The sequence below is a fragment of the Chrysoperla carnea genome, chromosome X (genome assembly GCF_905475395.1).
Source record: "Chrysoperla carnea chromosome X, inChrCarn1.1, whole genome shotgun sequence".
In the NCBI taxonomy this organism is placed as follows: domain Eukaryota; kingdom Metazoa; phylum Arthropoda; class Insecta; order Neuroptera; family Chrysopidae; genus Chrysoperla; species Chrysoperla carnea.
This window is the reverse complement of record NC_058342.1, coordinates 3,338,542-3,410,630: the sequence shown is the minus strand read 5'-3', so window position 1 is coordinate 3,410,630 and position 72,089 is coordinate 3,338,542. Positions and strand designations below refer to the sequence as shown.

General features: G+C 30.7%; 1 protein-coding gene across 1 annotated transcript; it reads left to right on the top strand.

Annotated features, from left to right (window-relative positions):
* The first annotated feature begins 34,742 nt into the window (after positions 1 to 34,742).
* On the top strand, positions 34,743 to 36,017 carry LOC123302557. The gene has a single exon (XM_044885528.1). It carries the CDS (start codon positions 34,743 to 34,745, stop codon positions 36,015 to 36,017), a length of 1,275 nt encoding a protein of 424 aa, XP_044741463.1.
* The last annotated feature ends 36,072 nt before the right edge of the window (positions 36,018 to 72,089 follow it).

Genomic DNA, 72,089 nt, shown 5'->3' with positions numbered 1-72,089 from the left:
GGATCGGGTATGTCAAAATACCCCACCTTCACCTGTGTTAGAGGCTTCACCACCTACGCCTCCGATACCCGGAGATATCCCAGCACTACCTGTGTTAACGGCGGAAACAGCCACGCCACTCACTTCGACCACGGAAGAGAGCGTAGAGGAAACTCCGATCCTTCCTGCTGAGCCACCAAACACTCGTTTGGAAGAGCTTAAAGAACGGTTTCAAAATATCCTGTTCAAAACCGATAATGACCTTTCCAAACGCAAACGTCCCAAGTACCGCAAAACGTTTGCTAAAGCACAAGACCTTGCTTTAATCAACCAGATCGTCGACGATCATCTGAATCACACAAGTAGCCTACTCGAAATCGGTAGCTCAGTCTATGCTGCAATGTGTGCTCTTTCTCCTGCCCCCAAGTCTACTGAGACAGCCGAGGAGATAACACGCAAGCGTATAGAGCAACTTGACTCCAAGTTGACCCCTCTACGACAGACGGTATCACGTATTGAGTGTGTGTTAGAGTACCAGAAAGCTGGTAAACCCTTCACCCCAAAGGCGCGAGCCTTCGCGCGTGAACTCAGGCACCAACACCACACACTAAACAAGGGTATCCTGCTCACTATCAAGCAGCGAAACATTGAAAAGATACGTGCACTAGCTCTCGCTCGGAAAAAGCTAGTTAAACGCGAGAAGTGTATTCGAGAGAACAAGATCTTTGTATCGAATCCTTCCCGTTTATTTGCAAAACCCCCTTCTCTCGTTGAGAATCCACCTTCGATAGAGCAAATCGATGGCTACTGGCGTGATTTATATGAAAAGTCGACTAGTGTAGATAAAAATATAAGACCAATCAAACTGTTCGAAAGGTTCTGCAACGCGCGCCTAGCAGAACAAGCGCTCCTAACATCTGTTACCGCTGATGAAGTATCCCTTGCTTTCAAAGGAAAGAAGAATCATTCGGCGCCTGGCATGGATGCTGTGTCCAACTTCTGGTGGAAACGTTTAACTTCCACACACGCACATCTTGCTAGGCACTTTACTCCATACATCCTTGGGTACGGGACCTTTCCAACGTGGTTCGCGGAAGGACGAACAGTTTTGATTCCCAAGAAAGGAGACCTTTCAGTTCCGAGCAATTATCGCCCGATTACAGGTCTCAATACCGTGTACAAAGCGTTCACCTCCATTCTTAATGAACGCATACTCACAACCATAGAACCGGTTTGGCAGATGATATACGAGCAACGCGGCTCCAAACGAGGTATATCAGGTTGCAAAGATAATCTTCTTGTTGACAGATGTATCTGTCAAGACGCCCGTCAGTATCAACGCGACCTGAGTATGGCCTGGGTGGATTATAGAAAAGCATTTGACACTACCTCTCACCAACTCATATTGGTGCTGCTCAAATGTTTGAAAATTCACCCCGATATCATCCGATGCATTGAAGAGCTGTTACCTTTGTGGAAGACCAAATTTACCATTAGATGTGGTAAACGTACTGTCTCAACAGATCTGGTAACGTATAAGCGTGGTGTCTATCAAGGCGACAGCCTTAGCCCGCTTTTATTCTGCATCTCCCTTATGCCCCTTTCCTTGCACTTGCGAGAAGAAACTGGTTACCGTTGTGGTCCCCCGACAGATAGGAAGCATCAGGTAACTCATCTATTCTATATGGATGACCTGAAACTTTATGCTTCTTCTGAGAGCAGTCTATCTCAAGCTCTCAAAGCTGTCCATCAGTACACGAAGGCTATTGGCATGGAATTCGGACTTGATAAATGTGCCGTCATTCATTGTAAGAGGGGTCGTGTCCCTGATTACGATGCAGACGTGCAGCTCACAGATGGAAGCATCGTGAAACATCTCGATGAAGAAGAGCTCTACACATATTTGGGTGTCGGTGAAAACCACATTCAAAGTGTGTCTACTGTCAAGGAAGCTCTTCGCGGCAGGTATAGGCACCGTCTTCGACAAATCTGGCAATCAGAATTGTCTGGGATCCATAAGATCCGTGCTACTTATATGCTTGCAATACCCATCCTTCTCTATTCTTTTGGTTCCATCAAATGGACAATAGAGGAGCTTAAGGAACTTGATAGAGGCACTCGCAAACTCATGAACGTCAATCGTAGTTTGCACCCACGTGCTTCTGTTCCGCGTAATTACCTCCCACGCCAGCAAGGAGGTAGAGGTCTCCTATCCGTTAAATGTCTACATGATAGGGTAGTTTTAGGAATAGCTTGTCAGGTCATAAATAGTTCTGACCCTCTTATGGAACTCGTGCGCGATCATGAGCTCCAGGGTAAAGGAGCATTCTTGTTCTCTGCAGCACAACATGCAGCGTCTAAATTGGGCCTTGCTTTTGATCCGTCTAATCGTGATCTTGATGATAACGTGGTCCTTCTCTCCAAATCTCGACTTCGTTTAGCTGTAAAACGAGCTGAAATACGCTCCCTCTTCGAGGATCATCGGCATCGTGACCATCAGGTAATGTTCTACCGTCATCTAGACTCCTGTGGTCTTTCCGTTGATCTTACGTTCTCTTTTCTGCGATCAGCTGGACTCAAGTCCGAAACAGAAGGCTTTATAATCGCTGCCCAAGATGGTGTGATAGCGACGCTAACTCACCAAAAGTATGTATGTAAAGAAGCAGTGTCCACCACTATGTGCAGAGCGTGCATATCTCAGCCGGAGACGCTGATGCACCTCATCTCGGCATGTCCTTCTTATGCCACGAACACCTACATACATCGCCATAACGCTGCCCTCCGCGTGCTGTACTACTTCTTGAGACACAAGTATGAAGTGGACCCTACGCCAGTCCTACCATATGTTCCAGGCGAGATCGAGTCCGTCGTCAAGAACGAGAAATGCATTATCTTCTGGAATTTCTCGTTCCCAACTACCAGGCAGCTCTCTGCTACTAAGCCTGATATAGTGCTCCAGGATATCTCATCTAAGACTATGTACGTCATCGAGTTCTCTGCGCCTGCAGAAACGAACATAGTCACGAAGGAGGAGCAAAAACGGACTAAATATCTTGATCTCTTACAAGAACTACGACAACTACACCCTGGCTACTCAGTCAAAATGGTTGTCCTCATTATCGGTTGCCTAGGCGGAATTCGTCCCACTCTCGACACGAATCTATCTCAAATTCCGGACTGCAGGTCTCATCTTCGTCACCTTATCTCTTCTATGCAGAAGGCTGTCATTATAGGCACCCTTCGTACATTGAGATCGCATCAGACTGTCTTCAAGTAACAGCCCTTGAAGTTTCTTTTTTTTTTCTTTTTCATTTTCTATTTTTTAGTAGGTTCCACATCGCTGCGGTGCAGGGACGGAGCCTGCTTGACCAGGACATTAGACAGACTTACGTACCACCGAATCGGAAGACAGACGGACAAACGGACGTCGCGTTGACTGACGGACGTGCAGACTACACGGCCACAAGTCAGTGAACTTTCTTCAAAAGACGTAGCTGCCTTGTGAAGATTTATGTCTCTCAAGGAGATGGGAGGCTCTGGGGTGTAAATCCTGTATCCTCTCTCCCTCCTTGGCAGGCATGAATTCGTTAATTTCAAATTTTAAATTTTAAATAATAATGATAATAGTGTAAATTAGGGAATATTACCAAGTGGTAATATTATATGAGATGCGGATGTGTAAATTTGATAAAAGTCATGTGTATTGATGCTTAGTACCAAAAATCTATAAGAAAACCCATTTAAAAGTCTAGCAGAGTGAACCATACTGTATTCAAGTTTAAAGATATTTAAAATAAACGTGGAAGGTAATCACTGAGCCCGGCCGATTCGTTACAGAGGCTGAGCCTCGTAAATCTTTTTTGCTTAGCGCTTTTAAAGATATTTATTGGATCTGAACAGATATATACAAAAATAAGACTAAAAATATATTTGATTGTCACCAAACTGTTGATATTACAAACAATATTTTGGTTTGTTTAAGGTTCATATTAAAAGTAGAAAATGAACTAAATTATCAAAAGACGAATGATATACTTAGAATCAAATAAAGTTTCAATTTAACATTCGTAAATCTCAAAATTCTTTGAATATGATAGGATTCGAATATATATAAAAAACCATACAGCAATCGTGTATAACCCCAGACAAAATTCAATAATAATTGTTTTCGGCAAAGAAACAACTTTAAAAGGAATACTAAATTAAATTACGAATAGAGCATTCTTGTTCTCTGTAGCACAACATGTAGCGTCTAAATTGGGCCTTGTTTTTGATACGTCTAATCGTTATCTTGATGATATGGTGGCCCTTCTCTCCAAGTATCGATTTCGTTTAGCTGTGCAACGACCTGAAATATGCTTCCTCTTTGAAGATCGTCGGAATCGTGTACATTAGGGAATAATCTACCGTCATCTAGACAACTGTAGTTTTTCCGTTTATCTTACGTTCTCTTTCCTTCGATCAGCTTGACTCAAGTCCGAAACAGAAGGTTTTATCATTGGAACCCCAGATGGTGTGATAGCCACGCTAACTCACCAAAAGTATGTATGTAAGGAAGCAGCCTCCACTACTATGTGGAGAACGTGCAAATCTCAGCCGGAGACGACGATGCACTTCATCTCGACATGTCCTTCTTATGACTCAGACAGCTACATACATGGCCATAACGCTGCCCTCCGCAGCGTACTACTTCCTGATGTACTACTTCCTGAGACACAAGTATGAAGTAGACCCTACGCCAGTCCTACCATATGCTGCAGGCGAGATAGATTCCGTCGTCCAGAATGAGAAATCCATTATCTTCTGGAATTTATCGTTCCCAACTACCAGGCGGCTCTCCACTACTAAGCCTGATATAGTGCTTCAGGATATCACATCCAGGACTAAGTACGTCATAGAGTTCTCTCTCGAAGGAGGAGCAAACATGGACTAAATATCTTGGTCTCCTACAAGAACTACACCACTACACAGGCTACTCTGCCAAAATGGCTGTTCTCATTATCGGTTGACTTGGCGGTATTCGTCTCTCTCTTCTCTTCTATTACGGTATTCGTCTCTTCTATTACTCTCGAGACGAATCTTTGTCAAATTCCGATCTGCAGATCTGATCTTCGTCACCTTGTCTCTGCCATGCAGAAGGCTGTAATCATAGGCACCCTTCGTACATTGAAATCGCATCAGATTGTCTTCAAGTCACAGCCCTTCAAGTTTTTTTAATTTTTGTTTTAGTAGGTTCCACATTGCTGCGGTGCAGTCAGTGAATTTTCTTCAAAAGACGTAGGTGCCTTGTGAAGATTTATGTCTCTCAAGAAGATGGGTGGCTCTGGGGTGTGGATCCTGTATCCTCTCTCCCTCCTTGGCATACATGAATTCGTTAAAATTTGAAATTAAATAATAATAATAATATTCATGTATTTGGAAGATTTTGTTTCCAAAACATTGAATATGTCATTAAATTCAATAATGTAACCTGTATTATAGGAATAACAATATTAGTGAGAAACAAATAATTTATAATAGATAAGTAAAAAAAAAATAATAAGATTAATAACGGATAAATAATAATAATAATAATAATATAAGAACAATAATTAATTTTTTTTTTCAAAACAAAGTATATGAGACATGTACAATTGTGAAATATTGAATAAAAACTATGAATTTTCTCTTTATCTGGTCAGGTGTTTATCTGAATACCAGTTAATTTTGTAATAGTCCCCTATAGTGTATAGCACTTCGTTTGTCAGGAATTGGGTGTATAGTTGTATATTTTCACTATTTTAATGTGCGTGCTGTTTTGCATTGTACTTTGCGTCGAGTATTCTGATTGTAGATTGTTTTTGTTTCTTGTGTTGTGATAATGAATGTTGGCTCTAGGTGTGAAATAGTCTTTATTGTTTTTGTAAAACAAGATAGCATTTAATACACAAAAATCCAAATAAAGTCAATATTTTTAACGTTGAACAATACAGTTACAAGAAGTAATTACTACGATATTAAACTTGATCTAGCACACGCCCAATTGGAAATTGTAATACTTCAATAATCATCTTGAATCGAACCGTGGATTTATTGGGGTATTTAGAATCGATTACCGATATAAACATAATGATAAAGTGATATTCAAATTATTCAAAAAAACATCAATAATATGAGGAACCGTTCTGGATGTCCTGGTTATGTTGCGAAGGGTTCCATTAATACCATTACCCGCTTGCAAATCATTCTATCGTGTACCATGTGGCTGACGTTTTCAATCGAATTCCATCTGGCAGCCGAGTGCCCGGCTAGCAATAACCAGAGTTAAACATTATAAAGTTAGATTATTACTTCTCTACTATCCGTATAGCACTCCCAATAGTTGGAGATTTACTGTAATAAGAATCGAAGGATATGATATCGTCAACAACGTTTGCGTGGACATATCGTAAGTTACCCGCCTAAACTACGATAGCAGACGACACCGGGTCCAGATACTTCGTATAAAGGGAATCGTAAGCCCCCGAGGGCATGCTGTATGCAAACCAGCAGTATTCCGTATCCGCCTACACATCGGTTCAGTATCGATTCAGTTATGACTGCGTAGAACCGGCGAATATCATATATATAGCGCACGATCAAGTAACATTCACTAGATAAAATTCGATCTGAATATTCGATGATCTCATTAGCCATTATTAGCTTAATTAATTGTATCAAGTAATTTAATTATCGAATAATATCATTTTCAGTTTAACATGACTCATATTGTATATGTTCCATAATTTTAATTGTATATTATATATATTGTACGTCTTGTAAATTCTTGAAATTTCTTATTAATAATTGTTAAATGTTTACATGAGCCTATACAATTGGGTTGTGTAGAATTCATGTCAAATAAATTAACATGACTGTGAAATAAAAATTCTCCTACTAAACACAACTCGTCAGAATAATATTACACTATTTTATTCTTTAACGTATTTATTTATGAACATTAAAAAAAAACAAATCAAAAATTTAATTAAACAATAAATGTAAACCAATATAAGTACAAATTAAAAAAAAAAAATTTTATTCTTATTATTGTTATTATAATTGTTATTACTTATTGTTATTATTTTTATTTTTATTCGTATATATTTTTTCAATTTTTCATTTATTTATGGCTGATTTCTTTTTGTGATAAGATATCTATTTCTCTTAACTTAAAAGTCATTATTTTTTATTAAATACGAAATGTTTGAAAAAAAAAAAAACATAACTTTCCAGTATTACGAATAACCAGAAGTAACAAAAACTCGTCAGAATCGCAACCGACAACTGAATTAAGTAAGCTTAGTGTCAGTTATAGTAAGATTGTGAATGATGAAAATGATCAGGGTAACCAAAGAACAGCTACAATTGATGTAATTTTGATGGACTTACGCAATAAACTCGCTAAATCCGATGAATATATTTCTGAGTATCAAATAAAAATAGGTGATATGGATAATCAAATTAAACGAAAATATATTGAAATAGGTATATAGCAAAAAGGTATTTCACGGCTCAAACGAAACTCAAATGGAGTTTATAACTACGTCTAGCTTTGGTAAGGAAACCGAGGGTATTAAAGCACAAATCGATAGCCCAATAAAATGTCTAAAAGTAAACGGAAGTAGTATTTATAGAGACGGCTCTCGAATAGAATGCATGGAAACAATCTGCTCTGATTCACAAACGGATGTAAAAGAGCTAACCGTTCATAAACATCTTTTCCCAAATATAATTATCAATCAGAAGACTAACGATGATTCTTGTATTGACAGTAATTTTATTAGCACTTATGACATGACAAAAAAGAAAAAGGTTGTTAAAAAAAATTATAAATAAAAGCCCTAATAAAAATATCCTCACAAATAGCTCAAATGTGAATTATCAGGAAGGTAAATTCTGATAAAAAGCACCAAGGATCCAACATTAGATTATTCATACTTCTTCCCCTTAAAAAAAAAAAAAAAAAAAAAAAAAAACATTACATATAAAGTCCGCGTATGTTGAAGTCCGGAGATGAATTGCAGAAATTTTTCACCATTACCAAAAGAATTATTGCCTTCTCATATGATTGTTTCTGACATCTATTGGAGTAGAATGTAAGCAGAATCGCCAAGGACCTTCATAAATCCGATACCACTGCTTTATTGCTAAGCATTAATAATATAGAATCAATACTTGACCTAATTTATAAAAACAAAGCAAATAATTTTATCAAATGACAATTTGAATGCTTTCAAACGTTTGCTTGGTGAAAAGGATTGGACAGACGTTTACGAAGGAGTTGGAATTAATAGTAAATTTAATAATTTTTTGGAAATTTTTAAAATATTTCAAACTGCACCTGTCCATTACAGTTAAAAGGCAGGCTAAAATATAAGAAACTCGCATGAATCACTTCAGGCATAAAAAATCAAACGAAACTATTCAATCTATGAAATTTTTTACTCATATAAGCAAGAATCCAATTTTAATAAACAAATTTAGAAAAATATACAGGAAAGTACTCTTTAAAAAGAAATATATCTGTGAGCAAATTAAAGATAATAACTGTAAAAATCAATTTGTATGGGAAATTATTAACGAGGAAAAGGGTCCTTCAAATACTTCTCAAATAAATTATATTAAGCAGGATGATATTGAAAATGTTGAAATTAATGATCCACGAGTAATAGCGGAAAATTTAAATGAGTACTTCATAAATATAACTGATGACTGTCAACCAAAACTTCCACTTGGTTTAAAGATTAAACGTTTGTCCAATTCTGATTATCTCTATGAAGTGACTGAGCTTAAGATTGGGAATATCATTAGCTTATTAAAACAAACATGATAACAACATTCATTTGTTATAATCTAATCAGGCCATTAGCTTATATTGCAAATGAATTGCTTAGTGAAAGGCATTTTCCTGATAGATGCAAATATGCCAAAATAACTCCGTTGTATAATAAAAAGGATTTACGTACCTTCCAAACCTTAGACCAGTTGCAAACCTTCAAATTTTTGTAAAATTTTTGAAAAAGTTATCAGTGATAGAATAAGTAGCTTCCTCAGCAAATTTAAAATCATTTATAATTATCAGTTCGGTTATAAAACAGGCAAGTCTACTCTTGATGCAATCTTTAAGTTCACCGACACTGTCACTCCTAACATTAATAAAAAAAAAGAAGTTGGTGCTATTTTCTTAGACGTTACAAAGGCCTTTGATTGTGCGAAATGCGATATTCTACTTCATAAGATGTATAAATATGGCTTTAGAGGTAAAGCGTATGACTTATTACAATCCTATTTGGAATGCAGAAAGCAAATAGTCAATGTTAGTAATAAAAATGGTTTTGGCCAATCAGAGTGGAAAGAAATAAAAAGAGGAGTACCTCAGAGTGTCAATTTAGGCCCCCTACTTTTTCAAATATTTAATAATGATCTTCCAAGCGTTATCAATAACGACAGCTGTACTGTGATACTGTTTGCTGATGATACTTATAATTATAAATTCAAATACCCCTACCGAATTAAATGTCATAATGGATGAGGTGCTTGAAAAGGTAAAAGAATGGTGTGGTATGAATGATCTGAAATTGAATGAGACTAAAACTATATTCTTAAAATTAAAAACAAGTATTAAAAATGATTTAATAGAGCGCACAAAATTTTAGGTTTAACAATTGATTGTGAACTATGTTGGACACCACATATTGATTCCCTATGCACGCAATTAAGTAAAGTTTGCTTTCAGCTACGTAAAAAGAGGGATATTGTTGACAGAAATACGCTTTAATTAATTTACCACTCAAATTTTTACTTCATTATAACATACGGTTTAGTAATCTAAGGCTCAGTAAAATATTCAAAAAAAGTGTTTATTCAAAAAAAAAAAAAAAAAAAAAAAAAAAAAAACAGAAATTTGTACATGTGTATTTAACAAAAATGAATTTTTAACTTTGCCATCAGCATATATTTTAGAAACCATGAAATTTTTTATTAAGAATAAAAATTTATTTGCTGACAACCGATTAAAGAATGATGTACACTTTACAAGAAGTTTTAAAGTGCCTAATAAGAGTTTACATTGTAATTATACATGCGTAAGCAACATCACAAGGAATTTAGCTATTAAATTGTATTTAAAGTTTAACAATAGTATAGATTCATTAATAAATGAGGCAAAAAATGAAAATAGAAGTATCAACAGAAAATAGATGCCTGTTTTTATGACATTCAAGATGCTTTGTTGTAAACATGCAAGAATGTTTTGGTATTCTTATTGTTATTGTTTTATTGTAATTGTTACTATATTATTGTTAAAATTATATTTTTTATAATTGTTATACTCTTCTAGTGATTGTCTTCATTCTTTTACTTATTTATATATATATTTAATTATTTATTTATTTATTTATTATTTTTAGGCATTGACAAATCCAATATGTCTTTGCAGTTAACTGGAGGCTAATTTACTTTACTTAACTATTGACACATCTGGAATAATTGTTCTATTTATTGCCAGACATGAGAATTGTTTAAATGTTTTATTTGTGTTATTTATTTATATTTATTTATCTATATTTATTACTTTTGTTACTATTAACATACTATAATGATTATTTTATATATGGTTTTCTATGGTTTTCCATGGATGTGTTGATGATGTTCTCAATTTCGGGTTAATCACTAACATGCCGTTACACTCTTCTAGTCATTGTTTTATTTATTTATTTATTTTTTATCTACTTATTTATGTATTTATTTGTTTATTCTTAATATATTTCTTAGGTATTGACAAATCCATGGTACAGATTTTTTTGGGCTAATTGGAAGCTATTTTTAAACACGGACAAATCCAATATCTCTCCGAGGCTGATTGGAGGCTTATTTTACAATAGACACATCTGGAATAATTCTTCTATTTATTGCCAGACAAGAATATTGGTTTACATTATTTATTTTGTATTTTTTATTTATTTCTTTATATATTTATATTTATTAATTATGAATTATTTTATCCATGTCTTCTATAATTACTATCTTATATGTGGTTTTTTATGGTTACCCATAGATGCTAGGGTGAATGCTTAGATAGATAGACAAATATACAAATTAGAAATTAAATGCGGCGGCAACCGTGCTTTAAGAAGGGAAGGAAAAAAATAGCAGAAAATATGACATATACTGTACAACATATGTATTGTGGCAAAGGAAGAAAATATTTATTTAGTTATTTATTTAAATATTTAGCTCAAAAATATTTACTTCTTTTCTTGTTTTTATTATTTTTTGTATTGCTTTGACAGCTTACCCATAGACTTATTCAATCCATAGGAAATCACAGACTTATTCAATATCGTTATATAACCAATTTCCGATCCAATTTTTTTCAGAGTCGGCTAAACCATTCGATGATCGCAAAAAGCTTCCACACATAATATCGTGCCTCCTCGTGGATTTTAGTATTTACACTTAACGAGAAAATATATTAACTACGACAAACATTAACTTAGACATATATCTACTAATCGAAGTTAATAATTACTTTATTTAAATGACCAAAGTGCCCTTATATGCCAGCGTTTGTATATGGACGTTAGCCTTATCTGTAATTATACAAAAAAAAAAAAAAAAAATTTTATCTGTTTAGTGTTTACCTTAATCCTTACAATAAATAAAATAATTAAAAAAAAAAGATATATACCTTTGCTAATTCTTTCGTTTTTTGTCTGTGCGAGAATTATATGTCCTCTATTAGTTATATTTTTTTAGATACTTAAAACCACAATATAATGTAACATGTTCATGTTACGCATTTGTTTATTAGTTAACATAAATGAGTTATTTTAGAAAGTTTATTTTAAATATTGCTATACTCAAATAATTTCTGAGAAAACTGACCTTTAAATATTAAGAGAAATATCTTATAATAATATTAATGATAAAACATCGGGACGGTCTAAAGTGATGTACAAAAGATCATATTACAAATAGAATCTTTTAAAACACATCCATTAATTACTAAGCAGTATTTTAAAAGCATATATAAAGTAAACTGTCTAATGTACAAAAAATACTTCATATCCAAACTTTTTGACGTTCGTTCGGGTTTCTGGATAACTTTGTTTAAATCGAATATTTATTATTGTTCGTGTTTTAATTGTTGTTACTTAAAGTTTTGTACCATTGTAAATTGAATTGTTAATTTAATTAAATAAATCAATTTTTATTTAAATTATCTGGTCTACGAGATATTAATGGCGCAGCCGGGTAAGATAATTTGAGAAAAATATTTTCGCGTCCATCGTAAATTTGTGCAAATTCTACGAGAGGCTCTCAAGTCTATGAGACGTATCTACACTCCAAATACATTTTTAATATCAACCAGACTACAAAATAAAATTTACTGGATTGGAAGCAACATTGGAACTGGTTTAATCCATTTCGACTGCATATCGAAGATTTATGGTATTCTTTTTTGGAATTATCTGGAATTTAAGCGTAACAACGTGGTTGGTGTCATATTTCAAAGGTAAGTAAATTTTTTCTTTGTTTAATATTCGAATACCTACACCTTAAGGCCTAAACATCCAACTAAATCAAAAGTAAAGAATAAACTGAAATTCAGATTATTCAAAAATTCTTGCTCCGACTTAGATGCGGACGAAGATTTATAAACAATTAAAGAAAACAATTCTAAACTAAAATAAATAAAAAATCAAGAAAATATCGCTTGATATTAATTTAGAAAACTCGAATAAAATTAATAGTAACAATAATTTTTTAAATATTACTTTATCAAATAATTCAAATAAATCAAAATTAGAAAATAATAACACTAATATGGCTACTAGTATAACAGTAATTGATATAATTAGAAGTATGGACATCAACGAATGTTGTCCAGGAATGTTAAGTACATTCATAGAAATGGGTAATGTCGTTCTCCAAGGAGAAAATGCTAACAATTCTATACTAACTAGCATGATAAAGCCTAGATAATAATTTTGAGCCTATAAGAGGATCAGCAGCTCTCACAGCATCTGGAACCCCTACGGACTGGGAAATTATTAAAGAAATATTATTAACACATTTCTCAGACAAACGAACTATAGAATCAATTCTTCATAAATGAAACACAATTTTTCAAGGAAATAAACAATTAAAAGATTACTATACAGAAGTAGTTGATTTACAAACCGTTTTGTTAACCTCAGTAGATCGAACAAAATCTGAGGAATTCATAAAAAGTCAAAAGATATATTTGAATAATGTTTTGAAATCCTTTATAGCAGGATTACATCAAAATTTAGGAAGTATTGTGAGATCAAATCGACCAAAAACAATAAGAGAAGTATATGATGTTTGTGTCAATGAAATTTCGATGCAACAATCTAATTTAGACAGAAGGAGAATATCTCGATCAAATTTAAATTCCCAACCTAGACAAATCCACAATAATTATCCTCATAGCAATCGTGTTCCTACACAGAACTATGTGAATAATTATAAAATGTATAATTTTTCAATAAATCGTATGCAGCTACGTCCAGACAACCAATTCAAAACAAACCATTTAATAACTCGATTCATTACCATCCCTTACAGTATAATCGACCAACTTGGAATCAAAATATTTCACCAGTATATAAACCCTAGGTAGCTAGACCTGAACCTATGGATATTTCATGTGGAAACACCAGACGATTTCATAGAATGAATAATATTAATGCTTGTGATAACTTCGAATATCCTAAACACAAACCATATGATAGATGTCCAAGTGACCACTTTTATTTGTATGATATAGATCCCTGTAACTCTATTGTATATGATCAAACTAACAAAATTCCTGAAGGAGAACAGTCAGAAACTTTAGAAGTACGTGATGATCATAATTTTTTTCAAAAAGTCTTGAGTCTTTCGGATACATAGAATTAAATACGCTTTCTAATTGATACAGGAGCAGATACAAATTTTATAGATCCTAAACATACTAATTATTCCCAAAAATTTAAAAATAAAGTAACTATTGCAGCAACTCTTTAAAATCATGAAATTACTGAAAAAATTATTATTAATTATATCCCGCAACTAGATAACCTAGAACCATTATAATTTTTAAATTTCATCACTACTTTGATGGAATTATAGGCAGTAATACCTTAAAAAAATTCAGTGCTAACATAAATTATAAAAATGATTCAACAACTTTTGGTAGAATTCAAAACAAATTGTATAAGAAAACATTACATCAACATTAAATATATCACCTGGAACCTTTTCAACAAAAATATGTTGGGGCTCCAGTTAACGTAAAAGAAGGTGACATATTTTTACCATGCATGAAACTTAACAAATTTGTTGAAATAAAAGACGGTTTGTATACCGTGATAAACAATAAAGCCCATGTTCTATTCGTTAATAATTCTGATTCACAACAGATTGTTATAATAAGTCAATCACTTACAGCGGAAATTTTAAATCGCTACCTAATTTTAACTAACATAAACGATTTAAGTGATAACGTATCAATTTACGAATTTTCTATTCACAATTTACCTGCAAACCATCCAAATAACGAAGAAAAAAATTATTTAATACAGTTATGTTCTAAATTCAGAGATATTTTTTACGGAAACAGAAACAGAAAGCATGACATTCACGTCCAATGTAAAACATTCTATCAATAATACCGAAAAAATCCCGATATATACTAAAGGACTAAGGTAGCCTCATTCTCGAAAAGAAAAAGTAACAAAACAAATCAATGAAATTTTGGAAAAAAACATCATACGACCACCGAAGTCCCCTTGGAATTCTCCTGTTGTTATCGTAAGAAAAAAGGCCAATTCTTCTGGTATAAATAAATTTCGTTTAGTAAACGATTATAGAAAACTGAATGAAAAGACTATTGGCGATCGATACCCATTGCCAAATATATCTGACGTCCTTGATAAGCTAGGTAAATTTCAATTTTTCACTACTTCGGATTTATTTTCAGGGCTATATCAAATAGAAATGGACCCAAAGATATTTCCAAGACAGCATTTTCCGTCGATAACGGACACTATGAATAGACTCGTATGTGTTTCGGCCTTAAGAACCTTCCTGCAACGTTCCAAAGAGCTCTACTTCTTTACAAGAACACATTGAAACTGTTCAAAAAGTTTTTGATAAATTAAGATTACACAATTTTAAAACACAATTAAACAAATGTGAATTTTTACATAAAGAGATTGAAATTCTGGGACACGTAGTTACAACCGAAGGAATTAAACCTAACCGAAACAAAATAAGCGCCACTGAAAAATTTTCACTTCCAAAAAATGTAACGGAAATAAAATCATTTCTAGGACTACTTGGGTATTACCGCAAATTCATTAAAGACTTCGCTAAAATAACAAAACCAATGACTTCGTAAAAATGAAGTAGCAGATTATAAAAATAAAGACCATATAGAATCATTTGAAATTTGTAAAACATTGTCAACGTGAGATCCAATTCTCAATATCCCGATTTTATAAAACCTTTTATTTTCACAACAGGCACGTCTAACTTTGCGATAGGAGCTATTCTATCACAAGGTACTATTGGATCAGACAAGCCAATTTGCTATGCTTCAAGAACATTAAACAAAAGCGAGCAAAACTATTATACAATTGAAAAGGAATTACTAGCTATCGTTTGGGGATGTAAACACCTTCGACCCTATTTGTTCGGGCAAAAATTTAATATTTTTTTATTAGAAAATAGAGAAGATTTGAAACTCATAGCAAATAAACTATATAAACATCCCGTCACATGGTCATTAATTATTGTTATAACAATTATAATAAAATAACAAGCATAACTTATATTCTCTACAAGTAAGGTCAAAGGAATCAAAACAGACCAGCTGTGCCAATACCTGCAATTAATCGAAATTAATTCGAAATGGTTTGAATTCCGATACCGAAACTTTATATTGATCGAACTACCTTGTAAACAACGATAGTTTATTCTTAGAAGGGAGGAATAATATATCTTCCATTATTTATATTTTTTTAGATACTTAAAACCATAATATAATGTAACATGTGCACGCATTTGTTTATTAGTTTACATAAATTAGTTATTATAGAAAGTTTATTTTAAATATTGCTATACTCAAATAGTTTCTGAGAAAACTGACCTTTAAATATTAAGAGCAATATCTTATAATAATATTAATGCTAAAACATCTGGACGGTCTAAAGTGATGTACAAAAGATCATATTACAAAAACAATCTTTTAAAACACATCCTTTAATTACTAAGCAGTATTTTAAAAGCATGTGTAAAGTAAACTATCTAATGTACAAAGAATACCTAGTATCTTAACTTTTTGATGTATCTTCGGGTTTCTGGATAACTTTGTTTAAATCGAATATTTATTATTGTTCATATTTTAACTGTTGTTACTTAAAGTTTTGTACAATTGTAAATTTAATTAAATAAATCAAATTTTTTTAAAACATCTGGTCTACGAGATATAATCGAGCGCATATTGCTTAGGTGCTAAAAATGCCATAGGATGCAGACACTACGTTCGAGCAAAGGCACCGCCACAACAACAGGGGATAATGCTGGAAGTGGTACCGTTGCCGACGTCAGCACACCAGGTTCCGTCTCTCCACCAGGTATACCAGGACAATATACCGGTCTTGATAGAACACTACCTTCACAACCTGGAGCAATACCAAAATCCAACGTATTGGTTATGGTTCACGAACTTCGCCCTTGGTCATCATCGGAGGACTCGGGAGCCACCACCACTTCAACAAGGCGTGAATCTTTCGCAAACAACTCAAACTGGAGCAATTCCCAGAAAAAATTCAGGTTCAGTACTGGGCCTGTACCTGGAACAATCATTACTGAAGAAGATGCTATACCGTCACGAACGACATAGCTTATGAAGGTGCCATCACGAAGGCAGATGAACGCATCACATGAACAAGATATTCGCAACTTAATCTTCAACTGAAATATCTTTGCAAATAAATTGATAAAATCTCGTCTACTCAAGTCTTTCAGTACAATGTGCGGTTACAGAACCCCCATAAAAATATAATAGACGGACAGACTTATAAAATAAATTTATAAGCCGAGGCACGACAGACTTTCGCTTCCTTACAACGACAAAAAAAGGGGATCCTGAGCTACGGGTCGTGATCAAAAGCCTAACGGCTAGAAATGATGTGATAGGCTTTGAGTTACGTTAAGTTACGTTAGTTAACTCTCTTCTAACCAAAATTTAAGGGAAGAATAGGCATATTATAATAGAAACTACTATAGTATTTTATTTCGAAGCGGGAAGTTTTCTAAAAAAAAAAATCAACGATCAGCACTTCGATGTGGAAGAACTGGAAACCATGTATTGATTATACAATACTAAACAAAAGGTTGAAATATCGAAGTTCTAAAATTCTGAACACATTATTATCAGACCACACAGGTCAAATTATTACACTTGACACAATCAATGAGGAGAAGAATACATATTAAAAGACGTTATTTCTGTGATGAATTTCGAATACATGAAATACTTGACAGATAATTAAATTTGCCTGCTGCTCTATCAGATGATGAAAACTTTCTAGTAGACAGTTTTTTGGATAATTTCAAGCATTGTTTTAATGTCAGTTACTTTTCAAAAAATTAAAGCTCAAAAAATGGAATCTTGGGTAACTGAACAAATTATTGACGAGGGTCAAGAATTGAGGGGTTTATTCACAATTTGCAATTGAAGCAGTGAACTCATGTCATCATATGTAAAATTGTAAATAGTACATAAATTCAACATCAATCAGGCTAAAAAGCGTTCATATTTTAAGAATATTGATACGAGTGTTTGCAATCAAAAAGAAATTTAGTATGGAATATATAAATTACTTAATAAGGGCAATAAGACTAAAAATACAATTTATTAAACCAGAATAACAAGGTGGTCAACAATTTGGCGATTATTCTAGAAATATTTCGGGATTATTTCTTCAGTTCAACAGAAGCTCCTGGAGCATTTCGGTCATACCTTGTCAACACGGTGTACAGCTGTAACTTTATGTTGTCATAAATCCATGTTTCTTTCTCCTACATATGAAAGTGAAATTTATAACATTATAATGAGTCTACCTAATAAGAAATCCGCATGTGCCGCTGAAGTTCTTGCGCAAGTATCTAAAGCACAATGCGCTAACATTCGCACACACATTACTAACAATAGTCAATCTAATATTAGAAAAAGGGGTTTTCCCAGAAAAACTCGAAATTGCAAGAGTTAAACATATATATATAAAAAAAAAATGAGCGCACTGACGTGTGTAACTATAGGCCAATATCTTTATTTTCGGTCTTTTCAAAAGTAGTCGAAAAAGTAATTTCAACTAGATTTTCTAGTTTTCTTGAAGCGAATAGCCTATTTAATAGCGCCCAATATGGCTAATTACTCTACCACTAGTGCCACTTGTGAATTCTATGAGCACATATCGAGAGCGTTAGATAATGGTCAGAGGTTCTTGGTTTATTTTTTGATTAAAGCGCGGCTTTGATACCGTCAATCAAAATTTCCTTTTAGAGACATTACATTATATGGCAATAAGATGTGTAGGTTATGATTTGATAAAATCGTACCTATCAAACAGAACAGAAAGATTGAAACAGGTATCCCACAGGGAAGTACGCTCGGACCTTTACTTTTTATATGTTTCGTGAACGATTTGCACCAGCTTTTAAATATTGGCCAGTTAATAATGTACGCCGACGATGTAATAGTGCTTGTATCTGCACGCAGCCTCGACTATGCTAAGAGCTTAGCGCACGAAGTATTTAATAAATTTCAAGCTTGGTGTTACAATAATCAACTTCTTATTAATCTGGACAAAACGACTATTGTGGATTTAAAAATAAAAAGGCCATATATTGTGAACTTGAAAATATGTAGTGCTTGTGGATTATTAAAACCGAGTGATTTGACAAAATTTCTAGCTGTTTACATAGATTGTTACTTTAAATTAACAGATCAAGTCAATGAAATATGCAAAAAATTGAATAAATTTGTATTTCAAATCAGAACTCTGAGAAAGTACGTAGAACACAAACAGCTGCTCATGTTTAATTATGCACACGTATTTTCTATCATTAAATACGGTATAGTAGTGTGGGGAAGAAGCGTAGAATCAAATAGGGCACTATTTGCACAAAAAAGGTATTAAGAATTATATTCAACATTGGCTCAAAAGAATCTTGTAAAAGTATATTTTAAAATAATGACTTATGAAGGACTCATGGAATATATGCTAATGAATTGATGAAAGAAAAACAATACTTCTATACATCAAGAGCAAGAACAGAATATGATACAGAATAAACTACGATATTAGACGATACCGTTTCCAGATAGCACGTACCAAAGGTATCATTAACCCACGAGTGCATGCTGTAATTTAATTCTCAAATAATATGATTTTCCGCTAAACATGACTCATAGTGTATAAGTCTAATTATGTAATTTTATTTATATATATATATTAAGTTTTGTTCTTCCGGAATTCCGGAAACCATTTTTTAATAATTGTTAAATGTTAATATGAGCCTATTCTATTCGATTGATTCAACTAAACAATAAAGATTAATCTTAAATAAATATTCACTTCTTTTGTTCTTTTTATTCATTTGTGTATTGCTTTAAAAGCCAATTCATAGGCTTATTCAATCCATAGGAAATCATAGAGTTGTTCCATATCGTTATATACCCATTTTCAGATTCAATTTTTTCCAGATTCGGCTACACCACTCTTAGATCGCAAAACTTTCCATACATAATATCGCGCCTACTCGTGAATTGGAGTATTTTGACTTAATGATATATTTTTCAACTGATCAAAGCTAATAATAATTTTATTTTAATAACCATAGTGCTCTTAAATAAAATAGAAAAATATAATAAAAATAATTTTACAATAAGAATATGGTAGTTATGTAAAAAACAGCAAAAGATAGGAAAAGGCGTAATCGAGTAGGAACATTTTTAAAACGATATCTATGTTATATTTTATGAAGTGAATGTAGGTATGTTCATACGTAAGCCAAAATATCACAGCTGTTGTTGACGACTTTAGTAATGCTATTCATATACATTATGAAGGGCATATGTTATCACGTTATCGAATATCAAATATTGAAAATGGAATATTTAGTAGTCAAACATACGCGTAAACACGTGGCACAATCTGTACCAGTCATTATTTCTTCCCTTCGTTTCAATTTATGATGCAAATACATTTTGACAGGATAAAATAGAAAACGATCATCTCAGACATTATATTCATTGTCAAGACATTAAGATGATTGTGAGCACTATATTCCACATCATCCACTTTGAAGATTTTTTAAAGTAGTACATTAAAATCATAATATCAGATCAATCAAAATGAAAAAAGTAACATCTGATAACTACACTGTTTATCAAAAACAAAAACGTACCAATTTGAAAAACATTCAATCAGGATCATCTAATTCTACCAAATTGGATACTCCCTACTTAGATATGCATTCAAGTGGGTACGGCATTTCTTTAACCGTTATCTCGAAGCTTGGCAAACAAACAGTTCTTGAAAGGAAATTATGGTTTTTAATGGAGTATATTATCGTTCTTATACATGCACATTTAACGTTTTAACGTTGTGTTTGTAAAATCAATATAATGGGCTAAACCAATAAAAAAATACTTAATAATTGTTTATAATAAGACAAATTATATGCCGTGCGTGATTTTCAATTATTAAACGCTACAACAATAAAACTTTTTTTTATCGAGATTATTCAAGACTTCCAAAACAAAAAATGTTATAGGCTGATCCATTCATTCCTACAGCCTTAAAACGGATGCTTTTACCATCCCATAGATATATTAAAAATTAAAACAAAAATAATATAACTATGAAAAGTAAAAATAAATGATTCTGAAATAGTAAAATTGAAAATTATTCATATCGCATAAAAAGCTGTTTCCAAAATATAATTTTAGTATTCGACATAGATTAAACAAGCACTTATCGATGACATCAATGAACTAAAACTAATCTAACGGAAAATCAGTATCACATGAACAAAAAGTTGTAATTGTATATTAAAAATTATAACGATTGTAAATTTTTTGTAATAGTAAAATTTTACGGAGTCATCAATTTTGAAGTCATAAAAAAAAATAATTAAACCGAAAAAACATGAAATAATCGTTTCTTATTTTAGCTTCCTAAAAACATTTTATTTCAAAATTTTTAAATATTACGACGGGAGTGTCTGTTGTATAATGGCTATCTGCTTATAACGGGACACCAGTAGTCCAGGATATTTAATAATTGTTCAATATTATCACAATTATTATCACTAAAACTAAAGCACAGCATGTGCTAGCCATAGATAACATCGAATTTCTCCACCTAATTTATGATGTGGGTCCTGTCCTGTTTGTCGTGTTTCTAACAGCTCCGAAATTATTTTCAAAAACTTGGAGTATTTCGAGCTAGTGTGAGTACTAAAAGTCTTTATATGTGAAATAAACAGTGTAATATTAATTTCATGAATTTTTCGCATCATTTAAACATACTTTGTGGTATTTGTGCATAAACAGACATATAACCTCTGAGAAGTCGATTCGGGTGACATTTTTGTTTACGTGTTTGTACCTTATTTTGTTTGTCAAATGTGAATTTGGCAGAGTCGAACTCATAAATTGAAGATTCTTTTTATTAATGTAGAGAGTGTTTGTGAAATGTTTATTTGATTGTTGATTATTAAATTTTTATAGTTTTTTACGTTATAAATAATATATGGGTAGTTAATTTTTTAAATATCACAGATTATTATTAAGTTAAAAGCCTTAAATTGGGTAAGTGTAAGAACTCTTGCATTTGTTTTTTAAATATATGTTAATCGCTGCAGAGTGTTAAAAGATCGTTACTTCTTAAAAGTTTACAGTTGCCTGAGTGTTAAAGTTTTCACTTTGTTGACTGTTTAAAATTGAATGAATAAATGAGTGATAATTGTTGACCTTACAAGCTTATTCTGTAAGAACGACATTTAGATGTCGGATAGCAAAAATTCACATCTAGAGATAAAAAAGATTAAGAGAGCAAGATGTCGGAATAGTTTTCAAGAGAAGTAAAAAAGTGCAACGCTCACAGGTGTGACAAATCTTAATGAGGAAGACAAAAGCACGCAAGAGATGCTAAAGATAGTGCTATCTGAGATAAAGGACATAAGAAGTGAAAACATAGAATGTATAGAAAAAAATGGAAAAGTTAGAAACGGAAGTGAAACAGTTGAGAACCGAATTGATAGAAACTCGACATGAAATGGAAAAAGTTGAGAATAAATTAGTACGAAAAAGAAGAACGTAAAGAAAACATTGTTATGGAGTTCAACTTAGATAACGTTTCTGAGTTTAAAAAAAGCATAAAAAAACAAAAACAAAAACAAAACAAAAACAAAACAAAAACAAAACAAAAACAAAACAAAAACAAAAACAAAAACAAAAACAAAACAAAAACAAAACAAAACAAAAACAAAACAAAACAAAACAAAAACAAAACAAAAACAAAACAAAAACAAAAAAAAAACAAAACAAAAACAAAAACAAAAACAAAAACAAAAACAAAACAAAACAAAACAAAAACAAAAACAAAACAAAAACAAAACAAAAACAAAACAAAAACAAAACAAAAACAAAACAAAAACAAAAACAAAAACAAAAACAAAACAAAAACAAAAACAAAAACAAAAACAAAAACAAAAACAAAAACAAAAACAAAAACAAAAACAAAAACAAAAATAAAAACAAAAACAAAAACAAAAACAAAAACAAAAACAAAAACAAAAACAAAAACAAAAATAAAAACAAAAACAATAATAAAAATAAAAATAAAAATAAAAATAAAAACAAAAACGAAAACGAAAACAAAAACAAAAACAAAAACAAAAACAAAAACAAAAACAAAAACAAAAACAAAAACAAAAACAAAAACAAAAACAAAAACAAAAACAAAAACAAAAACAAAAACAAAAACAAAAACAAAAACAAAAACAAAAACAAAAATAGAAACAAAAACAAAAATAGACACAAAAACAGAAACAAAAACAGAAACAAAAATAGAAACAAAAACAGTCTTGAGAAAACACTAGTATTAAAACAGTAAGAATATTTTTATAGTATTTTTCCGCATTATCTTTTAATATTATTATTATTATTATAAATTTTTTTTTTTTTTTTTTTGACGAATTCTATGTATACATTGTATATCGAAAGAACGAATAAAATATTATTATTATTATTATTATTAGTATAAAAATGGCAAAAGTATGTACTTTGACTCTATCGCAGGTTAAGGATTAATTTTTTAATATAAATTTATCAGTACACGAGAAAAGCAATACGCTTTAGTTTAGGCAAAATCATTTAAAATAAAGAAGTTCCAAAGGTTAAATTAAAAAAAAAAAAATTATTATTAGACTGTGTTTCTAACATACAGGACATTAACACGGTGATTTGTATATAAACATTGAATGATATATATACAAATAATATATAAATGTAAGTAGAATACTGAAGAAATTAAATAAGTAAGTATAGAAAAGTATATTACTTATTAATAATTAATCATTAAATAATTAATAAATAATTATTTGGAAAATAAAATTAATTATTTTTAAATCATAGAAACACATATTGGGACCTTTTTAAGACTAAATAATGCAATTTTTGAGTATTTTCCACAGATTTTCCGGAAAAAATTAATTTTTAGTTGTTTTACTAATTAAATTCATGATTGACCGGAAAATACTAAAACACGACACCTAACACTACCAAGAAATCACATTTTTCCGTATGTTATTAAATTCGATTAAAACTCGCCGAGATAAAAAATTTTGAAATTGGTCATTTTTAGCCATTTTTGCCAATAGAGTAAAAAGTGTTTTATTTGCCCGTATTCTTTTTAACCCGTTTAAGCATATTCGAATTGTAAAGCAACTGCTGATTAGTTAACAAACTAATTTGTTTGGAACAATGAATATTCTACTAACATAAATTATATATATATATTTTTTTTTCACCAATTAACTTCTCTTGGTCCAAGGCTTACGAAAAGTACAAACATGTTTGGTCGCATTGACATTTTCAGTGATTGGTCTGTCATTTTAGTTTTTCAAGGGATTTACCGCTTTCCTATTATAATCTTTAAATAAAAAGTTTCTATTAATTGAAATAGAAAGAAAATTTTAGTCCCATTACCTATACTGAAATATTTACTACCATGTTAATTTTATTTTGTCTTTAACACGTAATTTTTAGTGATTTAGTATTAATTTCTTGTGTTAATTTGTTTTTTTAATTACTTTTTTTATATATTTACTCTTGCTTTAAATAATTTTTCATTTGTTCACTACTTTTCACTTTAAATATTTTCCATTAACCAGGATCAAAATTATAATAATAATATTAATAATTATAAAAATTATATTTGTTTAGGACAAATAACAGGTAAAGAAATAGTTAATTTACATTAACTTAAACTAAATATCTAAGCAAATTCAATTAAATATTTGCTCGATTTCATCTTAAATGGATTAAATTTGTTTTCATTTCTTATATCTGCAGGTAGCTTTTGGAAGTTAATGACCTGTATGTGATATAAAATATCATGATTTATAATGACTATTAGTCACTTGCAAATATTCAAAATATTAATATATAAAAAGTATTTACAAAAGCACAAATCATAATAAAGCCTTTTTTTTAAATATTTATGTAGCACGGATATCTAATATCCATGATCGATAAATAATTAGTAAAATTAAGAATGTTATGGTTGTACAATGATTTATACATATAAATCAATAATAAATATAATAATCAGTTTTTGACGTTTATACATAACCAAACATTTAATCGTAATCAAAATGCATGCACAAAATATTAATTCCATTATTCAATATAAGATAAGGAATTTCTTAAATAAAAAAAAATTAGAATATAAATTAAATCGAAAATTATTAAACTACGAATAATGGACGACAAAGTGATTTTAGTCAAATTCAATTGTACGTCAAAAGTAAAAACAAATTCCATTCAACTGAATAAAAAAAAACTAACCATTTATGTTTTAAATATTATCAATGTATTTAAGCAATTCATAAGTATAAGGTAAATGTACCATATTACGGGATGTTTAGGCATAATGCACTTTGAAGCTGATTATTGAAATAAATATAAATATTTCCACTACAAAAATTGGTTTGTCGTATAAAATGATTTATTGAGAATTAGTTTTGATCATTTTTTCACTCCAAAGTCCTTAATTTATAGTATTAAACGTTAATTTTCTGGACTTCGAGTTTGTCTTTGATTCCGTGATAAAATTTGGCTTTGAACCTGAAATGCAAGTACATAATTCCGGGATACACACTTAACATAGGTAAATTAAAAAATTGTTTTGTTTAATGTCATTAAGATAATTGAGTATTATCATATAAAATTTGATTGAAAAATAAAAATTTTTAATTTTTAATTAATTTAAAAAAAATTATAACATATTGCGGAATACTAATGACAATAAATCACTTGTATTATAAATATTATCGTTATTCAATTAATGAAGTTAGTAGAATTGTTATTTTTTTAAATCCGTTTAATATTAGTAAAAGTTATTTTAACATTAATCATCATCACAAATTAATTTAAATAATAAAATAAAATCAAGTTTCAATTTCCTCCTTTACAATGTGATACTCCCGGAATTGTATACATAAGTAAAAACTCTGCTCATTATTCCGGGAGTTAAGAACACATTATATACTTATCATAAAGTCAAGTATTTAAGTATAAATTATGCCAAATTAAAAAAAAAAAATCATATCCCGTAATTACCTCACAAAAATCTACGGTATCTACTGCTTCAATCAGTAAAAAATATTTTAATAATTATAACACCAATTTTAAATGAGAGATAAAAATAATTACTTCTTATTTTCCCTAATTACGGTAGACTCCCGTAATATGGTTCACTATCACTGATTTAAAAACATAATTCCGGGAATCATAATTTTACAGAAAATAATTAATTAAAATAATTTGAAAAAGCTTTAAAACGATTTATTTATTCATTCTAATCAATATTATTACATATTCAAAAATGATAAACTTACCAGTAAACCAAAAAAAGCTTAACAATCTAACACTGCCATCTTACGTTTACAGACAACATATTTGTTATAAAACCAGATGTGATCAATTTTTCGATTGATATTAGTATTTATGTGTGATTTGATTTGTTCAAAAGTCGATTTTTTTTGTTCATATTTTAGTGCTAGATGCTCTGTTATTTTTTTTAATTAAAAATTTATTTAGTGTTTCTAATTTTTTGATTAAAAGAAAAAACTCCCGGAATAACGTACTAACCCTTAATAATGTACACTTACCTTATATTCCACGAGTCGTTAAGTCATTATTTTGAAATATACTTTTAAAAGATTCTTTTCGGCCAATATTGAATATGATTCTTAATATCTTTTTTTGTGCAACAAGTACCTTATTTGATTCTTCGCTTCTTCCTCATACTCGTATACCGTATTTATTAGTGGAAAATGCGTGTGCTTAATAAAACATGAGCAGCTGTTTGTGTTCTACGTACTTTCTTAGCGTTCTGATTTGAAATACAAATTTCTTCAATTTTTTGCATATTTCCTTGACTTGATCTGTTAATTTTAAGTAACAATCTATGTAAACAGCTAGAAATTTTGTCAAATCACTTGGTTTTAATAATCCACAAGCACTACATATTTTCAAGTTCACATTATATGGCCTTTTTAATTTTAAATCCGCAAGAGTCGTTTTGTCCAGATTAACAATAAGTTGATTATTGTAACACCAAGCTTGAAATTTATTAAATACTTCGTTCGCTAAGCTCAAATCGTTCACGAAACATATAAAAAGTAAAGGCCCGAGCGTACTTGTGGCACCAGTACGCTCGGGCCTTTACTTTTTATATGTTTCGTGAACGATTGGCAACAGCTTTTAAATATTGGCCAGTTAAAAATGTACGCCAACGATGTAACAGTGCTTGTATCTGCACGCAGCCTCGACGATGCTAAGAGCTTAGCGAACGAATTATTTAATAAATTTCAAGCTTGGTGTTACAATAATCAACTTATTGTTAATCTGGACAAAACGACTCTTGCGGATTTAAAATTAAAAAGGCCATATAATGTGAACTTGAAAATATGTAGTGCTTGTGGATTATTAAAACCAAGTGATTTGACAAAATTTCTAGCTGTTTACATAGATTGTTACTTAAAATTAACAGATCAAGTCAATGAAATATGTAAAAAATTGAAGAAATTTGTATTTAAAATCAGATCTTTCCAAAACTCGAGTTTTGCCCGTCAGTTTCCACAAAGAAAGTTCTGTTTAATAGGTAAGATTTTATCAAATCATAACCTACACATCTTATTGCCATATTATGTAATTTCTCTAAAAAGAATTTAGGATTGACGGTATCAAAAGCCGCGCTTAAATAAAAAAATAAACCAAGAACCGGTTGACCATTATCTAACGCCCTTGATATGTGATCAGAGAATTCAAATGTGGCAATAGTGGTAGAGTAATTAGCTCTAAGGTATTGGCACATTTTTTTTATATATAGGTTTAAATATTGTAATTTTAAGTTTTTCTGGGAAAATCCCTTTTTCTAATATTAGATTGACTGTTACGAATTTCATGGATCGTGAAGCGATGCTACTAAGGGTTACGAATATTAGATGTAGTAATTTAAAAAAATAATGTAATGAATTTCTTTAATTACGATACTTAATTACGATACCATATTCCTCCGCAACCCCCAGAACACAGATTGATATTTAGCTAAAAAAAATATAAATTAGTGTTCTTAAAGGGAAACATCCCGGTTTGTAACATTTAAAAATAAAGAATAAGTTTTTCACTAATGTTCGAAACCGGAACAGATAAATTCGCGTGCTAGGCCCAAAGATAACGCCGAAGGCGATTACCCCCCAGAGAGTCTTTAAAAAAGACAGAAAAAAGTCTACGTTTAAAATTAAAAAAAGAATTAATTTATTTTATCAAATCAAAGAATATAAAGTCTGGCATAACTTAAAACAGAAAATATTAATTTACAAGGCGTCAGCCATTTTGTGACTGACATGAAATTTTACATAGTTGAATATAAAAATAAAGTTATAAAAATATCTTATGTTAATAACTTTAGAAAAAAAATATAATAATTAAAAAAAAAAAATGTTCCTGTATGCTGTTTGTGCTCACAGTGAATTCAGTTCCTTAAAATTACATTTTATAAGAAACTGAGCTCACAGACAAATTCTAGTCGTCACCAAAAACATACTAAGAAAAATAATATTAAATTACACAATCTTAAATTATGCGAGAATGCCCTTTTACATTCCACGGAATTGTGTGTATTTAATAAAACGACATTTAACAAAAATATTTGTTTATATTGTCGTGTTGATATCGTGTTATAAAAATTTAAGTAATATAATTACTGCCACACGCAAAAATGTGTATTGAAAAATATGTGAATCCATCTTGGAATAAATAATTTAAATTAATTATTCCAAGGTGCTGCTTCTGTGACGGTTAAAATTCAAGAGAGCGATTTAAATGGAAAACGAAACTCAACTTAGTTAGGGTACCGACTGGTGCCAATTATATAGAACTTTCAGTTGAAAAATAAAGTACAGTCACAGACAGAGTAAACTTTTCAAATGAATAGGTACCGTCGTAGACAGATTTAAAAATGTTTGGTATTAACATTATTGTTTACATAATTCATTTCTAATTAATTAATTTTAATTAATTTGCCAACAATTTGTAACATGACTATTGGTAATAATGTTTGAGTGAATGTTAGTGCATTGTGCTTTCGAACTTGCGCAGGAACTTCATCGGCACCTGTGGAGTTTTTATAAGGTATTCATTATAATATTATAAATTTCCCTTTCATATGTAGGAAAGAGAAACATGAATTTATGACAATGTAAAGTTATAGCTGTACACCTTGTTGACAACGTCCGACCGAAATATTCGAGGAGGAGTTCAAGAAATAATTCCGAAATATTTCTAGAATATTCATCAAATTGTCGACCACCTTGTTATTCGGAATTTATAAAATTTTATTATTAGTCTTATTGCCCTTATCAAGTAATTTATTTATTCCATCCCAAATGTCTGTTTGATTGTAAACCTTCAGATCAATATCTTTAAACAATAAACGCTGTTTAGCCTGACCGATGTTAAATTTATGTACTTTTTCCAATTTTACATATGATGACATGAGTTCACTGCTTGAATTGCGGATTTTGAATAAATCCCTCAATGCTTGACCCTCTTCAATAATTTGTTCAGTTACCCAAGATTTGAATTTTTGAGCCTTAATTTTTTGAAAAGTAACTGGAAAACTGACATTAAAACAATGCCTGAAATTATCAAAAAAACAGTCTACTTAAAAATTTACATCATCTGATGACAGCAGCAGGCCAATTTGATTACGTGTTTTAATATGTATTAAAATATTATTCTCCTCATTGCTTGTGTCAAGTGTAATTATTTGACCTATGTGGTCTGATAATAATGTGTTCAGAATTTTGGAACTTCGATATTTTTACCAGTTCACCATCCGGAACCCTTTATATTACGCATTAATAAAACGTTTCATTGCTCGCCTTTAATTCTATTCCCGCACATTCAAATAATTTGTCCTTACAGAAATGTTTTATAATTAATATGGTTACTTCCTTCAATAATATGTTTGTATATGCCTACACCCACATGGAGAAAGGTTTCGCGGCAGTATTGTGCACAAAACACATAATTTTCTAATATAAAAGTTTCCAAGTTAAAAGTTGTACACCAATGCTCAGTTAAAAGAACAACATCAAATTGTTCGCTTTTTAAAATTACTTCCAAACTGTTAATTATATTTCGGATACATTGTATATTTTGATGCAGAATTTTCAGACCCTTGTTACTATTGTTGTTTTTTGAATTATTATATGATTCAACCGTGCATGATTTCACATTACTGTAATCGTCTCTTCGACGAAAAGAGTATCTCTTGGTAATAGATTGTTTCGGCCAAAAACTTGCGTCATTTATCTTTCTTCCAACTCTCTGGGAGCAGAAACTTTTCAACAAGTATTTGTACTCGTTGTTTCCAGTTTTTCCACATCGATGTGCTGATCGTTGATTTGCTTGTTTAGAAAATTAAAAACTGCTTCTCGTGTTGTGTCGGCAGCCATCCTTCCCAAAAAGATCCAAAACTTCTGTTCTACTGCTAAGAGTGACCCGGTTTCATGGGAATTACCGATTATGACGTTTCTTGTTTTTTGACGATTCTCTACGGCAATACCATCTATGTTTTCAGCTACATCAATTTGTGTATCCTGGCTAACTCTGTTGTTGGGTGTTTCTTGTATCATGGTTTCACATGACGTTTGATACGATCCTTGATATTCGGTTTTATTCTCTTCAACTATTCTTTGATCTTGCAATAATATTTTACGAGACTTATTGTTAACTTTTTAATCGCTGGAGCTTGGTTGCAACACCTTTTGTGCATAACTGTCATTTATGGTTTGTTTCTTTACTAAATTCATATCAGTTAATAATTTATTATTTTATTTTTTTATTACAACAATTTTGTTTTGCAAAAGTTCATTTGCAATAGGTTCTTGTGGTGACATCTTTTGTGAGTTCGTTTTTCCCATTTTGGTTTATTTCTTCAATATTTCCATGTCATTTAGCAATTGAAGGTTAACTTTTTTCAACTCCAAAATTGAATTTTTTTTAAAACTTCTGTATGAACTTCTACTATATTTGTTTAAATATTACTTAGCATGTTTGAGAATTCATCACTTAACACAGCACTAGTTATGCATATAACAAATTCCGTTCCATCAATATTAGCAGTATTAGCAGTAGACATCACTACGTAGATGTCTAGCCGGTGCAATTTTTTTATAACACACGTCTTTATATGATGAGATGTACTTAAAATCCAATCTCTTTTACTGCCAGTTCGCTACTCTCCTGTACCCAAAGTACCAACGGTCTGCGGTTACCAAACAAAATATTTTGTGAAAAAACGATGCAAAATTTTATGTTTGCAACTCAGGTTTACTCACCCAAACTTCACTTTGTACGTGATAAATAATGCAACCGAAAAGGAAATCGATTATAATTCTAGAAATTTATTTTAAAATTGATACCAAACTTACTTGAAATATTTATATTAAGAAAAGAGCGCATTAGCTAAGAGAGTCTATCTGCATTGTCCACCATGGATGAATGACGTCAATAGCCAAACGATTGATGAAATGGCAATAATGTCAATTCAGCAATAAATTAGTATGTAATCAAGAGCATCTTCAAACTTAAATCAGATTAAGTTCAGATCAAGTTCGATATCTAATTGAAGGGTTAATTACGGGACTATAGATAAATTAAAAATTATTATCTTCAATAAAAGTATTTTTCAATTAAAGTAATAAATTCAGTTATTATAACTAAAGTGAACTTCTCTCATTTAACTTTATTAGAAATCACGTAATCTTATAAATTCAAACAAATTATTGTAACTGCAATTGGGCATAATAGTATTTCCTGGACGGAGAATTCATCTTCATATTGGGACAGTGCTATTCTATGGACGCAACACCAATCATTCAATAATAATAATAATAAGCGTCATGTTTGTACATTACAAACGTTGACCAACATGCTCTTCCATTTAGCTCTATCGTATGCCAGATGAATAATTTGCTTGGCGTTTGCGTTTTCACATGGCAGGCTATCTAATCGCCTTCCCCCTCGTTTCTTACACCCTTTTATCTTTCCTGATAGAGTTACAAATTCTAATTTCCCTTTCCTAAGGATATGCCCCAAAAATTCCAGGTGTCTTTTGTGAACACTATTTAATAATTGTTTTTTCAGTCCAACCTTTCTCCACACTTTATCATTCGAGGTATAATCAGTCAATTTTATTCTCAATCTTCTACGCCAATACCAAGTTTCACATGCTTCCAAGGATTTCCAAGGAATGAGTACTGTGATTTGGAAATTGCATAATATGTTTACGAATTTGTACTTTGAACAAATGGTCCAGTGACACCGCTCTGCCTAAAACCGTACTGATTTGCCACAGCGTCTATTGGTTACAACATAAAATTTGGTGACAACGGTGGTATTGTACGAAAGCATCAGAAAATATCAGAGGGAACCGGTGTGGATCTAGGTATTGGTTAGATTTTAATACTTCGTGTATAATCAAGAATTCGTCCAAAGACCGGAGTAAGTACGCACATTATTCGGCCAAAACACCCTGCCCAATTCACAATTTAAAAACGAAAATATATTTATATATATATACATATATATATATATACATATATATATACATATATATTTTATATATACATATATATAAATATATTTTCGTTTTTAAATTGTGAATTGCAAAAGAATAGATAAAAACAGTTTTGAAATTACCGATCATTGATTATATAAGTCCAACTTGCAAATTTCTGTTTTTTTTTAATAATATGTTTTTTTTTTGTAAGCTTTTAGTTTTAGTAGTTGTAGTTGTAGTAGTAGTAGCGTAATAGTATAGTTTCATAGTTGAACCGAGTTAGTAAAACGCATAGATAGAACTAATTCATAAAGAAAATCATCAAAAATCATTAAATTCTTAAATTATAGTTACACCGCATAGTATATTAATTAGTTTTTATTTTTATTTTGTGAATATTAATTGAAATTACGTGTACGTTAATAGTTAGAAGCCTTAGGGTTTTGTGCGCGATTTAGACACGTGTATTATAGTGGCTAAACCCGATTTTTCTCCTTATTCCAATTACTATCCTTACTCATTATAATGCCCACATGGTTGACCTGATATTCCACAAAATCTAAGGTGAGTGGCAACATCTTTTTCGTAAAATAATATTGGAAATCATCACCGGTTGAGAATCAGCTTTACTTATAGAAACTACAGTTCACATTATTGACAATTAAAAATAAAATTAGAAAATTATAGAACCAATACCAAACAATTTTGGTGCCTTCAAGCGCAGATACCTATTTAGAGATTTTAGAAATTAATATTCACAATAATTATCATAGTTAGACATTCTGTGTTTCAAGAAAGGTAATTATTAATAATTATTAGTTATAGTGTTAATACAGGTACAATAAAATATTCATTTATTTGATTATTATAAGCATACAGGTGCCTTATTAGTAAATAAATCATTTAATTATTTTGAATTTATATAGTCAGCTGAGTCGATATTATTTAATCAACAACAATTTCCAAATTTATTTATTAAATATAATATTTTTTATAGTTTTGTATACAAAATGTCTAAAAAACAACAATTAAAAGTTTTGACAGCTAAAAAAGAAACTCTATTTAGTCGGTTACAAAGAGTTTATGATGATAGCAAAAGGATACATGAGCAGGCAAATTTAGTAAATATTAAAATAAGATATGCTACGGTGGAAGATACACGAAAAGAGTTCGAAGATCTCATCCATAAAATAAATTTATTATCATGGCAAGTAGACGAAGACTATACACCCGATTTTGCAAATTTGGATACTGTAGATGAACTTTATTGTCATATACAATCGGTTGCGAAAACCGTTTTTAAAAACCCAGAAACTAGTTCAAATAGTGATAGTGGAAACACAACGACTATTAGCAAATCAATACCTCGCTTACCAAAACTTTCATTAATTAAATTTTCAGGCGAAATTCAAGATTGGCCCATATTTTATGAATCATTTCTTCTTTATCATCCGTAGATAAAGTTCATTATTTAATATCCAGCCACATTTGTGCGGGAATCCCTCCCATTGGAGCAAACTATACGGTTATATGGGACACATTAGTTAGAAAATATGAGGATAAACGTTTATTGGCTACAAGTTATTTAGATAAAATTATAGATTTGAAACCATTACAAATACAAAGCACCGACTCTCTTAACAATTTTTTAAATCAGTTTGATGCGACTGTTCGAGCTCTTAAAAAACTAAACATTGACGATTTGAGCGATTATACTTTCGCATATTTAGCTCTAAAGAAATTAGATAGTGAAACAAATAGACTGTTTGAGAATACTCGTCGTGATTCATCATTGTCTTCATATGCGGAAGTAATAAAATTCGTAGAAGAACAATCTAAAATTTGTTCACGTTCATCTTATTTAACGAAAGGAAATGCATCATCTAGTAAGAATTTATCATCGATTAGTCCAAAATTTAAAACGCATTCGTTTGTCAGCGTTCAAAAAGATTTTGATACTTACAAAATCAAATGTCCAATTTGTAGCAATTCTCATACAATTAGCACTTGTTCAAAGTTTGTACAAGTGGAACCATTAGAACGATACAAAATAGCTCGTGACAAAAACTTATGTTTAAATTGTTTAGGTAATCATAAAATATAAAATTGTTCTAGTAAAAAAGGATGTAGAATATGTGGTTTGAAACATAGTACATTATTGTATTTTAATCAAAATAATAGTAGTCAGCAAGGCAAGGCCATTCTCCAAATAGAGCAAATGTTTCTTCGAACCTCAATAATTGTAAACCCATATTAGACGATGAGGTAAAGCAAAATAGTTTAATTTGAGTTTCAAAAATGGTTCCATCAAATAGTAGTAGTAACACATTAAGTTTATGTTCAACAACTAGTACACAAAATTATCCAAAGTCAAATAGCACGATCCTTTTAGGTACCGCTCTGGTATACGTGCTTGACAAAAATGGTAATCAACACACTGCTAGATTTTTGTTGGATTCAGCAAGTCAATGTCATTTTCTTACCCGTATGTGTTGTAGACGATTAAATTTATCCATCTCAAACAACTCGTCGACAGTCCAAGGCATTGGGAATGGAGTGAACCTAGTTAAAGGTGAAGTTCATTTAGTTTTTTCGTCACGTTTGAATGAAAATTATCGGTACCCCATAGTAGCTTTAGTAGTAGATAGAATCACCGATAAATTACCCCATTCTTTCGTCGATATTAATACGATGCCTCATCTAATGAATTTATCATTAGCGGATGTAAATTTCCATACCCCGGGCGAAATAGATGGAATAATTGGAGCTGAACTATATTCTAATATTCTCGGTAACAATAGAATTATGGGATTAGATAATTTTCCAGCCGCTTTAGAAACCACTTTAGGTTACGTTGTCATGGGAAAATCTCCTGTTTTAACCAATCTGAATTCACTTCATAGTTTTTGTACAACAATAGAACCCCCTCTGGAAACATTAGTAGAAAAATTTTGGAGTTTAGAGGAAGTTCCTTCTAAACCAATTCATAGTCCGGACGACATCCATTGTGAAACAATATTTAAAGCAACGTATAAAAGACAAGCTTCTGGTCGATACACAGTCGCTCTCCCATTTCGCGATAATTGGTTACAATTAGGTGATAGTTACTTCGTGGCTTTACGAAGATTTCATGCATTAGAGAAAAAATTTAGACAGGATCCTCAATACAAAATTCAATACAGCCAAATCATCAAAGAGTATTTGAATGAAGGTTATTTGAAAAAATTAGATAGAAATACCGATGTAGTAGAAAGTGCTTATTATATTCCACATCATGGAGTTATTAAGCTAGAATCCGAGAGTACCCCACTTAGAATAGTTATGGATGCTGGTGCCAAATCCAATAGTTCGTACTCTCTCAATGATTTATTGTATAGTGGTCCAAAACTCCAGGCGAATGTTTTGACATTGTTTTTAATATTTAGATTATTTGAAATAGCACTCACTGCGGATATAAGACGTATGTATCTGCAAATAGATATGGCCAAAGATCATAGGCGTTTTCAAAGAATATTATGGCGTGATTCTGAAGACGACGATCTTTCGGTTTACCTATCCTACCCTACCCTTTAGCGTCTAAAGTGGCACGCAACCACATGTTTATGGATGACCTCATTACTAGCGTTCATTGTCTATCCGAAGCAAATGAACTTTATAGAGAAATGATAGAATTTTTCAAAAGTGGTGGATTTGAAATAGTAAAGTGGGCTACTAACTCTAGGCAGTTACTCGAAATAATTCCGGATAGTTTACGAGCAAACAATCCGAAAAATTTTGATTCGGAATTAATGAAAATTTTGGGTCTCCAATGGCAACCTAATAGTGATATGTTATCATTCAATCGAAGTTTCGAAAAGGTGACATGTACCAAAAGAAATATTTTTTCGATAGTGGCACGGCTATTTGATCCATGTGGATTTGTTGCGCCTGTTACTTTACAATTAAAATTATTTATCAAAGAATTGTGGACATATAAATTAGATTGGGATCAAACACCACCAAATAGTTTTGTTAAACGATGGGAAGATTTTGTGATATCCTTCATTTAAAACAAAATAGAAGTTGCTCTGCCTTCGTACGCAAACTCAGGCCGTTTATTCATGATGGATTACTTCGAGTTGGTGGTCGCTTAGTGAATGCTCAATTATATTTTAATAGTCAACATCCAGTATTACTTCCTAAAAAGGACGTTTTTGTAGATTTGCTGATACTTCATTATCATCAAATAAATTTACATACTGGACCAAATTTGTTACTTTCGCTGTTAAGGCAACGTTACTGGATCCTTGCTGGACGAAACGTAATTCGAAATATTATCTCAAAATGTAATTTTTGTTTCAAATCTCGGCCGCCTCAAATACAGTATCCATTGATGGGAAATCTTCCTTCGTCAAGAGTACAACAAGCTAAGCCATTTCTCAATACTGGCTTAGATTATGCAGGGCCTATTAGTATAGTTTTTAATCGCCACCGTGGTGCGCGATCGCAAAAGGCCTATATTTGCCTATTTGTGTGTTTGTCTACAAAGGCAATACATTTCGAACTTGTCTCAGACCTTTCCACTGCCAATTTCATACAAGCATTGAAACGGTTTTTGGCGCGTAGAGGTCTCTGTTTAACATTATGGTCAGACAGAGGAACTAATTTTATTGGAGCAAAAACAGTTCTGAAAGAGGCATTGAATGGAAGTTTATACCAGGGCATTCACCTCACATGGGTGGTTTATGGGAAACTAATATAAAGGCGGTTAAATCGCATTTATTAAAAATTGTAGGGAGTCAGTTGTTAACATATGAGGAAATGAATACCTTATTAATACAAATTGAAGCTTTGCTAAATTCACGCCCGTTGTGTATGTTAACATCCGATCCGTCCGAACCCCTTGCTTTAACGCCCGCTAATTTTTTGACACTCACTCCCTTGGATAAACTACCCACAGCAGATCTGACCCAACAAAATTTAAATAGATTAGATCGATATCAACTAATTGACCGAATGATCCAAGATTTGTGGAAGCGCTGGCATATAGAGTATCTCCATACTCTAAAATTTAGAGATAAATTGAATACGGATACAAACCCAATTAAATTGGGAACTGTAGTTTTATTGGTACAACCGAATGTATCCCCTTTGAAATGGCCCTTAGGGCGTATTGTAGAGGTATTTCCTGGTTCCGATGGCATGGTTCGTGCAGTATACAAAGGCGGGTACGTATAGTCGTCCAGTTGTAAAGGTATGTCCTTTACCCACCCAATAAATAATTTAGGAATTAGGAATATTCTATCATCACTAATTTTTTTGAATAGAATCCTATCATTTTTTATTTTTCCATTTGTTTAATTTTTTGCAATACTATCATAGAATTAGTAAATTTATTTAGTACTTAGTGGAAGTTGATAATATATTCCAATGGTTAGAATTTAAACATTTATTTTCATGGAATTTGTAGCCCAATTCTGAAACATTCTTTCAGGTGCGGGGGAATGGACGGTATTGGACATCTATGTTTGAAATAAAATTGCAAAAGAATAGATAAAAACAGTTTTGAAATTATAGATCATTGATTATATAAGTCCAACTTGCAAATTTCTGTTTTTTTTTTTAATAATATGTTTTTTTTTGTAAGCTTTTAGTTTTAGTAGTTGTAGTTGTAGTAGTAGTAGCGTAATAGTATAGTTTCATAGTTGAACCGAGTTGGTAAAACGCATAGATAGAACTAATTCATAAAGAAAATCATCAAAAATCATTAAATTCTTAAATTATAGTTACACCGCGTAAAAGGAAAATAGTTACACCGCATAGTATATTAATTAGTTTTTTTTTTTTTTTTTTTTGTGAATATTAATTGAAAAAACGTGTACGTTAATAGTTAGAAGCCTTAGGGTTTTGTGCGTGATTTAGACACGTGTATTACAGTGAGTAAACCCGATTTTCCTTCTTATTCCAATTACTATCCTTCTCCATTATAATGCCCACATGGTTGACCTGATATTCCACAAAATCTAAGGTGAGTGGCAACATCTTTTTCGTAAAATAATATTGGAAATTATACCCGGTTGAGAATCAGCTTTACTTATAGAAACTACAGTTCACATTATTGACAATTAAAAATAAAATTAGAAAATTATAGAACCAATACCAAACAATATATATTTCAATTGAATTTCTTAACACTCATGATTACTGATTTAAGTTGCGATCGAAAAGAAGTTAATAATTTCTCACAAAACGTTAATAACGCTTTAGACCTAGCTTCTCAATCACAAAGATGACCATTAGAACTCATTTTTTCAAAAGTTTCGCGTGAGGTAAAAACAAAAATTAATATGAATGACATGACTAAATATACCGAACTTAGACAAAAACTATTAGCCATTTGTTCACTCGTCGAATCATAAGACTTTATAATGAAGCAACTTGAAACGACTAAACAAAAACAAAATGAAAGTATCAAAGAAAATAACGTTAGACTCGACAAAATAATCAGTAAATGACTACGTGCGACAGGCAAAGAAACCACTGGTCACACTCGTGATAGCGAAAAACGAGTCACCAAAGGAGCGCTTTAAGACGATTTACCTATCATACGGTGACGCAAATATTACAAATTCTCCGCAAAAATCCATTCAGCACACTGAATGATGACTTCTTGTAAGCATGCGAAGAAGAAGCGTACCTGATAAATGAAGGACGATTGAAAAACCTAGCAGAAATACAAATACTTATCAAAATAATTAAAAATACTGTAGAAACTGTAGAACAAAAACGCACAATACACGAGATTGTCGCAATAAAAACTCATATTACTGCTTAAATTCAAGAAATGGTAATTCAAACTCAAATAATACAAGTAGTTCCAATTCAGATTAAGGTTAGGTTAGGTTAGATTAGGTTAGGTTATATTGGCTGTCCAGCAAGGACACACTCAGGCGATATAGCCCATTGTGATATCATATATGTGTTGTACCACCTTTCTGCTGATAATTTTTTTATTAGTTCCTCAATTTCAGAGGCTGAGTGCACCTCCTTCACGCAATATAACATGCAATACACCAGCCCATCACAACTATCAATTAAACTAATTTTGTTGCGACGGCGGGAATCGAACCCGCTACCCTGAGCATACCGCGAACGAAATTGGTTACGCATTAACCAACCGAGCTAATAGGGCGACAATTCAGATATAATAAAAATTAAGTCAAAATATTAACCCTTACCCTCATATAGTCCAACAACACAAGAAAATCATAATCATTTAAACTCCTATCAGTCCCAGAGAGAGGCCACCTCTGCGGAAAATTCTCAATCAACGGGCAGCACAAGCAACCAAATTCATTACATAACATCCACTTAAGTAATGGAGTAGGTGACAAAAAATTCAGTTTTGATTACCCACAGTCCATAAATAAAACATTCAAATTTCTTGTAGATACTAGAGCTCAAGTATCAATAATTAACACAAATAATTTAATTTATAATTTAATAAATAATAATAACAAATAATAAGTCGATCACAAATCATGCTCTCAGGCAAAAGTGGTGGAATCAAAACCCTCGAAAAAATCAAAGTAAAACTCTTCATACCTAACGATGATTTTACTTTCGATTTTCAAATAATCAATAAAAACTACCATACGATGGTATAATCGGAAATGACTTTTTAAATAAAAATTAGGCAAAAATAAATTACAAAGACAATACAATCACTTTTCATAAAACTATTGGCATACCTCTGAATTTAATTGCCTAAGTACCCATTCAATTACATTCATTTCATTCATTACAAACAAAACAAATAATAGAGTAATCACAGCGCATCTTGAAGATGATAATATGTCTGTACCTAACCATATATTAATCACCCCTCAAACTCAGTCTTCCCTGTTATAAATAAAAATCCAATAAAATCATTAAAATTTAAAGCAATTAAGGTGCTTGTAAAACAGTCATATTGTTTTCAAGAGTTAAATAATAAAAACTTAGAACATAGACTAAAATATTTACATTCAAATTTTAGATTAGGTCATTGTAACAAAGACGAAGATTATTCAGTAATAGAAATTATTTCATAATGCAACGACATATTTTCTTAAATCGGAACATGCTTACCACAACCCTCACCATAAAACATGAAATTAAAGTTACAGACCCTGCTCCTACAGCAGTTAAGTCTTACTGCATTCCTAAAGTACACAAACAAGAGGTCTAACGACAAAATGATCAAATGCTTTAACAAAAAATCATAGAACCAAGTGACAGCCCATAATTAGCTCCAATATGGGTCGTACCCAAAAAGAAAGACGCATCATGAAAACGAAAATGGCGTGTTGTAACAGATTACCAGCGATTAAATGTCGTCACGATAACGGACAACTTCCCTCTACCCAATATTGAGGAAATATTGGACCAATTAGGAAACGCGTCTCACTTCAATGGGCTGTATCTTGCTTCAGGGTTTCACCAAATCGAAATGCATGAAGATGATAAAAAAAACAAAAAAAACAGCCTTTTGCACCCTTCGAGGTCACCATCACAACAACCGCATGAATTTCGGTCTTTGAAACGCACCAAGTACGTTTCAAAGGCGCATGAACACAGCCCTGATCAATAACTTAGATCATGATTGTTTCGTATATTTGGACGACGTCGTTATATTGGCTAAAGATCTAAAAGAACACAATCTTAAGCCTACTAGGGTGCTTAACTCATTACGCCAACACAATCTGAAACTTCACCCTGACATATGCGAATTTCTACAAAAACAGGTAGCATATGTTGGACACTTAATATCAGATAAAGGAGTCGAGTCTAATCCTAATAAATTATCTGAAATATTAGCCATAAAAGCACCTCGCCACGTAAAAGATATTAAATCTTTTCTGGGCCTCACTGGATATTACAGAAAATTCTTAATTACTTCTAAAACAGGACGTTAAATTCAACTTTTACTAAAAATGTCATGAATCATTTAATAAATTTAAAACAATACTAACTTCTTAACCACTGTCACAATACCCCGACTTTAGCAAGACATTCAAACGTACATGCGACGCCTGAAATTATGCAGTGGGTAGTGTTTTGTCACAAGGTGAAATAGGTAAAGATTTACTTATCGCTTACTATTGTTCAACTCTTAACGACGCAGAAAGCAAAAGAGCAGCTCGCTATAGTAAAAAGCTGTAAATACTTTCGTCCGTATTTATATGAGGTGGATTGTTAGCGATCACAAATGCTTACAGCGGCTATTGAACTGCAAGGACCCCTCTCGCCGTTTAGTTAGATGGCGTTTAAAACTAAGCGAATTTCAACATAAAATTATCTATAATCCGGGCAAAGCTATCTCCAACCCAGACGCCTTATCTCGCCCTGTTCTGAATGTTACATCATCTCCTTTATCATATGAAGATTCTAAACTATATCACCAGAAAAATTTACACGTAGAAAATTATTAAAAAAATTAACAAACCATTCGCCGAAAAAGTTTAGTTGTACCGAACTCAACTGGTTTATCTCAAAATAACGCTCATTCATTCTTTGTTAATACTGAATGTGAATTATCTGCTATAAAAACTAATAAAATAAGTGAAATAGCTAAACTAAAAACAACAGTTGAAATTCAAAACCTGTATTTGATGTTTGTAAAAATCAACATAATAAATAAACCCCAAATATGTAACAAAATTCAACAAAGCGCGTTCGAATCAATGCTACAACATTTTAATCGTCAGAAAATCAAAGTTAATTTAATCAATGGACATTAATTACATCCAACCAAAGAACAACGCCCCAAAATAATAAAAGAGAATCATTTTTTCAAGAGAATCAAAACGTTTTATCCGGGCACCCTGCTATACATTGTACTTTGCAGGAAATTAAACGTAAATATTTCTGGCAAGGAATGTCACAGGACATTGAAGCCTATAAAAAAAATTTCCAACGTGCCAAACTATAAAGAAAGCATATTTAAAAACGCCTATGGGCATCTCGACCAACGCAATAGCAATTGATATAATGGGACCATATCCCCTCACTAAGAATAACAATAGATACATCCTAACATTTCAAAATGAATTAACAAAATTCGTACAGGCCTATCCTTTTGCCGAAACTTCAGCTCTTGTGCAACACACTTAGTTTAATACTGTGCGATATTCGGATTTCCCGATACTATTTTAACAAACCAAGGAACTTCCTTTTAAATAACTTATTTAAAGAAATTAACAAGATTTTGGAAATAAAACACAAACTTACTACTCCATATCACCCAAAAAGTAACGACAACCTTGAGGGATCTCATGCTCCCATAAAAACTTGTCGAATGGAATTTAGAAAACTGGAATGAACTAGTATATTTTGCCTCCCATTCTTACAATACGCAGGAAACCGGCCAAAAAAGGAGCGAACATGCACCCTAGTCATTGGAAGGGAACCAAAAATCCCGTATTCGTTATAGCTTCCAACCTACCAACAACTTACTCAGGACATTCTAAATAAAGCGAAAACCATAAGACAAGCCGCTAAAGAAAATCAACTTTACTCCAAGGAAGTTCATAAACACTATTATGACAAAAAACTAAGGAAAGTCAAATAAAAGAAGGCGATCTAGTATTGTTGTACGATGCCAAACGACAAAGCCATCACAATTTAAAACTAATGCCAGTTTATAAGGGCCCATATAAAGTTGTTCAAACACAGCTACTATTAGACTAAGTAGACAAAACTACGAACATACCATCTAAACCAACTGAAATTTCTTGTTTCAGATGAATACTAGGTGGATAATGTTAACATTAGACTCGATGAAAAACATCTGGACCCTGTCGCAGACCGCAGCAACATTTTATATTCAGCCCATAAACAAATCAGCTGAAATATGTTTAAATCATATTGGCGAAGCCAAAATATCCAATCCATACATTAGCTTAGTTCATTTTTACGTTATCTCTAAAATTAAGTTTATGCTGAAAGTTGCCCAAACTACTTGTACAGATTCCGTATCGTATTGTTATTTAATAGGAATAAAAGACGCAGGTACGTGTTAAATGACGTTAACACTTCTACACCGCCAATGTTAGCGACGTGGAAAGTTAGTTCGACGACATTAAATTACAACTTTTAAATAATAAAAGAAAGCGACGAAGACTTATCGATGGCGTAAGCAATCCAATAAATGGCTATTTGGAATATCTGACGTAGGCGTCGCTTAGTTCTATAGAGTATCAATTGACGACGTTTGTAATGACCAAAGTCAAACTCACGTTATAATGCAAACAAAACTTAGAGTAATCAGAGAAAGCGTTAGAAATATTAACCACACAATGTTAAAACTAAACAAAATAGAAAACAAACTTAACAAAAATGTTAACACATTTAATTCTTATATGAAAGACAGTTCCAAAATTGTTAACAAAAATTATCTACAAATCGACTTAATTGCTCATTTGATATTTATAAAACAAATAAATAACGAAGTAAACGATAATTAAATGACTATACTACCTCTTTAACATTATCTAGACATGGAATAATAAACTACCGAATCTTACCACCAAAAACCTTCCTTCACGAACTTCAACAGTCAGTCCAATTTAATTTACCACTCGAACCCTCTTGGCAATATTTAGAGTCATATTATAGAATTATTAAATTAAAATCATTTTTAACTCACGACAAATTGGTAATCATAATGAAAGTACCAGTAGTCACTTTAGATCAATACAGGGTATTAAAAATATATCCATTACCCACACCAGGTAAAGAAAATCCTAAAATAGTCACTTTCCTCTAAATAAATCATGATTTCCTTCTTGTGTCAAAAAGTAGATCACAATTTGCGTTACTCAAAAATTTAGAACAATGTTAAGAATATTTGGATCAACAATTCATCTGCAGCGAAATTACAATATCATATCAACAACCTGAAGAAAATTGTTAAACCGCATTGTACCTAATGACAACAAATCAATACCTTCAGTTTGCGAAGTAAACAACGTTTATACAAACATGGAAGTATGGAAAGATCTAAGTCACAATCGATGGTTATTTGTTACAACACAAGATGAACTCAAATACGCACAACACCGTCTTAAACAATTTGACGAAAAACTATAACAATAAATAAATAAATCTTTCTACATACAATATGAAAATGGAATCCTGCATTACGCCAAGCAGTTCATTACCAACCTTCCGGACCAATACACGAATTAGTCTACCACAATCTACGAATAACCACATCAGACGACGACAGTTCAAATCCAAGTTGTTCTCCAGTACATTCAAATATGAACATATATCTGCAATCTCCGCCGCAACAAGTGGTGGCAAGGAAAACCAGATATTCAAAATCGCTCTCTTCAGTACCTACCCAGGATAACGAAAAGTTTGTCCTTAATAAAATATGAGCCAAACTTTCAATGAGGGGGATGATTTGTAGCATCAGGAACATCTACATTGTCTACTTGGATAAATGACGTCAATAGTCAAACGATTGACGTAAATGGCAATAATGTCAATTCGGCAATAAATTAGTATATAATCAGTAGTAGCATCTTCAATGCTAAATCAGATTAAGTTTCGATCAAGTTCGATATATAATTGAAGTGTTAATTACTGGATTATACTCAATTTTGTAAACAAATTGTAATTAATTAATAATAATTATATTCAATAAAAGTATTTTTAAACTAAAGTAATAAATTCAGTTTTTGTAACTAAAGTGAACTCCTGGCATTCAATTTGATTAGAAATCAAGTTACCTTATAAAGTCAATCAAATTATTGGACGAATTATTGCAATTGCAATTGGACATGGAAGTATTCGCTGGACGGAGAATTCATATTCATATTAGGACAGTGTTATTCTATGGACGCAATTAGTATTAGAGCAATTGTCATTTAAGTGAAGTTACACGAGTTTGGCTGCGTGCACACTTGAGTGTAACGAACTTACGATAGTTATAAGTTCTATAACTATTGTTGTAAATAAATATTGTTAATAATATATTATTAAATTTAATAAATTGTCCTTTTAAACTTTTTGACATCGAAAATATATTTGGCGCAGCCGGTAGGATAGTGTCGTTATTACAGCACTATCGGCGTCCATCAGAAAATCACGTACGTAAATCGGCTCAGTGTTTACGGATGCATTTCTAGCATGGATCGAATCTACTATCAAACAAATCCGATTATATTTTTGAATAAAAAAAATGTCTTGGAAAGTGAGAAGTATTCTGATTAATTGTTGAATACTTCAAGTGGATATTGAAGCAAGTGGAATTAATTTGATTCATCAATGAATGCTAAATTGTTAAAACATATAGTGGATGCTGTTCATGATCTAACTAAATAACATTAATTTTGATTATTGCTTATAACATCCTTAAAGCCCGAATTCCCCAAAAGACGCAAAGACAAATCTTCCCCTGCTGAAATACACAAATCGATATCCTAAAATGATTCGGACTTTTCAGACACGGATTTAGACGCTGACTCTATGGATTTAACAAATTATAAATCAAATGCTTATATACCGATATAAAAAGCACTCATATAAAACGAAATAACAAACCAAGTTGAATCGATTAAATTAAACGATAATAATAGTAACCTTAGCCTTAATATTAGTAACGAAATTACAGCAATGGCTCCCACATTAACTGTAATGGATTTTTTGAAAAACATTTCAAATTTTGACGGTTCACCTGGAACTTTAAACCAACTTTTCCGTAATGCAAATAGAATATTTAACACAGAAACCAATTCTACAAATAAAGACATAGTCACTGACCTGGTACGAAATAAGATAATCGGTAAGGAGAACGACGTATTAGTTTCTATAGGAGATCCAGCTAATTGAACAACAATCGAAACACATTTCCAATCTCAGTTCTCAGACAGACGTGCAGAAAAATATTACACCGACTAAACACTATTTCGCAAGGAAATAATAATTTTATTTTGCAGAAGTATCAGTCCTACAAACGGCGTTGCTAAACTCAATAGGTCAAACGAAATCCTCCGAAAATATAATAGGACAAACGGATATGAATGTAATGATTATGCTTAAATCATTCATAGTAGGTTTAGATCCTAAACTAGGATTCATAATTAGGACTAATAACCTTTCCTCAATTAAAGACACATATGATATATGTTTGAATGAGTAAAGCATGCAGCAATCGAGTTGAGACAGATTTAGGATAAAAAATAGGCAAACTCGTTATAGCTCAGAATCAATAATTCACAGGAGACCTAATTACCCAAAACCCATCATGCAACAAAAAAAATACAATTTCACTCCTAAAATCACGAGATCCGTGATTTTAACCACAAAACTAGCGGTATTAAGATAGATAAGTAACGATTCTTAATCGATACTGGAGCTGACAAAAATTTTACTGACGCAAAATATATCATTTATTTCCCAGCAACTATTTCAACTAATGCAGTCGTAAAAACTGCATTGACAGAACACAAAATAACGCAAAAAGTAAGAGTAGGCTAGCAAATTTAAACAATGAAAAATTATGCTTCTTTCTCATATTTTAACTCCATCATTTCTTTGACGGAGTAATCGGTAGCCTTACAAAAACTAAAGGAAATAGAACTAAATGGAATCATAAAAAAATTACATTAACAATCCCCCGACTTGATAGAACAAGTTAATATATTTATAAACGTGGAATAGACACTGAATAATAAAGTGAATGCGATTGTCAATTCGCTGTTGATAATTTACGTAGATATCAATTGAACGATGATGTAAGAAGTAACATCCTTAAGCTCTGTTCTCATGAAAGAGAAATATTTCATAAACCAGACCATGGTGTGATTTTCACTTCAGATGTTAAACACTTTACATACATCAGATAATATACCAATTTATACACGGTCATACAGATACTCTTATATGCACAAAGACTAATTAACTCGAGACATAAACGGAACGTTGGATAAAAATATGATTAGACGTACAAACTCACCTTCGAGTTCAACAATCTGGATAGTAAGCACAAAGGCCGACGCGTCAGGAAAAACAAAAAATTGCGTATGGCCATAGACTACGGAAAACTAAACGAAAAGACTGTCGATGACAAATATCCCCTACCAAACAAAACAGACGTTTTCGATAAGTTAAGAGAAAGCCAATACTTCACCTCTTTAGATACTGCCAGTGGCTTCCATCATATCGAAATGGATCCAAAATATATCTCAAAAACTGCATTTTCCGTAGACAATGGTCATTATAAATTCTCTGTGTATCGATAATTTATAATGCTCATTATAAATTCTCTCGAATTAATTTTAGCTTCAAGAACACCTTTGCTACCTTTCACAGAGTAATGAACAATATGTTACGCGAGTATTTAGGTAACGGAGTATTAGTATATATGGACGATATCATATTTACTCAGATTCACTAATCGAACATATCGGCATGTAAAGCATTTGACAAACTCAAACACTTCAATCAAATTTTGAAGTACAGCTAGACATATGTGACTCTTTCCATATAGAAATCGAATGCCTAGCATATGCAGTATCTACGGTAGATATAAAATCTAACCCTTAGCAACTTAACGCTGTTAAGAGATTCCCAATCCCGAGAACAGTAACAGGAATAAAATCATTCTTAGGATTGATCGGTTAATATAGACGCTTTATAAATAATTTTGCCGAAATAACTAAGCCTAAGACAGAATTCCCAAAGACAGGCACAGTCATTATAATAATTGATAGAAAATACAGGGAATGCTTTGAATATTGTAAAAGAACAATTTTAATTAATGACCTTATATTACTTTACCCTGATTTGGAAAAACCAATTGTTTTAAAAACAGATGCTTAGCAACTCTGTCTTATCCCAAGGAACGAAAAAGCCAGAAGAATCACAGAAATCAACAGAAAATAGAAACTTTAAATAACCCATCTACATTTTGATGGGCTAGTTAGTAGAAAGACAAACCACCTGCGTAAAGGAAAACCAAAGAAACTCCAAAATACTACCCACCATTGGCAAAGTTAAAGAATAAAAGCATAAAAAACTAGCCATTAAAACCAATAAAAATAGAAAGCATTATTAATTTAAAATTAAAGCAAGAAAATCTTCTTTGCAGGCTCGTTATGCGACCAGTCAACAGATTGCATTCTATGACCTGATGCATACACAGGGGCATTTAACCTAGAAAAACCCTTGTAGCTACTCACTACTATAATCTTATCCATAAAGTAGGCATAAATAATTTAGAAACTACAACTTTAAAAGTTAAGAATATTTTAACCAACTTAGAGGCTAACACTACATTTTTATAGAATCCCCAAAACCTGCATCATTGTATCCCAAAACTATTGCATACAATTCACTCTCTAAAAATAAACCACCTACATATCCGTGGTTAAATAGAAGGACAAGGTTATGTAATTAAGAAAATAAGGAATATGGACAATGATGACTTTCTAGAAATAAACGCACTGACTTTTGATAAAGGATTCAATTTATAGCCAACATAAACTTACCTCTCAAATTATCGAACGTCTCTCTAATATAACTAGACTCATAAATACTGAATAAGCGCGATTACAAATTGTATCAAAGTCAAAAAAATCTTACAGTAATATCGAGCATCAAATACTCACCACCCAAGTCTTTTTTTTCATATTTCAACAGTACGAATCTAATCTTTTTTCTACAAATCCCACAAATGACTAATAAATCATACACAATTTACAGACTAAGACTTCTACCCACTAGTTACAATACAATAATTATTTCAAAATCCATTTACGTACTCCTCAATCAAAAGCAGTATGCATTCGTAATCGAGCCTTGCAAGCAGATAGATCAACTCTATATATGTATAGTATATATATAGATAGACAGATACATAGATAATTTATAGATGCAAAAATATATAGAGATTGTATTTTAACCGGAGGTGGCAAAGATAATAAATCCAACACATAGTCAAGTTGCTGGACCCATTTTGAAATCTTCTCAGACGTACTAGATCTGTACCTAGTAGTCAGGCGCACAAAACAACAAAATGATAGTAAATATTCGATTTATTGAATTTCTGAAGAATTTTTTTTTTTTTTTAAGACAGCAGATCAATTAATTAAGTACTATGTTTGATTTACAAACGTTGGAGAGCAATTCCATCCGTCTCTGTCGTTCTCGATGAAGATTTTCAATATTTTGACATGTTTATTTTAAGCTTTTAAGGTAACTATGATATTTTCTTTGTCTCGCCAAAGATCCAAAAGGATATCATATTCTATTCATATTCCTGGATGAGACTAGTGAGGAAATTAACATCATAAGCATCTGCATTCTAATTGAGGGTGCTCCAGATGCTCTAGATGTAGCTCGGAAGCCAAAGCTCGACAAATGTAACCAACTTGTTGCAGAGTTATCTTCGCAAGGCCTTAGACCCACATTGGATACTTTTTTCGGGTTGCGAAATCACTGGATATACCCCCAAAGTATACGCAGACCATGGCAAGATTGTGGCGTCAGACACGACCATGATTTATGTATCGAACATCAAACCGGGCAGAGACAGAACCATGATCAACCACTGTGACCCGCACACAGGTATTGGATGGCCGTAATACATGAGCCATCCCTCCTAAACACCTTCTGTGATATCCAAGTACTTGTGATATGTGAACTGTGATATTAAGACACTTTTTTTTTTCAATAACTTCTTGTTAATTATTTATTACTAATTGCTTTTTTAAATGTGTAGTCCTACTTTTATTTTCTGATTAATTTTTTTAACTATTACATATTTTATTTCTTTTTACTCACTTTACTGACTATTTTTGCTTTTATACTGTATATTTTATCTTTTGAATCAGTTTTAAGATTATGAAAATTAACGTTTGTCTATTAAGTTGTCAAAATCTGGTGATAAAATACTCGAATATTATTGGCAAAAAAGTATCACGTGATTATTGTTATGAGGGCTGATGCCAACATAATTGTATGCAGATGGCACCAAATTAGCAATGAGTAACATACGCTATTTAAAACAAATTCATATTGACAATGATTACTCGGTACTCCAAATACGCATTTGTATAAAACAAAAGTTTATCTAGAATATGGGACAAAATTCGAAGTTTATTACGATTACACTAAAAAAAAAATTCAAATAATGACAGCCCTATCTTGTAGTTGACCATTTCATATTGAAATAAAATTACTTTCAAACTATTGCCTAACGATTGAAACGAGTACATCTAAATATTTGTATTTACAACAGAATGGGATTGAATTTCAAGTGTGAATTCATTGATACAAAATCACTGAAGTTAAATAAACAAAATCATTACTTCTATGATGGATAATTGATTTTAGTTTAAAGTCATGCATTTTATTGATGGATAATAAATGTAACCGATGAATTAAAGGAAAATTTCCTTGCGCTTGCTTTAAATAGAGGATTTGTTTATGATGATCGCATATCTATCATGGCTAGTCCATATGCGATTAAGCTAGCTACATGAAGATTGTTGTTATTAACTTACAGAAAGTTTAAAATACTTTCTGATCAAAAACTTATTGATCATTTTTATAATATATACCGTTTTTTGGTATACACGCAACAAGCATCGATAGCGCAGTTGGTTGGGATGTAGACTTAAGACACTAAAACAATATTAATCCATATATCGCTCATTCAAATTCGACTCGAAGAAATCAAATTTTTTTTTAATGAACCTATGAGCAGGTATGAACCTTTTATTTTTTTACCTGATCATGTGGTTGTGACAATTACGTCCCTATTTTGTATTATAATATTTATAGGTGGTGGAACCAATAAAAAAAGATTGTTTAAAACTACGTTGAATTTCAAAACAACAATATTTGAAATATTTAAGAAAGTATATTACTTTCATACAAACAACTCATGCATTTGTGTCAACTTCATCAATCAACCCCGTACGGTATTTGTATCACGAGACAACCTCATATCGATTGGTATTAAGAATTTTATGTAGTGTTTGAATTGCAGCAAATGGTTATGTTTTCAGATATATATTTTCTGAAATTTTAATAAATATTCTGAAAATATTGATTATCATAGTTCTTGATCAGTAGGTCCAAATTTTTCAGAGGCACGGAGTTTCGAGAACACAATATTTTGAGATATAGATCGTAACGGTTCAAAGACAAACAATAACGCCCACGAGACCGTATATTTCTTCTCAAGCTAATTAACGACAATGAATAATTAATGTGTGAACTTTCACCCCGCCACATGTCTCTACAACTTATGTTCTTAGCTCATTGTATCCGCAGATTCTTTTGGTCTTCTAAAGAACTGTTAAAATCCAAAATTTTTTAAACTGAAATTTTTTACATAAAAAACTAGAATCATTTACATGGCTCGAGTAATCAATGTCATAGGGACGAAAATTCGTCTGTCACCAAAAATACAGATATGCGTATTTTTAATCATTGTATAATATCAAAAACAATACATTACATATTGGTATAATTCTTTGGTTAAAAAAATTGTTTAAATTACAAAAAGCTTTCAAACCTGAGTGAGCTAACATTAAATTTTTATACCATCGTTGTTGTATATATACCATACATAGGTATTGTATTTATTGTGGACATGTTTCGGATTATAGTATGATTGCTTGAGGTCAGATTATAACAAAATTTTTATATTTAATCGAAACAATGAAATAAGAACTGACTTCAAAAAAAGCATAAAATGTTATTATAGTTTTGAATAAACGTTTCAACGTATAGTTTCCCTGGTCAGAGTATCTTAAAATAATTTTTTAATATTTTTTCATTTATTTAAAGTCCGTAATATTTTTTGATAAAAAAAAAAAAAATAATAATAATAATAATAATAAAAAAAAATAAAATAAAATTTTTTTATTTTCAAAAAGTTTCATACCCACATATCCTTATTTTATTATTGTCTTTCCCTTTAAAGGAAGGATTTTTTCTTCAAATTTATAAAAAACCTCCTGGAATTACTAACATTTAAATATACATAATGATTGGTTTTTGAATTTCATCACTAATTCTCCACCCCCTTATATCAAGAACCCACCCAATTATTCAAGAAACATGGCCATATTAAAATCACAAAAATTTTTTATTTTTCCACAATTTATATTACTGATTTTTGTACACCCTCTTCTTTTCCTTAAGTGTGAAATTTCCTCTGCAAATTTAAACGGGGTTATCTTTTGTTCTAAGGCCACTAAAAATTTCTAAATTTTCAAAAAGTTTAATATGTAAATTTTTTTATGTCCTCCTTCATTAGATGAGATATTTCTTTCTCAAATATAAATGAGATCACTCTGAAAGTATCAGCAATCCAATAAAAAAAGGATAATGAAAATCAATCCATACTTGGGAAAGTTATCGTATAGCATATTTATACAAGATTTAGCTGAATAAATAACCTCCTTCGCATTCGGTTCGGTTAAAGCTTTCATCTGCTTTTCCTATCTAACGCGGTTAACACGTAACAGAAAAAATATTGGAATACTGAAATAATAGGAAGCAATGTATCATAATAAAACAATGTAGCTGTTTTAAGAGGATTTGCTAGTGAAAACATCTTGCTATCTATCAACCTTTACCAATTTGTAATTGCTATCTGTAAATTTAAAAAAAAAAAAAAAAAAAGAAAAGATTTTTCTAAATGTATGATGCGAAAATGGGTTTTTTGTTTAATTGTTGAATATATTTTCTATTTATTTTTTCAAAGTTTCAACTTTTGCTTTCAAAATTAAGTCGAAATACTTTCGAATTTTTTTGTCAACATTGACATTGAATGTCATTTACGTAAAAGGATTTTACAACTCGATATTAAATTGTTCTAGAGTGAATTTTCAAATAACCATTTTATTTATTATTTAGACATTAATAAACTAATAAATTCTAGCAAAATAGATTGCCTTAAAATTTATTTAAGATTATAATTTCCATTTTACTTCTATAAATTGGGAAAGTCTTAAGTTTAGAGTAGGGCCTATGAAGCCATAGCCGAAAGTTACAATTAACAGTCTACGTTACGAATGTTTCAGCTCGAAATATGTTTTATATTTAGGCTACCGTGTTAAGGAACTTGTGACGAAATATAGTATTATCCTCTTTATATATTTCTTTTACACGAGTTACAAAATAGTCAAAGAAATAATTATATTTAGGATTTGAAGTTTATTTGACTACCATGTAGCCGTCATCAACATGAATTAGTTAATCTTAATTTGTCTTTTAAATAGTGTGTGCATGCCACTCTTATTGCTAGTTTGGTGTCTGAAATTTCTTAAAATAAAAAGTGGATCTTCGAAATTGGGGAAAAATCCGAATTTAATTTAAAAAATCCTGATTTCCGACAAGAATTTCAAATAAAATATGTATTCCTATTTAATAATCAGTAAATTTACTGTTAAGAAACAATTGTATACAATTTTTTACAATTGCATTGAATATGTACGCATTTTACGATTCAGAATATTACATAGTAAAAATAAAAAATAAATAAATAGTAAAATACTAAACAACGACAATAAAAATTCTGTGCAAAACAATGAATATTTTCTAAAAGAAAGAACGAAAAAAAAACATAATAAATGTATAAAATTACTAAATTAAGTTTAATTTATTCCATATAATAAAAAATCGAAATTGGGAATTTCAGTAAGAGGGACATCTTAATTTTTTTCCAGTGTAAATGCTTTCAAAGGCCAAAAATTTTAATTTTTTGGATCGTGGTATGCCATTAGAAACTGGTAAGCACAATTCAATTTTCTTACGCAGTCGAAACGTTGGATATCCATCACATTAATCTGTATATTGTTTATAGTGAATATTTCAGTTCTTGTATGATCCATAGCTTGACATTCTACAAGTAAGTGAAAAAGGTTTTCTTTTCCTTGACTGCATATGTTGCAAATAGAGCCACTTTTCAATTTAAATATAATATTTTTTATGTACACTGAAGTTTGATCATAATTTGAAGTCCTAAGTTGACTGACTGCTCTTATTTTATCAAGACTTACTTTAAATTTTAAATAATCTTCGCTTTCATAGTTTTTTTTTTATGTCTTGATACATACTACAGAAGATGGAGTTAATTGCTTTGGTTTCTTAGAGCGTTTCAAATACCTTGTAGCATTCTTGGGCTTGGTTAGGGTTTTGTTCCTCCTAGATGTTTTTTTTCCCTACGAATATCAAAAAGTTTTTAACATTCGTAGTCCAATTATACTTGACTTGAGTAGCTTGTGCTTCTATCAAATTCCAATAGCCATTTAAAACATATTTTTAGTAGTCTGGATTTCGACATTTTTAACAATTTTAACCACCAATTGAAATCCATTCTAAAAAGTTGTAGTTCCAAACAATAAACACCTGCTTCCAAGCGAACTCTATACCCAGGCTAGTTTTTTGCCCGAAAGTACAAATTTTGGAAAAAGGCTATTTGGATTTTTTCGACTATGCTCAGATACTGAAGAGATCAAATTTCCCTGGTATATAAAAGCACTGAGACAGCCACGGACCTATATACCTGAAGTTTGTTTTCCCAAGATTCTCCTTTAGCCTTTATAAAAATATCTCGAAAATCTACATTTAATTTTTCCTCGTTATAAGTGAATTTATACTTTTCTTTGTTTATTCTACATTTGTGAAAAATCATAACTGTTGTCTTTTCAGTGTTAACAAGTAGCTGATTCCCCTTAACTTTTTTAAGCAACAAATAATTTCGTCTACATACGACTGCATGTTGTCGGTATCTTCCAATCTGCTTGATATCAAACTTCAAAGCAATCCAATTTTCCATGACAGCCCCTTATCCTCGCATAACCTTTTGAAGGTACTCCAAATTTCCAATGCTGTATCGCAAGAATCAATGTGAGCATAAATACATGATTCAACACTCAGCGACAGCAATGCCTTACAGCTCTCCAGTTTGTCCGCCTTTGATTCTGTTACTGGATCGATTATACAACCAGAAAAACCTTTGTATGCAATCACATTCTTGATTGCAAAACTCCAGGTATGACAATTTTCACTCCCATTTACTTTTTGGATACCAAAATCTGTCGACATTATTCTTTTTCAATATTTATGCACAATATATTAAAAAATCCGAATTCCAAAAATAAATTCCAATTTCCAGGGAGAATCCAAAAATTATTTCCAACTAATAATTTAAATACAAAAATTATTTTTCCAAAAGAGGATTCTTAAAAAAAAAATTTTACCACAAAGAAGAATTTAAATAATTTTTCATAAATTAATTTTCCACAAAGTAATTTTCACAGGAATCCAATAATTGAAGAATCCAAAAAAATTCTTTCCAACAAATAATTTTACCATAAAAATTATTTTCCAAAAATGATTCTTGAAATTTTTTTTTCCATAAAAAATAATGAAATTATTTTACCACAAAGAAGAATCAAATAATTAATTTTTCTCAAATTAATTGCCCATAGATAATTTCAAAAATTATTTCCAAAGGAATCGATTAATTAATTTTCCAACAATTAATTTTATTCAAATAATTATAAAAATTATTTCCACAGGATTCCAACAATTAATTTTCCATAAATTAATGATATTCAAATAATTACAAAAATTATTTTTAGAGGATTCCAATAATTAATTTTCCACAAATTAATTCCATATAAATAATTCCAAAGTTATTTCTGCAGGAATCCACTAATGCAAATAAATTATTATCAAAATTATTTCTGCAGGAATTTACTGATTAATTTTCCATAAATTAATCAAATAAATAATTACCAAAATAATTTCTGCAAGATTCCAAATAAATTATTTTTAACACAAAATAAAGTTTAGAATTGAAAGTTTTATATCTTTTCAAGATAGACCTCTAATTTTAAATTAACCACAACAATTAGACTTTAACTACGCTTAGTTATGTTAGTATGTTGAGGAAATCGATATAAAGCCCTTGTGGTTAAATATTTAGAAGTAGTTTACTATGTAGGTCTATTAGTCTAGTTAACATCCACGATTTTTTCTAATTTTTTTGTATATTCTCCGAAAATTACGAAATAGGTGTCATTCGATTCGAAATTTTATGTAGAAAGTTTACTGAAAAAAATGAATTGGCGCTAAAAAAAATTGCAAAAGTTATAAACAATTAAGTGAAAAATAAAATGGGGGGCCCAGTTTTTCTTGAATAACTCAAAAAATATTGAAAATTTTCGAAATCTGAAAAAAGATCCAAAAAGATGAAGAAATTTCCTAAAATAACGTTTTTGTTGCCGACTAATTATTAATATTAAGAAATATTATTAATTTTTTAAATTATTTAATTGTTTTAATTTTTTAAAGTTAAAAGCTACATAAAAATAATTTTTTCAAATTTTTTACTCATAAACAATGTATTTGTTTATAACAATTTTTTAAAAAACAATTGTAAAAAATTTGAAAAAATTATTTTTATGTAGCTTTTAACTTTAAAAAATTTAAAAAATTAATAATATTTCTTAATATTAATAATTAGTAGCTAAAAAAGATTGTTAATTAACAAACGCATTTTTAAGCAACAAATAAATTTTTTGAAGAAAAAATATTTTTATTTTAAATCATAATTTGTGTTAATGAACATATTGCAAAAAAAAATTTTCGATTTACTCATAAACAATGTATTTGTTTATAACAATTTTTTAAACAACAATTGTAAAAAATTTAAAAAAATTATTTTTATGTAGCTTTTAATTATAAAAAATTAAAACAATAAAAAAATTAAAAAAAAATATTTTCTTTCATTACTTTTTTTCATTTGTTAATATTCAAATGTTAATAACAAATTGAAAAATCAAAATTTAAAAATTTAAAAAACGGTAATTTATTTGTAAGCCTAATAAGAATAACTTCACGGAGGGAAAAAAATTCTGGGGTTTTAATTTTATAATTATCGGAGATTTTATGTTAACATTCTATATAGAAAAAATTGTTAGTTAACAATTACTGACTAATGGAAAAATAATAAAAAAAAATTTTCAACAACGGATTATTGTTTATTCATGTATCTCAAAACTACATTAATTTTTTTATTTATTAATATTCATATTTTATATGTTTAAATAATTTTTTTTGTTAGTAGGTCTCAAAGACAGAACGAACGCGATTAATATCTTGTAGACCAGATATTTAAATAAAAATTTATTTATTTAATTAAATTTACAATTCAATTTACACTTGTACAAAATGTTAAGTAACAACAATTAAAAATAAATATTTTAATGAAACAAATTATCTAACAATCCGAACATATGTCAAACGATTGTAATAATAAGTATTATTGAAACAAAGTTATCCGAACCCGAACATGCGTCAAAAAGTTTGGATACTAAGTATTATTTGTACATTAGATAGTTTACTTTATATATGCTTTTAAAATACTGCTTAGTAATTAAGAGATGTGTTTTTAAAAGATCCTTTTTGTAATATGATCTTTTGTATAACACTTGTGACCGTCCAGATGGTATAACATTAATATTATTAAAGGTCAACTTTCTCGTAATACTTAAAGGACAGTTTTCTGAGAAATATTTGAGTATAGAAATATTTAAAATAAACTTTCTAAAATAACCATTCTAATTTATGAAAGCTAATAAATAATTATTTAACAAATGCGTAACATGCACATGTTACTTTATAAAATGGTTTTAAGTATCTAAAAAGAAATATAAGTAATAGAGGATATATAATTCCTCCCTTCTAAGAATAAACTACCGTTGTTTACTAGGTAGTTCGATCAACATAAAGTTTCGGTATCGGGATTCCAACCATTTCGAATTGATTTCGATTAATTGCAGGCATTGGTACAGCTTGTGTGTTTTGATCCCTTTGACCATACTTGTAGAGAATATAAACTATGCTTGCTATTATTATTATTATAACAATAATTAATGACCATGTTACGGGATGTTTATATAGTTTATTTGCTATAAGTTCCAAATCTTCTGTATTTTCTAAGTCGTAGTTAGCTAGTTTTTTCATTCTAATATCAGGTTGTTTATAGGAGATGTTTATTTTATTGAATAATATTTGTTCCACTTCGATATTAGTATATGTAGTTTCCACTGTTCCATATCGTATACCATTAATTTCCATATAACATTGATTCAGGGTAATATGAAGTTTACCAACAAAATTGGTAATGTTTTTTCCACATGACGAACTAATATTTAAACCGGTGTTTGTAAAAATTATAAAATGATTAGTAATTAGTTATAATATAATATTCATTTCGTCTGTCTGCTCGTAAATGCAATGTCCAATACGATTTTCCAGTATTTCCATTTCACATGTATTACGTTTTCTGTCATGAAGTTGCGTTGGGTAACAAATGTAGTCTTGTTCTATTCATTTGTAATTATCATTTCTTATAAATGAATATTCGTTGGGGTTATGTAGGATTAAATTAGTTTCGGGATTTATTTTACTATGATTTGTAGGGATAGGATATATAATCGTTAAAGAAAAATTAGCTGAATTGAATTTGGGAATTTGCACTATGAATATAATATTTGAATCATTAAAATACGCTTTCAATCCTAATAACTCGTATAAATGTTCTACGTTTATTAAATTAATATGTTGATCTAACTCATTTTTTATTAATTTCAATTCGTTATAGCTCAAAATATGTTTAGAAATAACGTTTTCTCTGGCTAATTGAATAGCAGTAATTATATTGTCTATGTGTTGATCTAAATATCTAACTTGAAATTGAATAGAAAAGTAATATTGTGATTGTAAGATTTGTTGTTGCATTACGTTATAGTCATTAAAAGAATTGAATTTGTGCTTTAACTTTGCTTGTTCTGCATTTATAAAATTTGTAATATTGCTAAATCGTTTGATCATTTCTTGATTTAAGGAATGTTGATTTGTTTGCCCCTGTTTTAAAATCAATTCATTGTCTTCTAAGTTCCTAATCTGTTCGTTTATGCGTATAGCATCATCGTTATCCATATTCCCCGAGATACCTTTCATTAAAGATCCTAGTCCATTTATAAGCCCTCGTTTGTTTCTATGAAATGGCATTAAACTATTAACTTTATCAATTACTTTATCTATTTCTACTAGAAGCATTGTTGTATCTGTCATAGGGTTAGTGATGAGATTAGCTTTTTCGTGTACTAAGGTTTGTTTAATTTGGTTAGCTGATTCGATTAATGGATTAATATTATCTACGTGAATTAAATTATTATAATGATTGATTAATTTTATAGTCCCTTAATTCAACGCGAATAGTCCTTGAGTACTGCTTATGTCGTTGTAAGTAATTTTCTGCCCAGCAACACATAATCTGAAACAGATTATTTTTTTCTTACTTTAATTTTTCCTTTATGGTATTTTTGTACTTTCTGAGCATTTCTAACTTTAAGAGTTTTACCCTTATTTTCTAGTACTTTATCTTTTGTATATTTGGGTGCTATTTTTTTTCGTCTATTTTGTTTTACAAAAACATTTTCACCTACTGTTACATTTGGAGGGTCAATTCGGTCTTTGTTTCGGACTTCCAATTTTTGCTTTAATTTATTGTTTTGTTTAGTGATTAAATCTTTTATAATTTGTATTTCTTCGGCATGCTTATTAGCATAAGTAGAATATATATTATCGGTGGTAGGTTTTAAAATTTGATTATCTCTGATTCCATTTATAACTTCAAAGGGTGTAAGCTTGGTACTTGAATGTATGGCATTATTATAAGTTAATAAAGCCATATCTAATTGCTCTACTATTGTTAGATTTTTATGAGTAGTTTTTAATATTGTTATTAATTCTACTAAAGTTGAATGAAATCGTTCAACTGGTGAGTTGCCGGTTGAATTTCTAGCACAAGTAGTGTGGTTACCAATATTATAAAGATTAAGAAAATCTTTAAAATCATTACCTTCGAATTCCATACCGGGATCATGAATTATAAGATCAGGAATACCGTGCCTTGATAAATAATTTCTCAGTGCATAGTCTTTTACATAACCTCTCAGTACATAACCTTATCAGATGATTTAGTGTTTCATCAATCCCACGATAGATTGACAATTCGTGATAGTACTTTATCAGTTTCGTTTGTTCATCTATGTTTTGAACATCTTGGAAGAATTTAATACACCGAATGATTTTTAATTTTGAATCAAAATGTTTTACATATGCTCTTTGAATTTCATTGAAGATATTTATTGTCTTCTGTGCAGATAGCGTTTTGCTTATTGTCAACAATTTCTGTTTTTAAAATTTTAATAGCTATGGATTCGTCTATTTTTGGTATTGTTAATATAACATGTTGTCTTGTTTTAAATAATTTAATTAGTTTTCTTTCATTTTTTGTTCCTAATTTAATTGTTATTTGGTGTGAAAATTCATTTAATGCACGTTCGGATATTCTAATACCGGGATTAGGATTTTCTTCGGCTGAATGTTGGGTACTATTGCTACTTAAATTGTTTATTTGAACCCTAGATAATGCGTCTACATTTGTATTTATTTTACCAGGTTTATGGTCTATTTTGAAATTATAGTCGAGTAATTTTATTTTCCATCTCACTAATTTCGAATTGACCTCTTTTAAGGAAAATACCCATTTTAAAGGCTTGTGGTCCGTTAAAATATTAAACTTTTGCCCGTACAAATAGGGCCTAAACTGTTTACATCCCCAAACGATAGCAAGTAATTCCTTTTCAATTGTGGAATAATTTTGTTCACTTTTGCTTAATGTTCTAGAAGCATAGCAAATTGGCTTGTCTGAACCAACAGTACCTTGTGATAGAATAGCTCCTATCGCAAAGTTAGACGCGTCTGTAGTTAAAATAAAAGGTTTTGTAAAATCGGGATATTGGAGAATTGGATCTCCTTTTAACAAAGTTTTACAAATTTCAAATGATTCTACATAGGCTTTTTTTTATAATCTACTATTTTATTTTTACGAAGTTGTAAAGTCATCGGTTTTGTTATTTTAGCAAAATCTTTAATGAATTTACGGTAATATCCGATTAGTCCTAAAAATGATTTTATTTCGGTGACAGTTTTTGGAAGTGGATATTTTTCAATCGCAGCTATGTTTTTTGGGTTAGGTTTAATTCCCTCAGTTGTCACTACATGTCCCAGAAATTCAATTTCTTTACGTAGAAATTCGCATTTGTCTAATTGTATTTTAAAATTGTGCATTCGTAATTTAACAAAAACTTTTTGAAGAGTTTCAATATGTTCTTGTAAAGAAGAAGAGAATACAATTATGTCATCCATATAAACTAATACGTTTTTTCCAATGTATTCACGAAGCATGTTATCCATATCTCTTTGGAACGTTGCAGGAGCGTTCTTAAGGCCGAAACACATACGAGTATACTCATAGTGTCCGTTATCTACAGAAAATGCTGTCTTCGCCATATCTTTGGGATCCATTTCTATTTGATAGTATCCCGAAACTAAATCCAGACAAGTAAAATATTGACATTTACCTAACTTATCAAGAATGTCAGATATATTTGGCAATGGGTATCGATCGTCAATTGACTTTTCGTTCAGCTTTCTATAGTCGGTTACTAAACGAAATTTCTTTATACCGGAAGAATCTGCCTTTTTACTCACGATAAAAACAGGAGAATTCCAAGGGGAATTCGATGGCCGTATGATGTTTTTTTCCAACAATTCGTTGATTTGTTTTGTTACTTCTTCTTTTTGAGAGTGTGGTAACCTAAATCCTTTAGTATATATAGGAATTTCGTCTTTGGTATGTATGGAATGTTTTACATCGGACGTGAACGTCATGCTTTCTGTTGTTGAGTAAAAAATGTTTCTATACTTAGAACATAACTGTATTAAAGCATTTATTCTTCGTTATTAAGATGACTAACACGTAAATTCTGAATAGGAAATTCGTTATCTGATACGTTATCAAATTGTTCGTTTATGTTGGTTAAAGTTTGGTAGCGATTTAGAATTTCTGCTGTAAGTGGTTGACTAATTATAACTCTCTGTTGTGAATCAGAATTATTAACTAATAGAACAGGTGCTTTATTGTTTGTCACGGTGTACAAGCCGTCTATTAATTCTACGAATTCGTTAAGTTTAATGCATGGTAAAAACACGTTACCTTCTTTTACGTTAACTGGAGCCTCTATATATTTTTGTTGATAAGGTTTCAACTGGTATATTTGATACTGATGTAATGTTTTTTTATACAATTTGTTTTGAACTCTACCAAAAATTATTGTATCATTTTTATAATTAATGTTACCACTTAATTTTTTTAAGGTATTACTGCCTATAATTCCATCAAAATAGTGACGAAATTTAAAAATTAAAAATTCTAATGGTTCTGGGTTATCCAGTTGCGGGATATAATTAACAATAATTTTCTCAGTAATTTCATGATTTTTAAGAGCTGTTGCAATAGTTACTTTAGTTTTAAATTTTTGGGAATTATAAGTATGTTTAGGGTCTATAAAATTTGCATCTGCTCCTGTATCAATTAGAAAGCGTAAATTTTCTATTTTGATAAACGGTAACGAGCTATGGTGCATATTATTTAATTCTATGTATCCGGAAGATTCAAGGCTTTTTGGGTAAAATTTTGATCATTCGATATTTCTAATTTTTCTGAATGTTGTTCTTCAGCAATTTTGTTATTGTGGTGATATGAAATGGAGTTATAGGGATCTACAGGAATTTTATTATTTTGGTCATATGAAATAGAGTTATAGGGATCTACATCATATGAATAATATTCGTCACTTGCAAAACTATCAAAAGAATCGTTTTAAAAATATTTGTTGTTATCAAAAGGGTCGTTTTGAGAATATTCGATGTTATCAAAAGCGTTAATATTATTCATTCGATGAAATGATTGTCTGGTATTTCCACTTGAAATATCCATAGGTTCAGGTCTAGGTACTTGAGGTTTATATATTGGTGAACTATTAAATCGACTTTGTTGGGGTTGAATTTGATTTTGATTCCAAGTTGGTCGAATATACTGTATGGGGCGGTAATGATTCGAGTTACGAAAGGGGTTGTTTTGAATTGGTTGTGCTGGTCGTAGTTGCATACGATTTGTTGGAAAATTAGGTACTTTATAATTATTCACATAATTCTGTATAGGAACACGATTGCTATGAAGATAATTATTAAGCCCTTGTCTAGGTTGGGAATTTAAGTTTGATCGAGAGATTCTACTTCTATCTAGATTAGATTGTTGCATCGAAATTTCGTTGACACAAACATCCTATGCTTCTTTTATTGTTTTTGGTCAATTTGATCTCACAATATATCCTAAATTTTGATTTAATCCTGCTATAAAAGATTTTAAAACAATATTCAAATATACTTCATTTTGACCTGTTATGAATTCTTTAGATTTTGTTCGATCTACTGAATTTAACAAAACGGTTTGTAAATCAACTACTTCAGTATAATAATCTTTTAATTGTTTATTTCCTTGAAAAATTGTGTTTAATTTATGAAGAATTGATTCTATAGTTCGTTTGTCTGAGAAATGTGTTAATAATATTGCTTTAATCGTTTCCCAGTCCGAAGGGGTTCCAGAAGCTGTGAGAGCATCTCGTGCTGATCCTCTTATTTTTTGTTTTAGCATGTTAATTAATATAGAATTGTTAGCATTTTCTCCTTGGAGAACCGTATCACCCATTTCTATGAATGTATTTAACATTCCTGGACAACCTTCGCAGGTGTCCATACTTCTAATTATTTCAATCACTGTTATACTAGTAGCCATATTAGCGTTATTATTTTCTAATTTTGAGTTATTTGAATTATTTGATAAAGAATTATTTAAAAAATTTTCGTTAGTATTAATTTTATTCGAGTTTTCCAAATTATTATCAAGCGATATTTTATTGAATAAATTTTCTATTTGTTGTAGTTTAGAATTGTTTTCTCTAATTGTTGTTAAATCTTCGTCCGTATCTGAGTCGGAGCTAGAATTTTTGAATAATCTGAAGTTCAGTTTATTCTTTACTTTAAATTTAGTAGGATATTTAGGCATTAAGGTGTAGGTATTCGAATATTCAACAAAGAAAAATTTACTTACATCAACCACATTGTTACGTTTAAATTCCAGATAATTCCAAAAAAGAATACCATAAATCTTCGATATGCAGTCGAAATGGATTTAATCAGTTCCAATGTTGCTTCCAATCCAGTAAATTTTATTTTGTACTCTGGTTGATAATAAAAATTTATTTGGAGTGTAGATACGTCCCAAAGACTTAAGAGCCACTCGTAGAATTTACACAAATTTACGATGGACGCGATAATTTTCGAAAATATTTTTCTGAAATTATCCTACCGGCTGCGCCATTAATATCTTGTAGACCAGATATTTAAATAAAAATTTATGTATTTAATTAAATTTACAATTCAATTTACACTTGTACAAAATGTTAAGTAACAACAATTAAAAATAAATATTTTAATGAAACAAATTATCTAACAATCCGAACATATGTCAAACGATTGTAATAATAAGTATTATTGAAATAAAGTTATCCGAACCCGAACATACGTCAAAAAGTTTGGATACTAAGTATTATTTGTACATTAGATAGTTTACTTTATATGTGCTTTTAAAATACTGCTTAGTAATTAAGAGATGTGTTTTTAAAAGATCCTTTTCGTAATATGATCTTTTGTATAACACTTGTGACCGTCCAGATGGTATAACATTAATATTATTAAAGGTCAACTTTCTCGTAATACTTAAAGGACAGTTTTCTGAGAAATATTTGAGTATAGCAATATTTAAAATAAAATTTCTAAAATAACTATTCTAATTTATGAAAGCTAATAAATAATTATTTAACAAATGCGTAACATGCACATGTTACTTTATAAAATGGTTTTAAGTATCTAAAAAGAAATACAAGTAATAGAGGATATATAATTCGCGAGAGCCAAACTTGCCATATTTTGCGCTATTTTCAAGGCTCTGTAAAAATTATAAATATTAGAGATACAATTTTGGCAACAAAAACTTTATTTTAGAAAATTTCTTCATCTTTTTGGATCTTTTTTCAGATTTCGAAATTTTTCAATATTTTTTGAGTTATTCAAGAAAAACTGAGCCCCCTATTTTATTTTTCACTTAATTGTTTATAACTTTTGCAATTTTTTTTAGCGCCAATTCATTTTTTTCAGTAAACTTTCTACATAAAATTACGAATCGAATGACACCTATTTCGTAATTTTCGGAGAATATACAAAAAAGTTAGAAAAAATCGTGGATGTTAACTAGACTATATATAAATTATATTTTAGATTTCGAATGTATTAAAAAAAATACTTTATTTAATTTAACAACAATACAATGTTAAACTTATTTTAATTTAAATACAATAACAATTATACAACTTATAATTCTATCGCTAGTTCGCTACAATCAAGCGTGCAAGAAGCCGAACTTGTGTAATGAAAAAGACAATCGTTATCAATTTAACGATGGCTTATATACTAAATTTTGGTTTGTTTTTAGAAAGTATCGCTAGATTGGAATGCAGTTTGATAAGGGTGTTTTAGAAAGCTGTCTATAAATGATGTATGTGAAATACGTCATTAGATTGGAATGCAATTTAATAAGGATGTTTTTAGAAAGCTATTTATAAATGTTGTGTATAACATACGTCATTGCATATTTGTTAATAACGTCCTTGACATATTTTATATAAGTATACTAATTAGTAGTTTAAGTGAATTTAGGATATATAACTCCTCCCTCCTTAAGATGGAGCTTTAAACAGAAAAGTTATTGGGGCTTTTTGTGTAAGCTCCACTGGCTCTTGGGGTGCTGAAGGCGTATATTTTATCTTTTCGATAATTCTAGCACGATTCTTTCTATTTTTATAATATTTAATATAACTAAAAATAAATATTGCAATAAGAAAAATAATTAAAATAATAATATTTGTAGAAATGTGAGTATAATGTTGATATTTGATGAGTTCCAGTTCATTTGTGTTTTCTAGAGTTTTAAAGTTTAATACATCCAGTGTAGAATCGTTGGATAATTGCGTTATTTCCATGTCGTTGTAGATTATTTGCTCCAATTTATAAGTAGAAGTACTTGATGAGATGGTTCCATAAATTATACCATTAATAATAACCATACATTTGTTATAATGGATATACAGTTTTCCAGTAAAATTAGTGATGTTTTTTCCGCAGGTTGTATTAATATTTATAGGTTTATTAACGTAAGCAATTATGTGGTTATTTTCGACTTCTTCTATGAAACTTGTTTCGACAGTGTGATGTAACGTGCATTGCGCTGGTTCGTTTTGTAGGATTTTTACTTCGCAAGTATTAATTGAGTTATTTTGTAATTGTAATTGTTTACACATATAGAGTTGTTCTATTTCCTTGCAAGGTTTAGTTACGAATGAATATTGTTTTTTATTAAGGAGCAGGTAGTTGGATTTTGGGATAATTATTGTACTATGATTTGTGGGTAGAGGTCTTAGTCTGTAAGTTGTGTATGATTCATTGGTCATTTGTGGGATTTGTACAGCAAAAATTAGGTTAGAATTGTTGAAATACGCTTTTAATTCTAGGATTTCATAAATTTGTTCGTCATTATAATTTTGAATGATTTGTGGGAGTTTGCTTTTAACAAGTGATAATTCATTTTTATTTAAAATGTGTTTTGATAATAAGCCAAGTTGTGCCAATTGCACTGATTGGATAATGTTATCTACATGATCGGTAAGTGTAGTGATTTGGGTTTGTAAAGCAAAGTAAATTTGAGTAGCAAGTAGTCGATGTTCGATATTACTGAAGTTTTTTTATGGATTCTGATATAATTTGTAATCGCGTTTGTTCTGTGTTTATGAATTTAGTGATGTTCGAGAAACGTTGGATCATTTGGGAGTTTAGTTTATGTTGATTGTTAATTGAATCTTGAGTCAAAAGGGAATTGTCTTGTAAATTGCGTATCTGTTTGTTTATTTCTAGAGCGTCGTCATTGTCCATATTTCCAGTAATTTTCTTAATTACACTGCCTAATCCGTCTATTAATCCACGGGTATGTCGGTGATTTATTTTAAGTGAGTAAACTTTATTTAATAGATTTTGAGCAGATTGTTGAAGATCAGGGTTATAAAAAAATGTAGTATTTTCTTCTAATTTATTTAAAGTATTCTTAATTTCTAAAGTTGTAGTTTCTAAATTATTTAAGTCTACTATATAGATAAGATTATTGTAGTGGGTGGTTACCAGGGTTTTTCCTAAGTTAAGTGCTAGTAGTCCCTGTGTATGCGTCAAGTCATGAAATTCTATTTGTTGGCTAGTCGCCATTGCGAACCTGCAAAGAAGATTTTCTCGTTTTAATTTTTGATTTATGATACTTCCTATTCTTATTGGTTGTAAAGGCTAACTTGTTATCCTTTTGTACTTTGACTTTGTCAAAAGTTGGTAGTAATTTAGAATTTCTTTGGTTAACTTTTACGTAAGTTGTTTGTCCTTCTACTAGTGTAGGTGGGTTATTTAAAGTTTCGTTTTTCTTTTCGATTCTTTTGAGTAAATTTTGGTTATTTTGTTTTATTAAATCTTGAATTAGTTTTGATTCATTTAGATGATGGGAATTGTAATCGTTAAGGGCGTTATTAGTCTTAGGTTCAATTAACGAATTTTCTCTTATACCATTGATTACTTCGAAAGGAGTTAATTTAGTAGCAGAATAAATTGAATTATTATAGGTCAAGACGGCTAATGTGACCATTTCGTCTAGAGATAAATTTTCTTTCTTAACTCGTAGTACTTTTAATGTTTCTACGATTGAAGAGTGAGATCTTTCAATTGGTGCGTTTCCTTGTGATGTTCTAGCACAAGTAGTATGGTTCGTAATTTGGTAGATGTGCAAGAATTCTTTAAAATTAATGTTTTCGAATTCTAATCCAGGGTCATGAAATATTTTAGATGGTATTCCATGTCTGGCTAGGTATTTTCTAAGTCCTTTTAATACTTCTATACCATTTTTGGATGGCAGGGGTATTAGTTCAAGAAATTTAGAAAATTTATCTATGATAGATAAATAGATAGATTTTTCAACAAAGAAAAGGTCTATATGTAGTATTTCGAAAGGCCTTGTTGCTTGTTCAGTTTGATTTTGTTTAAGTTTTAGGGGATGTCTTTCATATTTTGCTTGAGCACAAACTTCACACGAATTTATGTATGTCGATATTTTTTGTTTCATATTATCGAAATAGTATCGTCTTTTTAAGTGTTGTAATGTCTCATCGATACCTCTGTGTATAGATATATCGTGATAGTTTTTTATGAGTTGGGATTGTTCGTCGATATTTTCAATGTCTTCAAGTATTTTAGTGCAACGTATTATTTTATAATTTTGAAAGTATTCTTTATGAATGTTTGTTATTGTAGAGAAAGTTTCGTCGTCTGTGTAGACAGCGTTTACTTTATTAGGCGAAAAGTATTGTTTGATAATATTCGTGATTGATTCGTTTTTAAAGTGGGGATTTTCAAATACTTGTCGTTTTCTAGTATTTTTAAAAAATGAAAGATTAGAATGTTTGTTACTGATGGTTTTTTTAAATATTATTTGATTGTTGAATTCATTTAAGGCTCTTTTTCCTATAGGTATGCCTTTATAGAGGTTTTCGTCGGCTGAATGTAAGTAGATATTTCAACATCAACAGAGTGAGTTTCGTTGTTATTTAGTTGTATGCGAGATAATGCATCTACATTGGTATTTTGTTTCCTTTGTGAGTCGTTAGTCACAAGTACTTTAGCAATGAAGTTATTTGCTTCGTATACGCCAGATAAGATTTTTATGTTATCGTCAATTTCAACATGGGGGATAAGCACGTCGCCATTCTTTATGTTGGTTTTTATGGAAATAAACTTTTGTTCGTTTCCGTTAATAGCATGAATTTGGGGTCTATCAAGGGGTTTTAAATGCAACTTGTTTATGATTCCGTTTAGATTTATAGTGTTTGAATCATAATCAATATTTGCTTTGAGTTTTTTCAAAGTTTCGTTACCGATTATTCCGTCAAAGAAATGATGGAATTTAAATATGAGGAAAAATATGGGATTGTCATTATTTAAATTTGCTAAATAATCAACTCTGACTTTCTGCGTTATTTTATGTTCTTTCAATGCAGTTTTTACGATAGTATTTGTTGGAATGGTTGTTGGGAAATGAATAAGATGTTTTGGGTCGAGAAAATTGTTGTCAGCTCCAGTATCGATTAAGAATCGTAACTTATCGATTTTAATATACGGGAGAGTACCGTTGGTTTTATGGTAATTTAGTTCTAACAGTCCGGAGGATCGGATGTCGAGGCTATATTCGTAAAATTTTCATTTAAATATTCGTTCGTATCGTATTGATCGTACGGGGGGTCATAATATTGATGGTAGTCAATTAGATCGTCTTGGTAATCGTCAGTTTCGGTATTATGTAATACTTTTCTTGTATTACCTGAACTAACGTCCATTGGGGTTGGTCTATATGATTGTTGTTGTTGTGGTCTATAAGTATTGTTTAAGGGTTGGTTTGATTGTTGTGGTCGGTATTGCTGTTGTGCAAAGACAGGAGGTCTTTGATGGGGGGCTTGACTTTTACAAAAGGGGTTTTGGTTGTTGTACATTGGGGAATTAGACTGGTGTGGTGGCTTAAAGTTACTATTGTACGTATTATTTTGAGAATTTAGTGGTGGTTTAAAGGTATTTAAATTATTTGGGGATCTATGTATGTAAGACGGGGTGTAGTTAGTTTTTCGTTGTGGTATCATGGGTTTTGAGTTATGAATAGGTCTCCTAGAGTTATCAGAATTATTATCAGAATTAGGTTGCCTATTGCTAATCCTAAACCGGTCTAAATTTGATTGTTGCATACTCAATTCGTTCAAGCATATATCGTATGCGTTTTTAATCGAAGTTGGATTGTTAGCCCTAACTATGTATCCTAGTTTGGGATCTAATCCTGCAATAAATGATTTTAGCACAATTATTACAATCAGGTCTGTTTGTCCAAGGATATAGTCTGCTGATTTTGATTGGTCGATCGAATTTAGAAATGCCGTCTGTAAATCAGATACTTCTGTAAAATATTGTTCCAAAGGCTTATTACCTTGTGAAATAGTATTGAGCCGATGAAGAATTGTTTCAACAGTACGTCTATCAGAAAATTGCGTTCTTAAGTGTGTTGCAATAGTTGTCCAGTCAGCTGGATCTCCTATGGAAATTAACACGTCATTTGCTTTACCGATTATTTTGTTTCGTACTAAATCAGTGATAACTTCTGTGTTCGTAGCATCGGTTGCTGCATTTATAATTCTGTTTGCATTACGCAAAAATCGATTTAGGGTTCCAGAGGAACCGTCAAAGGTTGAAATGTTTTTCAACAAATCCATTACAGTTAATGTAGTAGCCATTTTGTTACTAATATTATTTCTTAAATTTAGGTTATCGTTCAATTCAATTGATTCAACTTGTTTTATTATTTGGTTTAACACTGGTGAATAAGTATTTAAATTATTATTTGTTAAATCCACAGAGTCAGCGTCTGAGTCTGTGTTTGAGTCCGAATCGTCTGAGGAAATCAATTTTCGTATTTCAACAGGGGAAGATTTGGGTTTTCGTGTTTTGGGGAATTTGGGCATTAAGGGTGTTATAAACAATAATCAAAAGTAATATTACTCACAGTTGGATTACGAACAACATCCACATTATGTTTTAACAATTTAGTGTTGATTGTTGGACCAGAATTAACTCCACTTGCTTCAATATCCACTTGAAGTGTTCAACAATTAACCACAATGCTGCTTACTTTCCAAAACACAATTTTCGATTGAAAATATAATAAAATTTATTTGTTCAGTAGATTCAATCCATTAAGCATTAAAATGCACTCGTAAATTTCACTAAGTCGATTTTTGTACTTTTTGTTGTGATTTTACGATGGACGCTGATAGTGCTGTAATAACGACACTATCCTACCGGCTGCGCCAATTATATTTTAGATTTCGAATGTATTAAAAAAAATACTTTATTTAATTTAACAACAATACAATGTTAAACTTATTTTAATTTAAATACAATAACAATTATACAACTTATAATTCTATCGCTAGTTCGCTACAATCAAGCGTGCAAGAAGCCGAACTTGTGTAATGAAAAAGACAATCGTTATCAATTTAACGATGGCTTATATACTAAATTTTGGTTTGTTTTTAGAAAGTATCGCTAGATTGGAATGCAGTTTGATAAGGGTGTTTTAGAAAGCTGTCTATAAATGATGTATGTGAAATACGTCATTAGATTGGAATGCAATTTAATAAGGATGTTTTTAGAAAGCTATTTATAAATGTTGTGTATAACATACGTCATTGCATATTTGTTAATAACGTCCTTGACATATTTTATATAAGTATACTAATTAGTAGTTTAAGTGAATTTAGGATATATAACTTATATACTAAGTAAAAATGCATTCAAAGCAAAACTATTATACAAATAATAGTTTGACATGCATACATATCGCGTACTAGTTCAATGAATTAAGCAATATTCTAATTACATATTTTCAACACTTTGTTCCTCCGGTATGATATTATAATTTTCAGCCCATTC

Coding starts and splice junctions, on each gene's coding strand:
- LOC123302557 (XM_044885528.1), top strand. CDS start 34,743: ATGGTTCCATCAAATAGTAGTAGTAACACATTAAGTTTATGTTCAACA.